This window comes from Anopheles coluzzii, chromosome 3 (genome assembly GCF_943734685.1).
Source record: "Anopheles coluzzii chromosome 3, AcolN3, whole genome shotgun sequence".
NCBI classification, from domain to species: Eukaryota; Metazoa; Arthropoda; class Insecta; order Diptera; family Culicidae; genus Anopheles; species Anopheles coluzzii.
In genome coordinates this window covers 67,895,814-67,956,761 of record NC_064671.1, presented here as the reverse complement: position 1 = coordinate 67,956,761, position 60,948 = coordinate 67,895,814, and the positions used below count along the sequence as shown (strand labels likewise).

The 60,948-nt window shown below is 45.1% G+C and overlaps 6 protein-coding genes across 8 annotated transcripts; 2 read left to right on the top strand and 4 right to left on the bottom strand.

Moving 5' to 3' along the window:
• The first annotated feature begins 2,359 nt into the window (after positions 1–2,359).
• On the top strand, positions 2,360–7,269 carry LOC120955299 (probable cytochrome P450 6g2). 2 transcript variants are annotated; one of them, XM_040376024.2, is made up of 6 exons: positions 2,360–3,033; positions 3,116–3,263; positions 5,948–6,368; positions 6,438–6,544; positions 6,607–6,882; positions 6,953–7,269. In XM_040376024.2, the coding sequence occupies exons 1-6, from the start codon at positions 2,690–2,692 to the stop codon at positions 7,232–7,234; spliced, it is 1,578 nt and encodes a 525-aa protein (XP_040231958.2). In that variant the 5' UTR covers positions 2,360–2,689; the 3' UTR covers positions 7,235–7,269. The 2 variants fall into 2 exon arrangements, with proteins under 2 accessions (XP_040231958.2, XP_040231959.2); XM_040376025.2 differs by lacking the exon at positions 2,360–3,033 and adding an exon at positions 5,332–5,862 and having other exon boundaries at positions 3,167–3,263.
• A 9-nt stretch (positions 7,270–7,278) lies between these two features.
• On the bottom strand, positions 7,279–8,837 carry LOC120955300 (probable methyltransferase-like protein 25). The gene is made up of 2 exons (XM_040376026.2): positions 8,220–8,837; positions 7,279–8,158 (listed from the first exon to the last, which is right to left on the bottom strand). Exons 1-2 carry the CDS (start codon positions 8,835–8,837, stop codon positions 7,310–7,312), a joined length of 1,467 nt encoding a protein of 488 aa, XP_040231960.2. The 3' UTR covers positions 7,279–7,309.
• A 5-nt stretch (positions 8,838–8,842) lies between these two features.
• LOC120955302 (protein LTO1 homolog) lies at positions 8,843–9,520 on the bottom strand. The gene has a single exon (XM_040376028.2). It carries the CDS (start codon positions 9,265–9,267, stop codon positions 8,854–8,856), a length of 414 nt encoding a protein of 137 aa, XP_040231962.2. The 5' UTR covers positions 9,268–9,520; the 3' UTR covers positions 8,843–8,853.
• Positions 9,521–9,665: 145 nt separating this feature from the next.
• Positions 9,666–12,346, top strand: LOC120955301 (protein preli-like). Its single transcript, XM_040376027.2, has 3 exons — positions 9,666–10,266; positions 10,800–11,013; positions 11,089–12,346. The coding sequence occupies exons 1-3, from the start codon at positions 10,175–10,177 to the stop codon at positions 11,431–11,433; spliced, it is 651 nt and encodes a 216-aa protein (XP_040231961.1). The 5' UTR covers positions 9,666–10,174; the 3' UTR covers positions 11,434–12,346.
• A 1,292-nt stretch (positions 12,347–13,638) lies between these two features.
• Positions 13,639–15,285, bottom strand: LOC120958590 (uncharacterized). The gene is made up of 3 exons (XM_040381497.2): positions 14,772–15,285; positions 14,256–14,696; positions 13,639–14,182 (listed from the first exon to the last, which is right to left on the bottom strand). The coding sequence occupies exons 1-3, from the start codon at positions 15,024–15,026 to the stop codon at positions 13,907–13,909; spliced, it is 972 nt and encodes a 323-aa protein (XP_040237431.1). The 5' UTR covers positions 15,027–15,285; the 3' UTR covers positions 13,639–13,906.
• Positions 15,286–17,273: 1,988 nt separating this feature from the next.
• Positions 17,274–53,968, bottom strand: LOC120958589 (calmodulin). 2 transcript variants are annotated; one of them, XR_007452726.1, is made up of 6 exons: positions 53,838–53,968; positions 52,679–53,471; positions 43,110–43,284; positions 27,883–28,125; positions 21,555–22,281; positions 17,274–19,615 (listed from the first exon to the last, which is right to left on the bottom strand). XR_007452726.1 is itself a non-coding variant. In XM_040381495.2 (5 exons), exons 2-5 carry the CDS (start codon positions 52,679–52,681, stop codon positions 22,253–22,255), a joined length of 450 nt encoding a protein of 149 aa, XP_040237429.1. In that variant the 5' UTR covers positions 52,682–53,471; positions 53,838–53,968; the 3' UTR covers positions 20,555–22,252. The 2 variants fall into 2 exon arrangements, 1 of the variants encoding a protein (XP_040237429.1); XM_040381495.2 differs by lacking the exon at positions 17,274–19,615 and having other exon boundaries at positions 20,555–22,281.
• Positions 53,969–60,948: the final 6,980 nt, after the last annotated feature.

Below are 60,948 nucleotides of genomic sequence, written 5' to 3'. Positions count from 1 at the left end.
TAAAACGTGATTGTGCGTTAGATGAGATCACCGGATCAGTCATAGTTTGATGGTTACGAAATTTAAATTACAAAGTAATTATAATTTCTATGAATGAAGGCGAGGATAAGGGTAACTTTTATAATATTCTAACAGGTAATAAAGATGATTATAATCGAAATGAGTTCTAGGGAAGGGGTTTTGTCAGATCACTTTCGAATACTTTTTGTTACCGAATTGCATGGTGCCCAACTTATAAGGATTTTTAAATTTGACATCTTATTGAGCAAATTACAATGAATTGCATCACCAAATGCCAAATCAATTGTCTTTGTTGGAAAACATTTAAAACTATAGAAAATGGATTATTATTGATTTTTTTTGTCTCAGTATAAATCCTAGTTTATTCGATACAAGGTTTAACAGCCCAACTGACGACATGGTCATGACAATTGTGTCCTAGAATAGACAACACAGCACCATGGTGTAGTGTACGTGACATGCTACACTGCGAGAAATTTAAATAGCTCCAGCATGTTTTTTTTTAAATAATTGTGGATTTAGAGGCAGAATTTGTAAACATTTTTAATTATCCTGCCAACTCAAGTATCTGTTTAAAACGTTGTTGAACTATCTTCACGGTCGTAATATACCTCTACCATAAACTTCTTTGCATTATACCTTATTTTTGTACTCCAGATGCTGCAAGTAGACCCATACTGGTCGTGTAACGAAATAAATAATTTCTATCTTTCTTATTTTTGAATAACTTCACTTTTTTATGCATAATAAACGAAACTGAATCATAACCTCAACGAAATCCTGCAAAAAAATAACAGAAAGCTATTTTCGCGGTGGTGCTATTCTTATTTTGGACCTATTTTGCGGAAAATTTCTGCAAAATTGAAACAAATCACATTGAAATATTGAAGAAATGTGCTTGAAAGGAGTAAAAGATTCTTTTAACATTCTGAACAAAGAAAATCTTGCTCGATATGGTAAATTCAGAATTATTGCTAAATAACAAGGTGGTGCTATTTGAATTTCGGGTTGTATACGATGGCTATTTCAAGAGACGATTGTTATATTGATTTGAGTAGTTGTTAGTTTTGCTGGTAAACCCTGTAAAACAAATGTGTAAAGAATCTTAAGAATAAAAGCTTATCATGCATTCTTTAGCATTTATTAAAGTCATTTGATTAAATAAAACACATTTTACTTGATTTGACCTGTTTGAGCCGGTCTCTTGATACAGTTTTCAAGGCATAAGGCCTAACATTATGCCCAGCACACGGCAAGACTGACTATCTTGCAATGGGTTAAGCGGATATTTACAGCGAAAGATAACCAACCCCATTGGTGGCTTGCGGCAAGCCTGATATCTTGCATCTGATAATGAAATAAAAATAGCGTTCGGTTTAATAAGCCGAACCGCCTGTGTTTGACACCTCTGAACATATTAACAAATTTGTATGTGAAATGATTAAATTTCAATGTATAAAAGATTTAGACAATAAAGTATGAACTAGGGAATATAATATATAAAAGTGCACTTACAAAAATATCTAACACATAGAAAATTAGGGTATAGCGAGAATAAATAACTGGTAACATCAAGAAACACCGTCAAAACCAAAAAACTAAAATACATGAAACAAATCCTAATCAACAGGCCTTATCAATTCCCCGGTCTCTCTACCTACGCCACTAAACATTACATCATACCATCAATTAGCCTTCGGAACTGACCCTCGCCATCATCCCGACTCGAGACTCGGACACTGAACATTGCCCTCCTTTGACCAACGCACCACATCCAATCCAAAAGCCGGCTATATTCATTCATCAAAAAGCAATCGCAAAGCAGAGAGCAAACACCCGTCCCATCTACGCATGCTTATAAATATGCGTATGCTTGAAAAGCAGAAATTTAATCTGCTCAAATACTGCTGAACTCCCACCACCACTATCACATGCTCGACCAGGGCGAAGCCGGACAAGTGCGTCGCGCACTATAATCGTTCATAAAAGAAACGAACCTCCCTGGAGCGATAGGAAGCCGCGTCAGAGGCAGCTAACTCTGCTCATGACGCAGTATTATTTTGTAATTAAAAGAATAGGAAAAAAAGAAATTAAACAAAGCTCTCGAAACGTTCCACGTGACAGTTAAGTATGATCTCACATTGCTCAGGTATCCACGTGACAGTTAAGTATCATCTCACATTGCTCAGGTTACCTACCCCCCCAAGTGGAGAACACTCCTGGATATACTCTCAAGTTAGCAATACCGTTTCTCTGCCGGTTGAAAACGTAGAACGCACACTCATCCAGCTTTGCAAACGTATTGCCTGTCGACCTGGTTTTGAGCGCGCGTTGCGAACTTCCAGCAGCGACGCTGCACGTTAGTACCAACCGCGCACTAAACCGTGATAGAGGTCGTACACTGGTGCGCTAACGCAGCACACAGTAGCACACGCGTCTGTGTCTCACATCTCCGGTTGACACATTTACCGTGTCCGGAGGAGGGAAATCAGTGCCCACAGAAACAATCGATTCCAACTCTAAACCCACTGGCCGGTAGCGAACTCCAGCGAACCGTGAGCGTTCTACAGTTTGTGTCTGGGACACCTTACCTGGGACACGGTGTACATTACAGAGCCGCGCGCGTTTGACAGGTCTCAGACAGGGCCAAAAAGGTGTCTTTTCAACCATGATCTTCCCAACCGTGGACGCCTTCCAGAGCTATCTCTGGCTGGTGCTGGTTTGTGTGGTGCTATATTTGGTCTGGTTTCTCGCTACAACCGGCACACGCTACTGGCAGTGTGTCCCACGGGTGCCGTACATCAAGGGCCGCCCGCTGGTGGGCAACTTCCTCGACGCGTTACTGATGCGAAAATCCGTGTTCGATCTAATGGACGAGCTGTACGTGGACGAGCGGGTACGGGACAATGCACTGTTTGGCATCAGCAAGCTGCTCACGCCCACCCTCGTGCTGCGCGATCCGGAACTGATCAAGCAGATACTAATAAAAGATGCAGCGTTCTTTTGCAATCGGTAAGGGTGCAACGACAGGGTGGCAGGGAAGTGCACGTGCATGGTTTAATTGTTTCGATTATCTCTCGCGGCGTATTTGCAGCTCCATGTCCACCGATCAACATGGCGATCCGATCGGGTACTACAACTTGCTGATGATTAAAAATCCACCCTGGAAGCAGCTCCGGTCTTACCTAACACCGTCGCTTAGCCTGAGCAAAATCAAACAGATGTACCCGCTGCTCGATCAGGTAAGCTCATTAGCATGTGTGAGGGTCTTTGTTTGGGACTGGGGTTTTTAAATATTGGCTTAGGAATCTATCGGTATGTTCAATTGATACATCAAGGTTGTATAAAAATAGTAAATTGGTATAAACGTTACAGTCTCTTTTATAGTGCTCAATTTTTGTTTAAAGAATGACGAATTCATTATATAAAGCACTGTATTAAAACTCGAATGGATGCTAAATACTAAAACAAATAGTAGAACGCTGCGCAGTGCCTAATTGATCTTGAATCATTTCGCTGATTGAATCGTTTCAGCGATCATGACTGTTGCTTTTACCAGAGGCATATTCTAAATAACGAAAAACTAACATAGCAGAAGATGTGATATCAACTGCGGCTCTATGGACAATTGGTCGAATGTCGGTAGTACATTAAACTTGGTCGTGTGTACCTACACAAATTGCACATTGTAGGCATGACTAATTGCGGGCACAACATTAAAATGGGTACCGATGACGTAATGATGCTTACTTTTTGTGTTCTCTCGCGTAGCCACAACAATTGAATAATTAAGATTATCCTTCAAGAGATCAGCTTTTTGAAGGTCACTAATGTCTCTAATGGAGATCACACAGGACTTTAAATATGAAGCTAATGCTTAGCATGAATTAGCAGTCTGCTTGAATAGCGCTCGACCCAATAACTGGTAGGATGTTCAGTTCTAGCACCGATATAAGTTTGCGATAAGTTTCAGCATTTGCGTAGAATTGATATCAGCATCATGACCGAGATGAAATCAAGATAACCTCCAGCACCGCGATATGATTAGTATTAGTTCCGGGATAAATCGGGATAAATTCCAGAGCAATAATCGATTCGGAATCATATTCAATACATTATAATGTTTGAAATCATCTCCATGGCCATGGCATAAGTATTGTATCTGAGGTTCCCAGGATCATGATCAGGATCAGGTTTTAATGCAATCGGAATGTGTTACACGACTAGCACAATCAGGATCAATTCCAGGATAGTTATGGATCAGTTCCATGTACAATTCGGAATAGGGCACAGGATGGCAAGTCGATTCGGATTGTTCGGGTCAGATTGGTTATTAAAAGATCCCGGATCCCAGTTCCACGTCCGGCATAGGTATTGCAACAATTCCAGAATCGGGAGAGACTTGGAGTCAGTCATGGTCAATTCGAGATTCGGGATGAGTTCAGGATAGCTTTCATATGATCTTCTGGAGTAGCACGACAGTTCAAAAGAAGTTCCAAAATATTTCAAGACATTTTCCGGAACAGTAGTCGGATCTGATTTTGATTTGTAATTTAAGAACATTTAACGATTCTAGAGCAGTTTCACAACTGGAATAGATCTTGTATCAGTTCCAGAATAGGAAAAATTGTGTAAAGAGTAATCCTGTAACCTATTCAAACAAACGAGTGTGGGTTATTACCGTTTAAAACTACGCTGATTAGTTCTTCAAGACTCATATATCCCAAACTGCTTGCTCTCTTATCGATTTTTACTTGGGCGATCATGTATTTGATGCTTGCATGCTGTAAAAATATAAAACTAAGTCTCCATTCAACTCAACATAAATTGCGTGTCTTTATCAACTATTTTACCACGCTATGATTATTACTTCCTAAGCGATTATAACCAAACCTTCTCTCCTCAAAAATATCTCATGACTCAAATCTCGCACCCACAAGCGCGCAAAGTTCAACCCTCGTTTTTCCCACCCCAAAGACCGTTCAATTGCAGACAAACAAGGTGAATCCGGTCAGGTCGTCAGCGGTGGATTAGATTAGAATGATAAGCAATCGTATTGGTCCGCGAAGCAAGATAGCGGCCACGTGTGCTCGAATGCATTTAAGATTTTGGAACTGTTCAACCGTTTCCCTTTGATAGTAGACCCAGTGTTAAGAGCTCACTGTTGGCATGCATCCTTCCATGCGAGTCAACAAACACAATGGCTGGTGGCCGAATTTGGAGCGTTATCAGTGAACCAATCGGTCCGCTGTGTACGCACAAGAAATAATCACTTTCCTGTTGCATTATTGTATCGTTGGATTATTTTAGCGCGTGCACGCTGTCTCTTGGCTGCCGTAGTCAGTATTTATCAGTATCCCGTAGCAGGCAGCAATCATGTCGCTCGAAGTGGTTGATCTTTTGTACACGGTAGCCCTGCTGCTGCTCCTTTACCTCGGCTGGCGCAAGCAAACCTACTGGACTCGGGCCGGCGTACCGTACATACCGGAGATTCCCATCATCGGCAACTTTGCCACGATCTTCCTGCAGCGCCACTCGAGTTTTGAGTACATCGAGCACATCTACCACCATGCCCGAACGCGTACGAGTGACTTTTTCGGCGTTAACATCTTCACCCGGCCTGCGCTGGTGCTGCGTAGCCCCGAGCTTATAAAGCGGCTCACGTGTACCGATGCGCAGCGCTTCATTAATCGGCAGATGTGTACCGATCCGTTTCACGACGCGATCGGGTACTTCAATCTGATCATGATTCGCGAACCGCTGTGGAAGCAGTTGCGCGGCTTTCTGTCGCCCTCGGTTACCAGTGCCAAGCTGAAGCGAATGCAGCCCCTTATTGAGCAGGTGTTTACAGAAAATCTTGCCCTTCTTCGTTTCTACTTCAAGTGCTAATCTCTAGAAACTAATCGCGTTGGTCACTACTTTCCAGGTCGGTGCAGACATGATGGCGTCACTCGACGCCCTACCCGTACTGCGACCCAATGTGCGCGAGACGGAGTTTAAGGAGCTTTGCGCCCGGTTCACCACCGACGTGATCGCGAGCACGTTCTTCGGCATGCAGGCCAACTGTCTGAAGGATGAGCAGTCCGAGTTCCGGTACTATGGGCGGAAGATCTTCGACTACGGACCGGGGCGCGGCCTGACGATGGCATCGTTCTTCTTTCTGCCCGAGCTGGTGCCTTATTTGCGGCTGAAGCTTTTCCCCCGCGACACGGAAGCATTTCTTAAGGCGATTATCGAGCAGGAGATCGCACGGCGCGAGCAGACCGGCGAAAGTCGGGGCGATTTTATCGACTCAATGATTGCGCTGAAAAACAATAATGCCACGCTCGGTGTGAACGAGAAGATACGTAAGTTGAGGGAGCGTCTTAAAGTCCCTTAAAATATGATTAATATAGTCTGGATCTCCTCTTCTGCAGCACTCAAAGGAGACATACTTGTGGCACAAGCTGCCACCTTCTATATGGCCAGCTTTGAAACGACCTCCTCGGTGCTATCGTTCGCCCTCTACGAATTGACGAGAAATGTAAGTAAATGAAACATGTTTGAAATTATTTTTTAATAATTTCTAATTCAACGTAATTATAGCCTCACGTCCAAGAAAGGTTGCGCGAAGAGATACGCGACATTATTGTCAAATATGGACGCGAAATTCCGTACGAAGCGTACGCGAACGAGATGCCGTACCTCGGTATGGTCATCTCGGAAACGAACCGTCTCTATCCGGTGCTTGCCTTCATCGAGCGACAGTGTACCCTGCCGGAGGGAAGCACCGGGTACAAGCTGGAACCGTTGCACGATTACGTTATCCCTAACGGTATGCCCATTATGATTCCAATTTATGCCATCCATCGTGATCCAAAGGTAACCAAAAAAAACTATGAAAACAATATACCAATTCTCTACTAACTTCCGGATGCTTTTCTCGCATTAGTATTTCCCCAACCCGACCGTGTTCGATCCGGAGCGCTTTGCGAAGGAAAACCTGGACCAGATACAGCCCTGCACCTACATGCCGTTCGGCGTTGGACCACGCACCTGTCTGGGGTCACATTTTGGGACGTTGCAGATCAAAATTGCCCTGCTAAAGCTGCTCTCCCAGTATCGCATCGAGCGTTCGCCCTCCACGCCCGAGGTGCTAACTTACCGCAAGAACGCGTTCACGCTCAACTCCAACGAAGGGCTGTACGCGGCGCTGGTTGAGGATGCGATGTGAAATATATACAACAACCGGACCAACACAAACAGTCATTTTCGGCGTGGTTTTTGCGATGCCACTCGGAAGCGGCTTCTATTTTAAAGCTATTAACGCGTAGCACCGTGGTGACACGACCGGTTCGAACAGTTGCACCAGAAAGCTGCGGTCGTGTCCGCACTCCCGCAGGTACAGTAGCCGATCGAGCAGGATGAGCGTCTCCACGACCGGCGCAAACTGTTGCCTTATCAGGTAGAACACTTTCAGCTGCTCCAGCTGGGCGCTAAAGCGCTCCTCCAGCTCCTGTAGGCTGTCGTCCGTAATCGTTACTCGCTGCTCCAGCCCTAACCTCCTTACGGATCGGCGCACATAGTCCACAAACCCGTCGCACTTGAGCCGCCCGACTTGGTGGGACTTTTTCTCGCCACACTCCAGCAACACCACCTGCAGCAGGGCCCGATAGCCAAGCTTATCGCTTGGGTTCTCCCTATTGGTGCAGGCACGTTCAATCGATTCCGCCGCCAAATTGCGCGCATTGCGTCCGAGGTAAAAGCTCTTACCCTGCAGGTATTTGCTCATGGGAAACCCATAGCCCGGGTTGTCGGACACTTTCGTCGGATTGTAGAACTCGTCCACCACGAACTGCTCCTGCATCAGATGGTAACAGCAGCCAACGTTGCAGATTCCCTTGATGGTGGGATTTTCGTGAAACAGGCGCAGACAGTTCGGGCCAAGGTTGCCGCACGTGTGCAAACCGCACAGACAGAACGTGCTGTGATGGCCGCCGGGGAAGTATTCTTGGGCCAGCTCAATCAGGTTGGTGTTGAAATCAATCAGCTGCGTTGCCGTGCGGTACAGCGTGTCCAGTGAGCCCTGTTGCAGCAGGTTGGTAAAATGCTCATCCTCTTCGAGGTTCGATTTTTGCACGGCTTTTGGTATTTTGGTCTGAAGAAACAGAGGAAAATGAGTTATTTTTGTCATTCCTAGACCAATCTATCAACCTTACCTTGAGTCGCTCTCGGCGCTTTTCCGCATTGCTCGTGTTTTCTTCGTTACAATCCACTCCAAGCACCTTGATGCCGTGCTCCAGCGCAATCCGCGAGGAAAGATATCCCTTCCCATCGCCCGCGTCAATCACCAAAATGTCCTCCAGGCTCGTGTCGGGTTGGGTCGCTGCCATACCGTTGCAAAGGGACGCCACGACGGCTGCAGCTACCTCCACCTCGTGACACTTCTTCACGTTCATCAGTTCCGTCATTTTCAGCCGCGTTTCCCTCCGACAGTCCGACAGCGCATCCATAAACTCGTCCAGCGTGAGGGCCGTTCCCCGAGCTTCCGCTCCTCCGAGACGGAACTGGCGTGTGTTTTTGATAAATTCCCGCACCGCCGGAAAGCAACCACCATCACGCTCCTCCCCGACAAACGATGGCGTAAACTGGCCCCAAAATATATCCTTTGCCTGCAAGTAATCGGACACGGTGCGCAGTTCGCTCTGCATCGCCACCGGCACGAACCGCTTCCAGTGCTGCTCGGTCAGATAGTCCACCATGTGGCAGTTGACGAACGGGAGATTGGGCTGCAGGAAGCGCACGATCGTGTCCACCTGCTGCCTGATACGCTCCATCTTCGCCAGCGACGGGTTAAAACGAAAGCCCATTCGTTTGCGTGTACTTGTAGGGCAGCTTCAGCAGTGCGCAGAGCCGCCGGTACGTGTTCCGGATGCGCTGCAAATCGTGCAGCAAATCAACGGCCGGATCGTTCTCGCGGGGATACTTTCCCAGCGCCGCCAGCAGCTCCTGTACCAGCGCGTGTGCCTTTTCGTTCGCTGCCGTCTCCGACTGGGAGGCAATCTCCGTCACGATTGTGTGATAAAAGCCGATTTCTCGTCCAATTTCCGAACCCTTCTTGTGGCCGTAATCTTCCGCCTCCTGTACGGACCGTTCCTGCCGCCCGTCCGCTAGCCCGTGGTGAAAGTGTTCCTCGATGATGCGCTCCTCGGTGAGAAAAATGTCCTCAAACACATCGTTTATATCACCGTTCTCTTCGCTCGTCATAGTTTTGTGCACGAAACCCGCTGCAATCACTTGGAAAAACTGCCGGACTGCATGGTGGCAGCGGAAAACAAAATGTAAACAAAACGACACGCCGGTTGGCTGTCAAACTGAGTTGGATAGTGGTCGCTTGTCGCTCAGGGCGCAGAGATAAAATTAACCTAAACAAATAAGTTTTTTTGCGACTTTTTCAATACTACTTTCACGATTTTGTAGAATAACAAATGTTCTTAAAAAGAGAATGTAAATAATCATTAAGAAACAAAAAAAAGTGTTCAACTGTTATACCGTCAACCGCGCACAGTGAGCGCTCCTCCGTTCGCTGTCACTTTTTTTCGACATTCCAGAAATTACCAGCTGTCAAATAGCAACCCCTTCTCCCCTCCTTCCCATCGCAGGCTGTGTGTGTGTTTTTCTGTTTTGTGCAAAACCGCATCCAAAATCGATCGACCGCTCGCCATCGTGTGTGCCATCGAAAACAAATCGCGTTGTAATTTGTGTGCATTTCTCCCTCCCCCGAGGTGGCAAAAGTGCAAGACAACTGCATTCAGCGTGCAACGATCCCGATCTATCCTGTGTCAATTGTGTGTGTGTGTGTGTGTGTGTCTCTCTCTCTCTCTGTATGCCCACACTAATCAAGCCCCCGCATCATTGCTATCGAAAAGTGATAAGGCAAGGTGTGTGTGTGCACCAGCCAATCCCGCGGAGAGGAATGCTGGTAGTGTGGTGCGCTGAAAATTGATAAAATTAAGCTGACTAACGGCAAACCCGACATCGCAATCAATTTGAAAAGTGAAACCGAGCTCGCTTGAGTGGCTGCAATTAACATAAGTCTCAGGCAAACCGGGGAATCCAAAGTCCGATCCCGACAACGCACCGAAAGAGAACAGAACTGAACCTCCTCAAAAAAATGACAAAATACTATGAAAGTGAAACCGTGTACAACTACTCCTGGGAGCAGGTCACACAGGGCTTCTGGAACCGATACCCGAACCCGTTCAGGTAAGGCTCACCCCATCATTCAGGGCTGGCGTGACGTCAGGAAGCTGTTGTAATATTACATCGCCTTGGCTAAGTCTCGTTTTAGCGTCCCTAGAAGGGCGGAAAATTTGTCAGCTTGTCAAAAAATAGCTGCAGTTTCGGTTGCTCTAGTTACCCTTTCGGGTGGCCAATGTGCCGCCAACTGCTTGTGTATGCGTGTGTGTTGTCCGCGCAACTGCAAGTGATTTTTGCGGTTGCTTGGATGCCCACCGCTCGCGCCAAGACAGATACATTCACTGCCCATGCCAATTATGTAATGCGCACACTGAGATTGCTACGACCATGCCTCTCCGGCACATGTGTAAATGTGCGGCACTTTCTCGCCGGTTGAACACGTTTTAATTCTGCTCCTTTACGTTCTATTTTTATGTAACCCGGCCTCCCCACCACCTCCATCGCATGCCGGCACGCGCGCACACACACACAACCATCTCGTTATCTGCGCCGGATGCATCGCGCACACACCACACGTACGCACACACAACACGCGACAGCTCGCACGTACTCTCCGAGGACACGGTCTGCCGGGAGGTGCGGAATGGGAAGCTGCACAGCAAGCGGCTCCTCACCAAGACGAACCACGTGCCGAAGTGGGGCGAGCGCTTCTTCAAGGCAAAGTCGGTCAACATCGTGGAGGAGTCGGTGGTCGATCCGAACGAGCGAACGCTCGTCACGTACACGCGTAACATTGGCTTCAACAAAATAATGGTAATATTGACACTTTTGCATTTAGAAATTAGAACACATTCTTTAAGCAAACACTTCCGCTCCTCTCTTTTCCAGAGTGTGGTGGAAAAGGTGGTCTACAAATCGCTCCCGGACCAGCCGGGCAAAACCATCGCCATCCGGTCGGCGTGGATCGATTCGTCCGTGTACGGCTTCGGTACCGCCATTCGCGCGTTCGGGCTGGAGCGGTTCAAGAAGAATTGCGCCAAAACGGTGAGCGGCTTCAACTACGTCCTGCAGCACATGTTCCCGAACAATCCGGTCGCGCTGGCAGCGGCCGCCGCCGCTGCCGCCAGCCAGGCCTCCAAGGCCCAGAAGCTGCGCGAAGCGGCCAAACACGCGTCGGACCACATGAAGGCGCAGGCAGAACATTTGGTACAGAACCTGTCCGTCAAGGGCTAGGAAGGAGGGGACACACACGGGGGGAGGATACCATGCATCAATTCCAACGGTAACGGAGCAGTCCCCCAGGTACACAAGTTGATGCCGTAGGTTTGATTTTAAGTCTTTGGTGTGGGGTTTTGTTCGGTACCGGGTTTTGTTACCCAAAAAAAGAGCTGTGGTTAGTACGTTAGAGAGAGGGAGAGAGAAGCAGAAAGAGAGCGAGAGATAGGAAATAGGAAAAGTTTTTAAAACAGCCGTTTCAAAAGTAGTTATTCCCATCTTCGATCCGCGGACGTAAAGCCAACGCAAAGCAGGTCGTGTTCCACATCTCAGCAGTATTGTCATGCGTGTGTGGCCTTGTTGGAAAGCATGCCCCATGACCCCCCGGTATACCACAAAGTCCCATGAAAAAAAGCCACAAAACCTACACAAAATGCCGGCAGGGCCGCCGCCCGTCCAAAGAGCCCGTTGAATTGTGCAATTTCCAAACGATTGGTTAATCATTCCACGTGATTGTGTGCGCATTGTGTGCCCCGGGAAGAACGGCACTCGACGATCTCATTTGCGCTTGAGATCACTTCTCGCTTAGCGCGGATCGCACGAAGTAGGTTGCTTGCTGCTGTTACTGCTGCTTCTGCTGCCGCTAAGCTGCTACTACTAGCAACCAGAACAAAAAACAGACGTTTGATAGTGTTTATTGTTAATCCATTAGTCTCTACTGTTCAAAAACCGAAGGGGCAGCGATCGAGCGGAGGAGGCGACAGCAGTTGTGCGCGAAAGATGGTAATACTGACTTGAATTCTCCCGGGAGGAAAGCAAACGAGAGACAGGGTAGATTATACATTTGGAATAGCGCGAATAGGACGTAAACTAGAATATTCAATTGTACGCTACTTTAAACATAACTGGAATAAATCCATCCTTAAACGAATATCCCTTTAAGAGCGATTTATGAATGTATAATGAAGAATGATGACAAACGCCTTTTTTAAAGTCAATTGTCCTTTACCGTTTGGTTCCAAAATGCTGGAAAATCTGAATTGCGAAAAAAATATAAAAAGAATAACTTTTGGGAAACGGTCAATAAATCGTGATACAGATTCCTTGAACTGCCCTGTAATATTGCTAACGGAACCACTATTAAGTAATTCTTTACCAAAACGTTGTTTTGAATACACTACCTCGAACGCATGGAAGTTCTCCGTTGGGCCAAATTCACAAAAAAGCGGAACGGGGTCCAAACGATTCCATAAAATGTCGGAACCAGATCCAAAGGGTAGGTTCAATTACTCCCGCCGGAACCACCCGGAATCGCCCGGAATCGTCTGGAATCGTCTGGAATGGTCTGGAATCGCCCGGAATCGTCCCTAAAATTTTTAGAGTGTCGATGGAACCTCTTATTATACTGGCAACAAAAGGCCTTTTATAATGCTCGTTTCATCGGTAGGGAGGCACGTAACTCCGATCACTCCATAGTAGTTTCTGAAATGAAATCGAATCGGAATCGGATCACTCCCGACGATTCCGACGATTCCAGACGATTCTAAACGATTAAGAACGATCCCGAAAGATTCAGACGATTCCGGACGATTCCAAACGATTCCAGACGATTTCGACGGAGCTAGCGATTCCATTTCACTGGAGTCGGAATCGGAATAAAAAAACCTGCCCAGACCGGAGCGGAACTGTGGGTGCAATCCGAAAAACCAATCTCTAGTGCATACAAGTTCGGTAGGAGCATATGAGGTCGTTCATACGGCAAAAGTGATAAAAATGTTCTATTCTAAAAAAAATCTATTTTTATTTATCACATTCGCCGTTTGTGAATCAACCCAACTATAAAGTGCAAACTCCCTAATTAGCACGAATTTTTACCAGGGAGGTCATACTGTTGAACGCGTATGCATCTACCAAACCTACTGAACCTACCGAACTCGTTGCACCCACTGGTAGGAATCGCATATGCCTTGGCGAACCTATCGAACCTACCGAACTCGTTACATCCGACTCCAGGTCGATCCGTTAGTGGAGTCGTATAACCCATCACTAAAAATGAGTTGTAAAGCGTATCGAGCAGTCGCTTCAAGGTAAGTCACTTATCAAATGTCCATCTATCTTGGAGGTCTTGGAGATAAGGTGTAGGATACGCGTTAACAATTTGGAATCGTGCCATCACAAAGGAACCTTACAATAGAACTAAAACAAATGACGGCCAAAGCATCATTTCACTTCTACCACACGACGAATTCCAATGGTTTTTCGTTTTATTCGGAAACATTTCACTTCGATTGTTCTTCACTTACTTGCTAATGCTGCTTTTTTAGAAAAATGCGCGTCAAGCGTTGCCCTCCTCCTCCTTTTCCTCCTTCTCCTCCCCACGACAACACTTGCCTACGAGAGAAAACGAATAATAGGTAAAACAGCAAAACAAAAAAAGTACCCACCCTATCCTTAAAGTTCTCCCTCTCCTTCCTCCCCCCCCCCCCCCCCTCTACTGTTTCTTGAAGCTCTTTAGAATCGGGTAGATGTTTTCGAACGCGTCGTAAATCTCCTGCCGCACCTTAGCCCCCGTCAGCACCACCTTGCCGGACACGAAAATGAGCAAGACGATACGCGGCTTCACCATACGGTATATCAGTCCGGGGAACAGTTCCGGCTCGTACGAGCTGAACCGACCGTGCGTTAGCACCAACCCTTCCAGCCGAATCGGAAACCGCACGTCACAGCTGCCCACCATGTTCTGTACCTTAAAGTCAAGGAATTTGGCCTAAAAAGGGAGAGAGGAAATTAAGCTAAATTGGTCCAAGGCCACAATTGGTGTCATCCTTCGCAATGCGTACCGTAAAGCCAAGCTTCTGTATGATACGCGCGTACTTTCGCGCCGCCAGTCGCGAATCGTCCTCACTCTTCGCGCCCGTGCACACCATCTTGCCGGAGGAGAAAATCAGCGCGGTCGTGCGCGGCTCCCGGATGCGCATGATGACCGCAGCGAAACGCTTCGGATTGTACTCGGCGTTACGGGCGTGCAGGGCAATCTTTTTGAGATCGAGCTTGCAGCTCAGGTTCACCGTCGAGACGATGTTTTGCAGCTGCGGCAGGATGGCCGGTTCGCTCGGCGTCATCGGTGTCATCGGGGTGGCGGGACCCATCGTCTGGTGGATGTTGACGCTGCCGATGTTTTCCGGATCCCGCACGCTGCCCCCGCTGCCGCTCTGCGGGTGGCTCGGTGTTGCTGCCGCCTTCGATTCCGTCATCGGCACCATCGGTGACATGAGACTTTGCTGGGGGGCAGAAAAAGAAAGGATTAGAACGGACTTTAGCAGCAAACAAGAAACCACCAAATCCAATCCGCTTACCGGTGTCTGTGGTTGAATCATGTTCTGCGGGGTGGAGAAGCTGGGCGCGTACGTGTGCATGCTCTTGCCGGACGTCGAACCGATGGCCGGCATTGTGTAGTTGCTCGAGCTAAGGCCACCCATCGGTGTCATGTGTGGCATCGACTGTTGCTGCTGGTAGGCGTGGGGCAGAATCTGCTGATCCTCCTCCGGCTGGTGCAGCGGCGTCCCGATGCTGGGGATCGAAAATCCCGGACTCGGCAGCATCTGGTCCATGGCTGGTGGCTGGCAAAGGTCTCGGTAGCGTGTAAACAAGCGATGCAAACAAACCTTCCAACCGCTACGAATAGGCACAACGCGACGCTGTGGCGCTTTTCGAATAGATGCCTTGTGCCGTTTGGGGTTGACGCGTTTGCCGATCCAGTACACACAAATTACTATACGAAAATGCCGGGAATATGGTGCGAAATCAACAGAAACAGCCAATTCGCGTCCAAAGTGTTGTTTCTTGTTGGCTTGTTTTGGCTAACACTCGTTTGACAGATTGGCTGTAGGACAGAATTTGACGCGTATGACAGTTTCGATTTCTGAGCGCGCATAGTGGGAAAATGTTCGAACTTTGGCCAAATTCGAAATTTGATTTAGAAACCGTTGCGAATTGAACGTTATTTTTTAACACAACATAGATAGTCATTTTTATGGAAGAAAATGTATCAAATCATCTACGTAATGCCAACATAGCATGATTATAGGATTTATTGTGGCCATTTCTAAACGTATAAACTAAGAAATAGCTGTACCACGTGTTCAACATGTAGTTTTCTAAATGTAGCGCGAATTAAATGAATTCAAAATATTTATGTTCAAAAATGCACATACAGATTTCATCCTACTTACCCAACATTATTCATTTTCTTTCTTTCTTTCTTTAGCTTACCTTTACGACCACCACAAGCACAATTAAATAAATAAAACTCGTGTTATAGTGTTCACCAAAGAAAAACTTTACTCCCTCTGCAACAAGGATTTCCGACACAAAGTACAAAAGAGAGTTTTACACAATAAATATATGGCAACCGATCAACGACGCGATCAATCGAAAACTGGGATTGGCTTTAAAAATGGAAACACGCGAGACGCTCCACCTCACTTGCGCGAGTCAACGTTCTGTTTCTGAGTTGTTGGTTGTTCTGTTTTGTTTTACAGTTTTTCAAAAAAAGAAACGTTTTAATATATTTTGCTTTGTTTAAAGCCCGGTTTCTGATCTTTTGTTTTGTGTGTTTCCTGTTTGTTTTCTTTTTTTTTCTTTAAAATACAAATACTTTTCAAAAATAACACACATTAAGAGACACAAGCAAAAGAGCATTAGAAGAAAGAGGGAGTTTTGTTTTGTGTTTGTATCTTTCGTTTTTTTTTTCTCTTTTTTGTTGTTGTTTATTTTTTATCCCTTTCTTGTTTACTTTTGATGTTCTTTTTTTTCTTTCTTTATGTCTCAAGTATAAGTAGAGATTATGGCTGTGTATTCGTGTACGTAGTACAACAAAGCACAGTAATGGCTTTGCCGTCTCCTCTCCCTAAACAAACGTTCCAAGAGAGGGTTAAAGAGTGTTGTTTACTCATGTGTGTAGTTTTTTTTTTTTTGTGTACGTTTTTTTAAACTACTTCTGTCACAATAATAATTAGTAGTAAACCGCGCAACCAACTGGAATGCTTCTGCCTCGTTTACCAGTGGGGGAAAAGTTACTTGTATCTTTTCTCTTTTTCTCTCTAAAATATATTGTTTTCTTTGAACTGTAGCCAAGCTGCCGATTCGGTTTTACATTTCCTTTTCCATTGCTTCTTTCTCTTTTCCAACAAATATTTGTTGTGTGTATTGTGTCTCTCTGTCTTTGTTATCTTAGTCTTTTTTCTGTCTTAACTTGTTTAAACTGTGAATAAACTGCTGTGTTTATCTATTGTTGCGCTAATCTTTTACATCTTTTGCATTAGCTATTGGCAGAGCACACGGTAATGTTTCTGTATTTCATTGCTGTTATTTTCTAACGGTAGCAAAGTGTTTGCCTTTATATACGGAGGGAAGAAAGAAGAGGAAGTAGAAATTGGAGTTGGTTTAGAGTAATAGTACAAACATTTGTAGGCGATAGTAAGCAAACACACAGGGCGCGCCTCTAAAATACAGCTTTTTTCAGCCAAAAACGCACACAAACAACGTACACATTGAGGACAACCACACACACTCACATACACAAACACACACACGTAAGAGACACAATAGAATGTCAATGTGAAAAAATGGGCATGCAAGAGGCACAATCTATCAATCAATTAAGGCGAATATTTGATCTGTTGAAAAGTTTCGGCTGTTTCCTCCCGCCCCTTCAAGGGAAAGTGTAGAAAAACTGGTGTTTGTTTCTATAATGTTTCAGGATCAAATGGTGAATGTTGTGTAGTAAAAACGCTTACAAAAGTAAAACATTAAAATATAATCACAAGAGCGAAAGAGAGAAGGAGAGAAAAAGAGAATAGGTAGTAGAGAGTGCTCTTCAGCTGTTTATTAATTATTATATTTGTTTGCCTTCATCTCTGCCTTGCCTTCAAACGACCAACACACATCAGTATCCTCGCTCTCTCTCTCTCTATATTTCAAATGCAATTCCCATATCCAACGGGCTTCCCAAAACACGCAACAAACCCTATCCTCCTTCTCCTCCTCTGGCCTACAAACCCTTCTTCCAAACGAATCTCTTCCGTGCCACGTGGGCGCCCGTGCGCCTCCATTTACGCAGCGCGCACGTTAAAGCGCAACCCACAACACTCTGCTACGCGTACGCGGGAGGTGTTGCGCGCGCTGCAAACACTCACGCACATCAACTAATGCATACGCACATACACAAACGCACACACACACACACGCGGGCGATCGCACGCAACAATGTGGTGGTGGTGGTGTAGTAGGCGATGGTGGGGATTTTTGTGTCAAATCTGTGTATGTACGTTTCTTCCTGTCTCTTACTCTGTGTGTGTGTATATATAGATATCTATACTGTATTAATATATCTTCGTTCTTTTCTGCTTTCCCTCTCTTCTTTTGACGCTTTCTATGTTCTGTTTGTTTCCAGTTTTGTGTTTTTTTAATCTACTAGTGTACCTGTTTGCAACTTACTTTTCTTCTTATGCTTTGTTTTCCTCTTTGTTACCTTTGCATTACAACACCTTCTGTTTTTCTTAATTTTGTTGTTGTTGTTTTCACTTGTTCCGTGCTTTTTTAATTGTATATGTGCATTAATGCGCCAACCATTTTCAAAATGCTGCTGCTGCTGCTGCTGTTGCTGCGACTGCTGCTTGCCTTTGCTTGCTTCTGCTCTTATCATATATTTTCCTTCTTCTCTTTTGTATGCGTATGTATGTGTGTGTGTGTATGTGTTTGCCTATGTTTGTATTTGTTTGTGTGCGAGAAAATTGTTGTAATTAGCTGTTTTCTTTCTGTTATCTGTTGTTTTGTAGTTTTTTTTTTGGGTTTGTTATTAGGTTTTATCCTTTTTTTATGCTCGTAGTGGGTTTTGCTTGGATTTTTGTTTGTTTTTTTTTTTATTTAACTTTGTTTTTTTCGCTGTTTACCTCTCAACTAACAAACGCGACAACGACGACGACAACGACGACGAAAGAAAGAAAGGAAGAAAATGTCTTTCTTTTTGGGAGTTTTTTTGTATCGTGTGTAGTAGAGCTAAGTGTGTTCGTTGATTCCTAACTTTGTTTTGGAATTGTTTAAACGGTTTTGTTGTGTGCTCGAAAGTCTGTGAGTGTGTGTGTTTGTGTGTGATTGTATTGTTTGTTTGTGTGTGTTTTTTCTTCTTTTAAATACGTTCTCTCTTCTCTTACTAGCTTGGTAGTAGTAGTAGTTCTTTAGTTGAAAAGCTCTTATTTTTATCAATAATGAGTTACTTACTGCATTTTTATACTATCTTTTGTGTTTCTTTTCTCTTCTCTTTCTTCTTATGCTTTGTTGTGTGTGTTTTTAACTACGCACTTATACCATTCATTCCCATACACTATATGCGGTGCTGTGTTTTGCAATATTCGCTTCGCATTGCATTCTAAGGTGGATTTTTGTTTTGTAACTGACAATTTGCTGACAAACGTTTTCATGTTAAACATTGATTAAACCGGTGTTAACTGACATCTTGGACACCATACACTTCCTCGACACTCCCTCTGCTACTAAAACCCGAGTGAGACTATCATATACGGTGTGTGTATGCGTGTGTGGGTTGGTTACTTGCTTTCTTTTTCTACAGCGTAAGAACGTTTCATAAACGTGAGATGGATTTGCAAATCGTAGTCGATGTGTTTTGTTTTTTTTTGTCCGAAGGATACAACACAGCTGCTTCTTCTTCACACACACACACACACGCAGCCACCGGTTCATTCTTCTGATTCTGTTCGTCTTAGGTCCCTCTTTAAGTGCAAGCATTTAACTACCCCTAAATCGGATTGAGGCTACTACTCTGTTGCTGCTTCGATAGCAATCGTCTTACGCACCACACATACACACTGTCAATAAGCCACTAAATGACGACAAAGAGAGATACAACTATATCAATCAATCCAATTCGGCCATCATACTAGGATAAAAGGATAAGCTGCTATCTGCGCTGCTGCTACTGCTGCTGCTGCTGCTGCTGAAGCCGCCGCCGCCGCTTTAGCTGTTTGCGCTGCTGCTGCTGCTGATGCCGCCGCCGCCGCTGAGTTTGCTGCTGCTGCTGTTAGCTGAACGCTTTCCTTTGGTGTTGGGCTGTTGAACAAATTCGTGCTCGTGGTGTCATAGGAACACACGCAAATGCTTTGCTGAGAGACACACGCAAACACTAAAATTAATCGAACGGAGTGGTGTTAAAATAGTTTTAGAATATCGATTATGTTTAAAGTGATTTTTGAATTAAAGAAGAAAAAAAAACATTCTCAAAATTCAATTTCTTTATACTTTCCCATCCTGCCAAAAGAAAAACAAAACGAGCAGAAAATCCTTTTGCATCAACAACCACACCAATCACCGAAAACAGATCAATTGCAAACCTCTCTCTCTCTCTCTTTTCCTCTCTGTTCTCGATATTCACAAACAACCAATGTCAACCAGAAACGATGTGGAATATTTTGGAGAATTTTGTATGAATATTGAAAATTGGGCGCGCGTGTGTGAAGTGTGGAATGTAGAATTGGATAATTCATTCTTTTATGTGTGGGAGAAAGTGTATGTTGTGTGTTACACCAAAACAAGTACTCTTGCATCAAGTCTTCTTTCCCGAGTTTAAAAAAAATCTAGCTTCACTTGTTTAACAACATAACCCACATATTCAACAGTCCCTAAAGAAAGTAAATGAGCTAGATAAATGCATCAAAAATGCTCTAACCGTATCTTCAAGATCCTTTTTGAAAGTATTTTAGCTAGATCTTGTAAAACATATCCTTATCTTCTTATATAGCTACTAAGCTACTAACTAATACCTTTCTGTTCTCTATTCTACTCTCTCTCTCTCTCTCTCTCTCTCTCTCTTTCTCTCTCTCTCTCTCTCTCTCTCTCTCTCTCTCTCTCTAACTATCTCTCTTTTTATTACATACTGCTGAACCACATTATTCAACATTTTAAACATTTTCTTTCTAAATTCCCTCGTTCCATTATGCGCGCTGGTTGTAGATTCATCACACTATCTATAACAGATACCCTCCTCTAAAAGGTTAATGCTCTTTTGGTGCTTCGATTAATTCAAATATGCCGATGGAGAGAGAGAGAAAGAGAGAAGGGAAAATTGATTTCCGTAGATTTTAGTTGATTTTATTTTTACAAAAAAATGTACACAAATAGATTAAGGATAGTGTTTAAATTTAATTTAATTTAAATCTTTTTCTTTTCCGGTGCCTTCCTCTTCTTTCCCTCCATTCCTCTCTGACTCATTCCTCAGCTGCTCTGCTGCTGTTGCTGTTGCTGCTGCTATCTTCTCTGCCTATCTCTGGACCTGTGGTGCCCGTGGCGACTCAGCCGCCACGCGCCATTGACCACCTTCCTACTCCCCTTCCTTTCCAATTTGCTTTCTTTCTACTCTTTTCTCTGTCCGGCGGTGTTTCTTTTTTCTCTCTCTACTAGCTGAATTATATTGAAATTTTGTTGTTTTGGAAAAGCTGCGCGAAGGGATTTTGTTGTGATGCAGAAGATTAAAGTGGTGGTGGTGTGTTGGTGTAGTAGCAGAAGTAGTACACTAGAGTACTGTGGTGTTGTTGTGTAGAGCAGTGGTAGTAGTAGAAGAGGAAGTAGAAGTAGATAATAGTAATAGGTAATAGAGTAGTAATAGGGTGTTGTACACACGACGCTAGAGAATTGAGTGGAATTGCGCGGTGATGGTTGTTGCTGTCGTTAAATAGCTCTGTTGTGTTGTGTGTGTCGTGTGTGTGTGTGTGTCTGTCTGTGTGGTTATATTATTAGGAGTAAAGAGTAAAAGGTTTCATTTTTTGCTGTGTGTGCTCCACCCTTTTGTTGGTTTGCATTATTACAATATAGGAGTTGATTGTATGCCCTTTTTTTTGTTTTTCTTTCTTTTACCATTTTTATTTATCTTCTTATTTATAATTGTGGTTGTTACAATTAAAATTTTTTAAGTTATATGTGTTTTGCCTTTTTTTTCTCTGCCGACTCTTGCTGTACCTTTCCATTTTGTTTACTTTTATTTTGCAATAAGGATTTCTCTTCGGGTTTCTCTTTTTGTTTTGTTTTGTTTCTGTTTTGTTTTGTTTTTTTGGAAATGAGAATTTTACCTTGTTTCTCTTTCTTTCGTCTGCGTGGGAAGAGAGAGTTGTTGTGTTGTTGTGTCTCAATGTGATGGTAGTGGGTGGGTGGTGGTGGTGGTGATGAAGAAGCTTTGTTTTTAAATATTATTATGGCTGTTGCTGTTGTTGTTGTTGTTTATTTTTGCTGCTGCTGTTGTTACTGCTGTTGAAAGTTGTTAAAATATTATAGCTGCTGTTTTGCTATTATTTTGCTTGCTGATGTTATTTTCGGGCAGCGCTTTTTGATGCTATCTTTCATATCGGTTGGAGATGTTATCAAAAAGCTGTTTGTTGATTTGCTATGCTTAGGTAGTGTTTTCAATTTGTTTCCATCATGTTTGTTGTTGTATACTGCTTACTTCTGTGTTATGCTTAAGAGTTTTCTTATTTAATGTTTATCTCTCGTTAGCTTTACTCTTTTCTGTATGGTTTCTTGCTCTTTTACGTTGCGTTTTTGTTGTTGTATGTAGCTCTTTTCCACTTCCTTTCTTTTCATCATCATCATCATCATCCTCCTCTCGCTCTTGTCTCCTCCACTCCATTAAATCCCACGCTGCATTTCTCCACCTCTTCCGCTTCTCGCTCTTTTTTTAAATCCAAATCGATAGCGTTGCGCAGCTGTTGTTGCGCGTGGCTACAGTCTTCTTAATAAACAAATAGAAAGGCGCAATGTATCGACCTGTAGCTCACTTCGATGTCATCATTGTTACGAATTCTGGAATAGTTAAGAGAGAGAAAGAGAAAGAAAAATGGTAAAACAAAACGGAAATTAGTTGTGCAAAAGAGGAAAGTGAAACTAAAAACAAGAAAAAAAGAACAAGAAACTCCCTTACTAAAAAGAGTAACACTTATATTTTTACAACAAGATATAGCAAATAATGCAAGAGTAAACACTAATTAACTGTCCATAAAACAAGATAAAGTGGTAGAGAGATATAAAAAAATTCTTACTAGTAGAATAGGCAGTATTATGCAAAAAGAGAGGCACAAACATACGCCTTGTTGAGACACTCATTGTTTGCGCCAACACCAACTGGGGCTCTGGATGAATATATTAACATATGTTTGGCTTGTGCAAAAGAATGATCGTGCAATTTGTGTATACGCGGTGTGTGTAAGAGTAAAACAAAACAGTACAACACCGCAATTGCGTGTGTTGTTCGTTATACCGGAGTAATGAGACGTTTAAGAATGGCAAGTGCTCACGACGCGGTGTCTAAATCTACTCTATATAATTTTCAATATTTAAAAGCATTAAAATCAATATTTCAACAATATATTCTTCCTATACTATCATCCATCAACTCGAATTTACGGATAAAGTAACGCTTCTCGAAAATAGTTCACACAATAGTAGTAACGGACACACAGCGCATCGATAACGGATGCTGAAGTGTCCCCGGACCTTCCACACTACGTCATCGTTCGCTGCAATTTGCTTCGGTTCTTTTTTGAAAAGAATAACCCCACAATGCCACCACACTAACTGCGGTGTCTCTCTCTCTCATCCACAAGCAAATATTAATAACAGTGCCATCGTGCCCGAATAACCGCAGTATTATCTTTATGGTAGGATAGGATGGCGGTGGTGGTTAGTTAGCGGAACCTAGGAGCCACACTTCTCGCTAGAGTAGAGGAATATTATTAAAACCTAGACACACACACTCGATGTTACAGTTCTTTTTTTTCCTCCCAGTGCTACTTCTAGACTTTGCGCCATCGTTTTAGATGATTATTTACAGAATACTGTAGCGCCGGCTGTGTGGTTCTGGTTACAGCCGTATACACACAGTGAGTTGGACTGCTGGAGTACATGCAGGGGGAAGGGAGTGTCCCCATCATCATAAGCATCACCCCTTTCAGTCTACAAAGAGAGAGGCTGATCGCGCAAAAGCGTTCGTCACCTCCAGTGTAGTGAGAATTCGAGATGCAGTACCACTACCCGACGTATGACGTAGATAAAACTTACAAGACCGTGCTCATTACGCGCCTTGCAAAACGCAAGACTATCCTCCCTCATTTGCCCTGTTTTGTAGTCGTTGTCGGTGGACCGACCACACATGGAAGATAAATCTTCCAACAGCCAACGGTAAACAACACAAAACCCGGCGCAACTTCCACTGTCAACCCGGGTGTCGCCTGTCGAAGGGTGTTTTAGCAGCAGTAGTAGTGCAGCACAAACACCTCCCAACCCTTGCTTTTGGTAGAGTTATCCTAGGTACAACGGGTTCCAATAGTTCAACCCGAAATGACGTTGTCTTGCGCTGTACTACAAAATACTACTACCATCGCCGGAACTGTATCGGATCAGAGAGATAGAGGGCAGAGCGCTATATTAAAAAGACTATTTGAACAGCAACATATGGCGGCGGGGGATCCATAAACAAATCGTAAGACGGAAGTGTAATACACAAAGTACAGTGTTGCCATAAATCTATTTAGCGCAGGTTACGACGCGCCGAGCAATACCAGAAGCATATGCTGTTGAGGCAATCTTTATTTAACCAAGAGCTGCACAGAGTTTGCAGCCACGGGTTATTAAAATGGTTATTATTATATTGCACCAGAATATGAAGCTACACTTACTAAGGGTTTTACTTGAAATCACAAACCAATTCATTAAATTGTAACATCAATTAAAGGTTTAGAAATGCATCAAACTCCATAGAAAATTCTGACGATTATGGTGCTTCTGGATCGATCATCACCTGTGTAAAAGATCGATAACAATACCCAAATAGACCATCCCGCACTACTATGGGAGGATTGAAGAGTCTAAGTCACGCGGGCAAAGCAAGTCGTCACACGCCGACAATGATATCACATGATGACGCGTGCGACGGGGCGCAGCAGCAGCCATTCCTGACCAATCTCAATCAAACCCGAAAAAGCTCTCATTACAACAAAAAAGAGAAAAACACAATTAGAAAGCGGTCCCGTGATTTCGGGTTATAAAAAGATACTGCCGCGGCCACGCCCCATTCCCACCATAAATTAACCTGTTTTTTGTGTCAATCTGGTCAATGAAAACACATATACCACACACATCCCCCATCAAAGAGAGGTGGTGGAGACCATGAGTATGGCCGCAGGAAGACAGCGGAACAAACCCTTTCCTTTTCTGAGCTGTTTATACACCTCCGAACAAGGTTAAAAACATAACAACACAGTGAGTGGCGGTGGTGCGCCGCTGCTTCTCGATAACAAGTGATCGTGGCGAGCGTGCCGATGGCTCACCCGACTAAAGATCAACGATCGTTTTACTTGTGTTTTTGCTGGTTCGTGTACACCTTGCGTCACACTGCCCCTTAGAACTCTCTCATCGTCTTCGCCCTTCGCACCCGCTTTTTGCCTTCATCCGTGGCGGAACAACATTCGCCATTCTCGTGTGTCTCACGAGCAGCAGCACACTTCACCCTTCTAGAGCGATGAGTAAGCGAAAAGCGCCGTGAGTAATTCATTCCCAACTCGACCGGGCAGCAGTATACACAATTGGTAGATGATGCCTACGCGACAGTATACACCCCCCGTCAGATGATGACGCTGAGACGCCTTTTTCATCCCGTGCATACAAAGCAGGATGTGGTGGCAGAGCTCGGCGAGTAGGAGTTGTAGGTAGTAGTAGGTCCAGCACGCTTTACGACCACCCTAACACACCATAACTTGTGTGAATTTGTATTTTGCATAATTCGAGAAGACTCCCCTCGCTCCCCATATTGCGCACCATATTGGTGTCGTTCGGCGGATGATGCAAATGTAATTTGCAATCAACGGTGGTACTACAACAACTCCTCCCTCCTCCAGGGGCCAATAATAGCCAAAAAGGGTTTAGTAATAAATTACAACAACATTCCAAAGAAAAAAGCATTTTTAGCAGTAACACTAAAAAGCGACAAAAAAGCACGTCGCACAAAAATAGATCCTCTAACAAATCTCTATGTGCACCAACCAAGCCGCCAACCAACACGCTCTCCCTCCTTCGCTACTAAAGGCATTTCTTTATGTGCATTATATTGAGAAAGCGAAACGGGGTCCTCTACTTTTCTTTTTGTTCGCCCTGCCGTGAGCCGACTTCCGAAACGGTACACACCACAAAAGGCTTGAAATTTATGAGTTCACGTGTTTCGCGCAACAACCAAGCTCTCATTCCCTCCCAATATACACACACAGCATTCACGTTCGTGTGCTCCACAAGTTTTATTACGCCTTCCACCACTGGGTGCGTGCGCGTTACACTATACACAGGACGGCGGTGTGGTGTGTACGTTATTCTGTTAAAAAGGCTACCCTCTACACAATACAAGCTCTTTAGCCGGCTGCCACTGCCACTGCTGCTGCTCGCGGTTATATTTTTCCGAAACACTCCTTTTCGTTTATTCCAACAGCGTAATATCACCCCAATGGGGGGTTTTGAGGGGGTGTGTGTGTGTGTGTGTGTGTGTTGAAGGTGCATCAAATATTAAACCACCTACAACACCACCACCACCTCCAAACACACCATATTTTCGCGCTCCCCCTGGTTAGGGGATGGTTAGATTTTTCGCGAAGAAGCTTTATTGCCGCAGTCGGATTTTTTGCGTAACACAGAGCCGCCTCCCCTCAGCACTGTTTGCCAAAAGGGAGCGGCAGCAATGCGAAATATTTCACCCCCAAGCGAAAGGGGCGTAAATGTTGGAGAGGAGTATCTTTGCGAAAAATTTAAGGAGTGGAAAAGTCTGGATTGCGCTGGAAAAATTGCATGCAGCACGCAAATACAGAGGAACAACACACTGGGGTGTATGGTGCAATCCATCAATTCAGGAACACTGCGAGTGCATAGTGAGCTGATTGTCATTTGCTAGATTTCTACCGCGCCAACACCATGAACATGCACATGACTGCCCCACACACCGGAGGGGAAAGGGGTCCTGTGATTTCAATCATGCATACGCGACTGCGGCACCCCACCACACTGGGTGAGGAGAATGAAAAAAGCTGAGTGATTTATTTTCGTTGATTTGCACAACCACCACCAAAAAGTGTTAAGTATGCGCTCCCAGAGCTCTGACCTCTAGGATTTTCGTGCATTGAAATCATCAAGTTTGCTCGGATGGGTGGTGTGTGTGTTGTTGGTGGTCCTTTGAAGAACCTGTCAGAAGAGTTTTACACACATCCTCACACAAAAGGATCCTCCCCTTCATCAAAACTGCATCACACACACGCAGACACCAAACACAACCGCCAAGTCAAACACACATCATCTTCTTTCATTCAGACCCCGTCGTGTTTGCCTTTGAAGATGATGGGCTTGGCGCTTCAAAGTTACAATGTAAAAGCACGCTCCTTCTACTATCTCCCCTCTTTGCACACACACATTTGGCAAATCCTTTTTCCTTTTCGTCGGAGAATAATACTTCTTGAAGGCAGAACAAAAACGCGGTGGCAATAAAAAAAAGAAAGAGGGAAGACCTTGTGCAATATATGCACCACGACCGAAACCTTCACTTTTTCAAAGGCTGTTTTTTCTAGTGGATTGTAAAATGTGCACAGAGGAGGCACCCCAAAAGGCGCACGCGTGCCTGTGTGTGTGTGTGGTTGTTACAGAAGGAGGTGTAGTGGGCGGTAAAGTGAATGGTAAAGTCAACAAATGATTGAAATGCAACTTTCAACAGTGTCATTCAGGGATGAGTGACTGCAAAACGAAGCAAGAAGTGACTTTGAGCCAACTGGTCACACACAAAAAAGTTTGAATTATATTCCTACAACAGGGCAGAGGTACCCATTTCCTGCAATGTAACACGAAAATGTTCAAAAGTCAAAACCATCGTCGCATGTTAACTCATAAAGTAAGCTCTTATTGGGGAGCTGACGCTCCTCACAGGACACGAAACACGAAGAGCTTGACGTCGCAAAAATCAAAACATGACCCTGGCAACATGCTGATGGCGCAGTATTCTTTGTATTCTTGGAGAAGCCGCCGAGAGTTTGGTGGCGCGTTTGGTGCCTGGAAGAGCGGCGCAATGAAACTAAAACTCTGCTATATTCCGTCCTCCTCCTTGCTGCTTTTACGCTTGTATATATCGATCAAACGGGGTTCGATTGATTTGCACCAATCTGTCCATATACACACAATACACATACACCAGCACAAGAAAGGACGACAGAATTTGTTTGGCTATTACCCCCAACGAAATGGATGTTAACCACGCCAGGTAGTGGTGGATAGAATGTGAAACTAAAACAAAACAAAAAACCATTGCTTCTCTTGCACAAAACAATAACACACTGGCTCTGCTTCGAAACAATGCTTGGTGTGGGCGCCAAAGGCAACTCTTACCTTCATAATTAACCTGGCCATCGCCATCTATATCGGCTTCACGGATCATCTCGTCGACCTCCTCGTCTGTTAGCTTCTCGCCCAGATTAGTCATGACGTGGCGCAGCTCAGCTGCAGAGATAAAACCGTTGCCGTCCTTGTCGAAGACTCGGAATGCCTCCCGGATTTCCTCTTCACTGTCCGTGTCCTTCATTTTACGAGCCATCATTGTTAGAAACTCGGGGAAATCGATCGTGCCGTTACCTGTGCGCGCCAAGAAAATTGGAAACAATAGTAATATTAGTAATCATGTAGGTAAAGGCGATGACTATAGTTTTATGAAGTAGTTTTATTTCAGGAAAAACATTCGTTAGACTCATCAATGCAATACATTCCAAAATGGTAAAGAAAATTACCCAAAAAGATGTTGTTGCCTCACAAGTTACCTCAAATCATGTTTATTTAAATTTCATCTGCAAAAGTCAAATCATCAATAATACAATAAAAAGTCGCAAGAACACACAAGCCTAGAATCTGCTTAATCCCGTACATATTCAATATCTTATGCGCTACAAAGCAGACTTACCTCACCATCAGGACGACCTTCCCAGTGCGTACATATATAAATATGTGAAATTATACGCATGTGTAGTAGACACCTATAATGGACACCTCCGCTAGGGTCGCAAACGAAACACCTTCACCACGCCAAGAAAGGAGCAGAGCCCAACACCTTATGGTCAAAGGAGCAAAGCGCTACAGGCGCTTAAATATATTATAATGCTCCGTTTTTCTTCCAATTCCAAGAAGTAGACCGTACAACACAGTAAAAACGATACTCAAGGATGTACCCTCGCTTGTGTTTTTCCATGGATTCCAGAGCAAAAGGTAGACTCTACCTGCCATACACTTGACTGTACATCTTTGCTTTCGTAATGCCACGTGTGGAGGGTGGTTTGTATCGATTTTTCCCCGTACTATGCGGGAACGTATATTTGAATGTCTTACTGCAGAGAAGGAGAAGCGAAGGTAACAGCAGATTTCACTACAACATGGAGAAACACACCACTACCTAAATCAAAATCCCGAGCCACCCTTAGAGAACATATACAAAGCATACACATCCAACAACACCAGGGGCACACAACACGCCGATGTTACCGTTTCCCGCGCAGGAATCAATTTCGAGGGGGCGTCGGTCAGTGTGTATAGGTGTTTTCGATTTGAAAAATTAATGAACACAAACTACTGATTGGTAAACTGATTGAACCATTCTCCCCTAAATGGTTGTTTTTAGTTTGCTTTTTTTGGTAGGCAATAAAAAGCGCCTTGGGGGAGATTTTAATGTGTCAGTGTGTCCTTGCAGACATAACAAGGACTAACAACGGTGGCGCCATGTTGCCCACCATGGTAGCTAAATGTTGGGGAGAAGAAGAATGTTAACCAAAAATTAACGTTTAATGTTTTTCATCATATAACGTCATTGGCAAGAATTGTTGAACACACAAAAAAGCATATCCCAATGTCATAGGATGGACACAAAGAACTTTGGAGCAGGATCTTTCAGCTCTAAAAATGAATTTAACAAGACTCCCCACGACCATCCATGCCCTTTTAAAATAAGGCTTCATACTTTACAGCAAACTAAATTAATTCTACGATATTGTTATCCTCCCTCTCTATCTTCTCTGGTGTACAATAGAGAGCATTCTGATCTGATTTCTAATCTCGGAAAAAGGCTACTATTCCAAATCTGAACAGAGGCATTATTGGTGGTGGTGTGGTTACTGGTAATTGTACAACCACAATCGCACCAACAAAATAGGTTGCGCCTCAAGCTCTTTTGCTATGTGTAACCACCACCAACTAACCCTACCACCCTCTTCTCGGTTCGATAGACTTCCCTTCCTGCCTTATACACCAGAGCGGGGACAACAACCCAAAAGCAAAGGACACAAGCCGCAGAGCACGAAGAACCTTTCAATCGCGTACAAACCCCCCGCCGATTGAGGACGCCAACGCCGAGGACTAGGGCATGATTGGCAATAGAGGTCACAAGATAAGGGATTGTTGTGTACCAGAGCTGGAGGACACGTTCTTCTTCTCCTCCGTCATCCGCACCACTTCTGGGGGGCGAAGTGAAATAGAGGTTTCGCTATGAAATATAATGAACGACGACTACTACTACTACTCCTTTCGCCCGAAACTTTACCCATTATCCATAAAATCCAAAAAGGACCTGGGAGCAGCGGCAACCCACCAAGCCCACCGAGAAAACCAAAACTCATTGGAAAACGTTCGGTAAATGGAGTGAGGAGCCCACAATTGGACGGAGAGTAGTAGTGGTGTTGGGAAGAGTGTATGAATTGATACCCCGAAAGGGCACAAACGACGGCGGCACTGATTTTCCCATGGCCGCACACACCGTGTTGTGCTGGTGGTGGTATCATAATGACTTGCCCCCACCCAACCGATACTTCAGTGGCGAAGGGAGGAGAACACTACAGCGTAGAAATGGTTGGCCAGGATTTCGGGAGAAGTGGTGGTATCCAATAAGGGAACGAAAATTTATTATAATGTGTTTCGTTCGTATCGTAACCGTGGGAGCGGTGGTTTAGTTTTCGTACAGGGCTTTTATGTCAAACTAGCGTGATTACGAACGAGTTTTCCGTACAGCTATGTGAAAGGACAGTAGAGACACCGCCACCACCGCGCTCTCTCGGTCCAGTCCATGTTATGTGTGCCTTGTCATTTCCTATCTTGGTGTATGGTAGGCATGATAACGAGCGAAGAAAAGCTCATTTAAGGCGTCGGCGAGTTTACGCACCAGACCGAAAGCTATCTCGTAACCGATTCGATCCGACCAGGAGACGTCCTTTCAATGCCGTGGAGACACACAAAAAAGGAAATATCCAAGGAAAATCGCCAGTAAAATCCTACCATCTCAAAAGTAACAGTCGAAAGGACACAGTGTATTTGAGGAATTTGTTTACTGCGCCATGGGGGTGGCCTTTTCTATTGATCCTCCTTAAAAAGTTATGCGAGCCTGGGGAGCTGACGATACAAAAATATTACACAACAAGCAACACCCACACACGAGAAGCCGGCGTCGGCGATGATTTCCCTTTCATGACAAATTCGACGCACTCTATTGTGTACAGCCCCGGCCATCGAAAGGACGAAAAGGACAAACGGGGCCCGTGCAAGGAAAGAATTTACTCCCATAAAATAGTTTCTCCTTCTAGAGGAACACAAAAGGAAGAAGAAAAAAGCTTCACAAAACTTTGCGTTCTCGGTGGCTGGTTCTATACGTGTAGCTGGTAATAAATATCATTTTCATTGTATCTCTATGGTAATCAGGGATACTACACACCAGTGTAGGAGGTAACTGTCTACAATACAAGGTAGCGAACAAAAGGACACACATCTCTTCTCTTCACCGTGCGGCAGCAGAAAGAAGCATGGCTAGTGAAAAGCACACCATCATCATACATCACCACCACCGCGTAAATCCCAAACAAACTTGAACGATTTACGAACGTGTCATGAAAAGTAAAACTATTCACGGCGAATAAAACTGTCTCCCGAAAGCGCTAGCGCGTTCTCGACGGCGCCTAAGCAAGGAGCGGGAGCCGTCCCTCGCTACCGGCTACAGTGTCCTTTTTCACTGTTGATTCCCACTGACGGGGACACGGCAAAAACGTGCCCTTCTTTGAACCAGCATAAGCTTTTGCGATGTGACACATTCGTGTAATATTTCTTTTTTTTTTGGTACAGTGTCCCACCGTACGGTTGTGGTAGGCTAACAGAGAAGACGTGCATGAGACCACTCTTTCTCACTCGCCTAGCCAATAAATTTCATCGTTATCCTTTCCTGCGTTATATTTACTGCCTTGATTTTGGCGATTATTTATGGGGATCCTGTTTCTTTTCGTAGCCTTCTAGCACACATGTAGCTGCGTCATGCTATCTGTTAAGCAGCTAAATCCAATTACCGTATTGGTATATGTATTACATTACCGTTTTTCCTAAAATGATATTCAAAAATTAAATAAAAACAAACAAAACAGTAACAAAATTATTCGAAAGGATCCACAAAACAACATGAAATGAAATAGAAAGTTAGGTTTCGATTCGAAAACACGATTAAATTTAGCACAATTTGACAACCACTAGGAAGAAAATTAAATTCTTCGATCTATTCCCTTGTTCTCTCGCCCACGGCTTGTTTAAAGCGAAGGCATGTAAAAAAAGCTCTATCGCGCGTTTTGTAGCTGACACACAAATACACAATCGGCATACCATAAAAAGGCAACGAACAAGAAATGGGAGTCATTTTTTGCAGGATTTTACAAGCATCCTTGTAAAAAGTGTGGAAGGGCGTCATCTCTCATCGTAGGCATCTTTTCTCTGCTCTTTTGTTCGAAGCTGGGGGAGAAGTTCTTTACTCTTGCAGCAGTCGTCGTACCCCGGAGAGGGGGTGGAGAGGTGGAAGGTCCAATATATCTAGCTTTTCAAAGGCGTGACAGTCAAAAGGCCAAACCGAGCGCCGCCAATCTTCGAATTGCCCCGCCGCATACCAGTGCAATCAAGGACAGCCGAGTAAGCACAAGCACATACAACACCACCGAATGCTATTGTGTGTACACACTTCTTCTCCTCTTCTCTCTTCGTTTAAGTCCAATACCCAATATCAAAGCGCAAATGGATGCCACCAACTCGAGCTACCGCCGTTGTGCCTCCCGCTCTAAACGTTTGACCGGGAGAGCATAGCAACGTTTAACCGATAAGAAATTCCTAAAGTTCAACTATTCACAACTGGGCGGTTGGGGGTGGTCGGATTTGTGTGTACGTGGCATTTCCTTTGATGTGTGTTTTGTGTACGGGAACGCGATCGTCCACAAATGTAGATGCACGCTTTGCAAGGGAACACGAGCGAAAACATGTCCTTCTTTTCTGCTGCTGCTCTTCTGCTCGTTTGCTATATATTAATGGTTTGAACATTTTCACTCTGCTCCAGGGGGGCTGTTAGTTCCACTGTCTCTTGCTCTTTTATTGAAATATTTGCCACGGCAGTAAAACACAAAATAAGGTCAACAATCTGGAACAGCATCGAACGCGCCCACACACGCCCTTTTGGGACAACACACAGAGTGGCAGTGGCCACAAACGAGCATCATTTTTGGTCTCGGCAATTGCATACCAACGCCAACGAAACACGTACACCAAAAGATCACCCAGATAAAACACCAGAGAGACCAGCAGGCCTGATAAGCAATGCGCACCATGCGACACGCCGCCCGCAAAAGATAACTGCAAACAGTAACCCACTGGTCGGTCGGGTCGGTTGGTCGCCTTGTTACATTTACCACACATTGACGTAATTTAACCAGGTGTGAAAAAGCTAGAAGGGCGAACCAGCTACACACTATTGCAAATGACGACATCACGCGCATTGTGCTCTGCTCTTGGTTTGATATTGAATGTAGACATATTTGCTTTTTAAGGAACAAAACAATAATGGGGCCTTTATGATACTAATCAGCTTTTTTATATGGAGTTTGACAGCTGGCGGCCGACTCCGTACAAAACCACACACAAAACTAGCCTCAGATTATTTCAGCCTCAAAGCTAGAATTAGATTCGAGTACCTGCTCGAAAAAATGGCAAAATAACGTCTTGTTTTCATTTGTCCCAAGAGGCATTAAAGAGATCAGGTGGTGGAATCTATAATCAAACTGTATGTATTTCGCAACACCAGGTGTTCCCATAGCCAGTCTGAAGAAAAAGAAGAATAAGAAAGTTTTCTGGTAACTTGACGAAAACACAACACACACTTCATTCAGAAGCAGAAGCGATAAAAATCAACCTTCTAAACACCTTGGGATATGTCTACCTGTATATTATACCCACTTTGATAGCTGATCGAAAACTGCTATACAATGTAAATAGCTGATAGGCTGAAATTTCAGTCTACGATATTAAAAGGGAAAAGGGGCCCAATAACGAAAGAATTATAGAAACATCATCGATTAAGGCCTTTTTTATGAAGGTAAAACACTTATAGTGAAATTGGGCAATGAAAAGTTTCTGAATTACATTACACAACATTTTGAAACGAAGCAGCTAATTCACACATAATAAGGAACACGCCCGTATCATCCTTATTTGTTCGCAAGACCGTAGGGATCACACAGGGATTTGAAGCATCCGGGACAAAACGAGACAATAAATGGCATGGAGTTGGTTGGTTGGTTGGTTGCTGCTGCTGCCATCCATTTTCTTCTAACCTGCATCAACCTTTCCTTGCGCTTAAGCTTAAAACAGCTTAAGGATACAGCAGACCAGAATTGCCTTCAGACGATGATAGAGAGGGAAAGAGCGCTAAATAGAGATTCCACTATCAGATTATTATGGTACGTGACCTGTGTGCAGTCATCGTCGTCGTCTCGTGTGTCCAACAAAAGGGGCGACAAAAAATGCAAACCCTATGTCAAAGGACGCACACAGGCTATAATCAATCCTCCCCCAGGGGGAAGTAGCAGCAGCAGCAGCAGCAGGGGTCATTACATATGATGGTAGAGTGTATACAAGCCCAGTAGAATAGGTTCCGGCTAGCCTGCTTTTGGCCGGTCTTTGCGTGGTGTAGGTTTGCTAGTTGGTGTCCTGTCGCCGCCGGCTATCATTTTCCCTGGAGTGCACAAATGTACCGCTTGGTGTGCTTGCAAAATCGACCGACGCAGCAGGATGGGAGCAAAATTACGCACAACAGAAAGCTCTAGAAACTTCGAGTAAGCAGAGGAGGAAGCTTTCCCGGGACAGCTCAAGCCCAAGTGTTCAAAAAAAGGTCATGTAATTCACACATTAACACTGAAGAGAAGCTTTAGTAGTAGTACAACGATACCAGCCACCATTCATGCTATAAATAAGGTGTGTAATGGTTTCTCAGTATGGCTCTGCCCATTCCTTGGCAGCGATATAACCCACTTTAAATAATGTAGAAAGTAGTTACAAAGGGGGAAAAAGGAAGTAGCAAAAGCATCGCAATACACATACACAACTTCCACAACCCGATTATTAATGCCGGATGGAGAGCTTGCACAACATTAGATTGCATCGCTCTCTCTCGTGTATCGCGGGTATATAGTAATCAGATAACACACAGTACTGTACCGTACCACCCCACACACCCCACACTACTAATGGCAACAAATCATAATTTACATTTTAAATTAATTGTGCCCTTTTGTCCCTCTCACCCGTAACTTCTTCCTTCGGCATTTGCCCGCTTTGCGGAAATATGATTCGTGCGCAAGCAGCAAATGGAGTCGCCCAGTACTTGGCTTAACCTTTTCATAACCATCATAGCGCGACCAACCCATCACCACCACCATCACTGGAGCAGACCCACAGCAGCTAAAGATGGTTTGGGGTATATAATTACAGTAAGCCCGTAATAAACAACACACAACAACCCATTCACAACGTGAGTGCTGCTGCTGCTTCTGTTGTTGACGAGGGAATGGTACGGGGGGAGTGAATTTAGGAGGGTCTCGGTTGCAATTTAGTATGCGGTTTTGACGACTCATGGTGACGTCAAGCCACCACCAAATCCCCTCTTCACTCTGCTCTATATTTTCTTCCCGCCACCAACTGTGTGTTGTAAAAACAGCCTTCTTCTATCCGTACAATAACAAAACAACATCGTTTTAAACACACAAACACACAAGAAGTTGTACACTTCCGTCTCTCAAAAGCTGTTGTGTACCCAGTGCTACTGCACCACAACCACTTTGTGCAAGACTATTATTTCAAAAACCACATCCGGTTAACAGCGCGCGCACGTGTATACTTTGCATTCGTAATTGCTCATGAGCCACAAACCATCCAATCCCCCTCTCCATCATCTTTTTATAAAGGGAAAAAGGGATCCTTTTTTTGTGATACTACTTGCCCTACTTTGGAGCACACAAAACGGTACCCCCAACACCCGGGCGGGTTTTGTACAAATGGGAACTCGTTTTTTACTTCCATTTTATCACCGCAAGGTTGTAAATTACTCCATTTGACAATTTGTAATGGCCATCCTTTCCTGCTGTCTGCTAAAAGGGAAAAGAAGAGTAGAGGAAGCGGGGGGAAAGGGGAAACCCATCATTCAACGGCACCGATCCTTCGCGTACAAGGAACCGATCTTGATAAACCTCCCTCGTCGTTTAGCCCACCAACACAACACACAGAGAAGGAGTTCAGGGATCCAAAATAAATTGACGTACAAAGACAACAGGAGACAGAGCGGAAACTCTGACATCTTTTCCCATCACAAAACACTAATCCCCATTGCTGTCGGATGTGGAGTGTGGCGGCGCGGAGAGAGTGAGCTTTCTCGTGTATCTATATTGCTTTGATCAGCCAACAACACGGGGAAAAGCGGATTTTCTCTTGCATCTTGTGTTTCGCATGTTTGTTTACAAATTGGCAACTGCACACGGTGGGTTGTTGAGAAGCCATTTTCGGTGCCCACCTTACACTCCCAAAAACCGACGACTTGCAGACTTTCTTCGATCGAAACGGCACAAACAAGTGGGCAAAAAATAAATCGGCTTTCGAAAATCGGACACCACCAACGGCACACTAACGGAAAAAAAACACCCCAAAAACACAATTCCGGCAAAAAGAAAACAACAACACAAACCACCATCATTAAGAGGGGATAAGCGAAGTGGAAGAGCGCTGGAGTGAAAAGGAGAGCTTTGTGTTCAAGAGACTAGACACCAATCCACGCACACACACACACACACACCAAACCAACCAGCAAAAGAAGCCAGGCTAAGGAGATATGGTGGTGCCGTTTCGGGAAACTCCTAGAAAGTGCTGAAGTGCAAGAAAGCCGGAAAATCAATAGCTGCCATTTTTCATGGCAACATTTCGATAAGGCGGCGCTGGTTCGTTCGTTCGTTCGAGGGGTGAACCGAGAAAATTGGAGCCAAATCCAGGAAACTACACTCCTACAGTGCTCTGTGTCTGTGCTCCTTCTAAAAAGCCACTCATTACACTAGACACACACACACAAACATACAGAAAAAAAGACGCTCTTTCTCTCCTTCGTGCGGGTCGTTCATCCCTTCCGTGATTGAAATTTTGGTACGATTCCAAAAAAAGACACACACACACAGTGTGTTGACACGAAATTTGGGCCGCAATGACAACTCCTTGAAAGCTTTCCCATTTCTTTCTATTTTTTCTTCTGTTTGCCATAAAAGCAGGGGATGCGCTATATTTAACCAACCAGAATTGGGTGGAAAAATAGGAACCGAAGCGAAAGACGTTGGGTGGAAGCCCTTGCTACCGGGGTTTAGGACTGTAGGAGACGAGGAGAGCCCAATTCGTTTGCTTCATTTTTACTTCTTATCGACCTAAAAAAAAGGAAAATAAAAAAAACGAGTCGAAAGCATTCCAATTCCTTGGAGTATTTTAATGGAACAACGAAAACAACGGCGACGATGACGATGAAAGATCGAGAGTATGTAGGAGATGGATAGACACGACGCCAACAGCACCGATACACCATCATCGTCGTTGTCGTCGTCGTGGTCGTCGCCACTATTCCCAACGCCGTTTCTATTTTTCCATAGTGATATCCTTGGCAATTTCCACATTGTCGTCACGAATGCCACGGGGGAAATGGAAAACAAGAAAATGGAACACAAAGCGGAAGAATTTGACGCCAGCGAATAGGACCATACACCTCTCCCTCATCAGGATTAGATGATGATGGACGCTCTAAAAACAGACACGCTTTGGACTGACGTCACCACTACCGACTACTCCATCTCATCATCAAGAGATACTGTCAGCGGCAGTGAATTATATTAGGCTGTGCCTAATCATTGTGGAGGAATTTGTGTAACATTCCGTCATTCTATATTTATCATGCATCGACATTTAGACAACATATTTGTTTTCTATTTGTAGTAATATTTGTAGCTACTTCCAATTCTTCATCCTAAATCGTAGTTTTGTTTGCGTATTTTAAGGAATTAAGCAGATTTTCTCCAGCAGCTGTGGTTAAATCCATCAGAGAGCTGGGAAGACCACAACATATGTGTCTGTCATCTTCACCCAAACTCTCCTTCTTTTCCGATCACGCGTATCCTGCTGCTCCCCGAACATCTCATCCCGCGTGACACGTTTATTAATCAAGCGGACGTGTCATTTCCTGTGTGTCCAGCCGTACCCACCGACAGCCTTTTTCGCAGACGACGACGAGCATCAGACAACTCGCTACTACGTTCTCGTAGTTGTGCTTCTTTGTGGCATGTTTGTTTTTCCCTCTGATGCTGCTGTAAGCCAAGAGGAGTGTGCAACAGAGTAGCAGCTTTGATGCAGTAGCGCAAAGGTACAACGGAGTTGGTGCTGCGCTACACTTTGTTATTGCGCAGAACGTTTCTTGCAGCAAAAAGGGGTCAGAGGTAAGAGAACATGGGAGCCATGGATATCCTTCTGGATGGCTCTGGAAGGAGGCAAGAGGTATTTGAGAAATTCCAGGTGTGTATCTCTATCTCGTTGCCGTATGCAGTGTGTAAAGCTCATTCTCACACAATTTTGTGGCTTGTTACCAGGTTTGCTTTGGGTGACGGCGATGCGGGCCTTACAAGTTGCGAAAGAGTGGGAGAGAGAGAGAGAGTCGACCTGGAAAGCTCACGAACACATACACAAAGAGTTTGAAACATAGTAACAGTTTCTTTTGGGGGTTGTGAAACGCTCGGAAAAACCATCAACCATCTGGGTCTCTATTTCCTCTCACAGCAAACTACAAAACCCCGAAAATCCAACGAAACACTTTTCGAGGGGTTCGTCGTCGTGTGGCTTTTATTCAGTTTTCGGTGTACTAGTGTAATGTGAGAGAGCGTGAGAGTTGGGGCTCTTCTTTTTTACGGAGGGAAAGCTTTTTCCGCAGCGCCCTCGGGCACACCACTTTCCGGAGGGGTTTGAGAACAGCAGGTGAAAACGTTGGTATATCTTTCTGGAAATTCCTCTCTATCTCTCTTGTTGGAAGAGTGGAGAGGCGAGCACCTTTTATCGGCCTTTTCCCCTATCTCACTCTCTATCTTCGGATCTGTGTGTGCGCTGTTAACAGTGGATGGGCTTGCGCACAACACACACGCTCGCGGTGCGGTGGTGGTATTTAGCTGGGGTTTGCTGCGCTACCGTCATGCTACTGTAGCCCTTTTTTCTACCGCTGGAAAACGATCGATATCTTCACTACCTGCTACTCCTCCTCTTCCTTCCTTTTCCTCCTTCCTGGCTTCCCGCTGTACGGAAGGATGGGCGACGGCGATAGCACACTGTTGCGCTTCACTGTTGGTGCGAGCGCAGCGTTTCGTGGCACACTAAATGCCTTTTTGGTACGTTCTAGAAGCCGAACAAAAAATCGGATAAATATGCAAAGACAATATGCAATCGTTTTCGCTGGAAACCTCCAAAAGAAGTCAATTTGCCACAAATTGAAACAAAACAAACTCACACACACATACCAAAAAAAGGTGTTGTGCAAGAACGTGGTGCTGTCCAGGGTTTCACACACACCCATCAGAGCACACCAGCGCAGGCCAGTAAACAAATGGGCGGTGGCTTTTACCCGTTTTCCATTAGCATAGCCCCCCACATATTTCAATTATGGCAGTGCGGTTGGTTAGCACATCGTGCTCTAGGCGAGGCCACGTTCTTCCAATAAAAGTTAGCCAACACACGGTACAACGGGCTCTTACACAACACCTAAACACACACGTGCATTCTCTCTATTGATAAAACACAGGATTAGAAATTGTATACTGAATTACATCTGCTGTTGCAACATTTTCCCACTTGTTTCAGTCACACGACAGGCCAGAGAATAGCGCAAAATAAATCAATTTCAGCACTGCTGCTACGTGGGTGACGAAGCCCGCCGCCACGTACTTCATGATGATGTTGATTATTTTCGGGCTTTTCTGTCCGTTAATTAATTTCCAGTTCCGCTTCGAAACGTGGCGGTAACTGATAATAATGAGGCCAACAAAATATACAAAACGCGCGCGCGGCGCACGTAACACGAATCGCGAAAAGAGATTCAAACATAATCATTATTGATATCGTGTTTGCAGCGCCAAACACCGCCGCAGTGGATGGCTGAGCTGAAAAGGACAACCAGTAGCAGGGGACACAGACACCGAAAGGAAAATACTCATTACGGGAGCCAATATTCGATACTGCGGATCGAATAACACCGGATCGAACCGCGTAAGGCACAATCGGGTTGAGAGGCGAGCGCTGATCGAAATAATCTTCCTTCTGGTTTACTAATAATGATATTCTCATTAGAAGATTACGAGCGAGGAATAATTATTTTAAAGGTAGCATCCACGCACACCAAAGAGGACCCCTCTTATCGCTCGAGCACGTGCTGAATTTGTGATAAAAGATAATTGGTGAACGACAGCAGCAGCACACCAAAAAGGTACTTTTAAACCAAAAACGAGACATAAAAAAACACGTTTTGCTGCTATTCAGAATTGTTTCAAATTTTAATGAGTTTTGAGGAGAAAACTTGGAGGAAGGAGCAGATGGATATAATAATCTGCTTATTACTTAACTTTTATTTTCTACCCCCCGTTTAATATTCAATACGGAAGTGTATGAAAAAGTTTTCCTTCCATCGCTGCATTTAGCGGAAGTTTATTCGTCCAAAACCTCCAAAAAGCGTTACTTTCCGCCTCCCCAGTCATGCATATGGAGGAGGGTCCTGGGGTCAAGAAACATTTAAATGGAAGCTAAGTTTTTCTCTCGCTCCCAAAGAGCTTGGTATAAATTTTAATGAATAATTCATTACGATAAAATAACTTATTTCCTCACGCCCAGGTTTCCCTTTCCTTCCTACTTCCTACTTCCTACGTATGTATTTTCCCACACACAAACAAAATACTCTCTTTTTTCCGGGGAAGAGTTACAGACCGACACCGACGACGGCAGCGTAAGTGGGTAAGTTCTATTTTTGACCTTTTTATTCAAATCCATTTAACCTCACACATCGTCCTTTCTCTCGTCCTCGTCTATGGACTCGGAGTGTCGGTCAATGTGCGGCAGCGAGAGGTCCTTCGGAATAATTTCAGAATCAGGATACACCGGCGACCTGGCTCCGTCTCACATCCTTCTTCTTTGGAAGAACTTAGCCACGTCCGACTGTTCCCATGTGGCACACAAAACCGGGGGCTTTCCAAGGCTCGTGTCCTTGTGTGTGTGTGTGTTCACACGGATGATCTCATTTCCTGCTACATATATTTCAGTTTCGTATGTAATCATCATTTCATAGTGCACACCCCGCCATCAGAACCCGCAGAATGAACGCAGCAGAGTAACGACGGTTAAAACTAGATTTGTGTGTGTAGGACAGACGACAAGAAGCACAATCCCTTCACTAGAAATCCAATTAATGACCGCAGTGCGCGCGCGCTCGCGGTGTTACTTTATGATTTCCTAGTTTTCCCATTTCCTCCTGCACTGGACCCTCTCGCCAAAGCAGTATTGCTTGGGAAATAGTTGCTCAGTGCCACGTCACGTCTTATAAAGCTGGTGCAGCAAGTTGGTCCTTGTCGTGCCCGACCGACGACGATCGATATAGTTTCCGAAACTCATTTTCTCTCACACGGTTTCCATTAGACAGAAGGACACTGAAACAAGACGTGTGTCAAGTGGCGTTTGTGTGTCGGGCAGGCTGGCTGATTGAGTGTACCAACCTTTAACGACGAGGTGACGAAGTTAATGGGAGTCCCACCAGCAAGCAGCAAATAATGCTCTGGAAATTGTGCAATTCCCACCATCATACCGGGTAGTCCCCATCGTGAAACATCATTGGATAGATTGGATAAGAAAAAAAGGCCCCTCAAAGTCACACAACGGTTTAGGGAAGGAGGCCACCAGCTACCATTCAACCCTGAGTCGGAAACTTTACATGTGACCTTTGGCCGCGCGGTGGCCCAAAATTTGGTTCCTAAATACACCACCACCATCATCGCTCTTCTTGTAATGGCATCATGCTTTTATCGAAGGTCACAATCAAATACAACATCGCCATGGTCATCACCATCATTACTACCCGGCCGCGAACCACTACCAACCAACTCAGGTGTGTGCAAACATCAGAAGAACAGGAGTCCCCCCTGCTGCCGGGTGGTGGTTGTGTGGGGTCCAGGAAAATAATACGAATCTGATTGCAAAACCCTTTTGCTGAGGAGGGTGGTGATTAATGCGCCGATCGCGTGCCGCTGTGGAGAGTACAGAGCTACAGAAGCGCGCCAAACACCAATCATCACACTGTGTGTGTGTGTGCATGGGGGGTAAGTTTTCCAATAAAGGAGAGGTCGTCTCTCGTGAGATATGCCGCCACCATCACCTTTTCACAGTATGTTGATTGCGGGGGCAAGACATGAAAAATGCCACTGCTACGTGTGTACAATCTTTGTGCAAAGAAGCAAATGAGTACAACCTTTCAAGAAGCCTTTCTGATTGGAGATGCACAGCAACTGAACGATATTAGTCCAGATATTCCCCAGATATTGGACCCTATGGTACCCTTTTTGCATAGGCTCCTTGGAAATTCCTATTGGATTTGTCGAACATGGGTGCTATAGAGTGCAATTCCCATTACATTAAGTTCATTTCAACTAAGAAAGAATAAAAAAAGTGCCCCACAGCTAAAAAACCCGATCATATTAAAATAAAATCATCTTAAATTTAATTCCACTTTCAATTTCAATCAACTACGATTCAACCAAAAACCGATGAAACCGAGTACCGAACTGTTGCAGGCCAAGAGTGACAAAAAGCGTCCGCTTCTCCCATCGATCATCAACCAATCTTATGTTGCCATTTGCTAACGCACTCAAGAAGTTCAGCTGTTCACAGCCGATACCGGAATATGACGTGTCACCTGATTAGTGGACATCGTCCAATAAACGATCCAGTATGTACGGGATGGTATTAAACGAATGCTTGATCAAGAATCAACTGAAGCATGATATCTCATCTGCTCCATTCATTCCACTAAGCAACCGCGACATGGGAACAACTTCGGCCACCATCATCCATTAAAAAGTTGCCGGATGCCGCGCGCCAAAAGAGGAATTTTCTAACGAATGTTCGTCCCCCCTGTATCCCGCCCAATTAAATTGCAAAGCATACAAAACTCAACCGTCGCCTGCAACACTACTTACCGTCCGCGTCGACTTCGTTGATCATGTCTTGCAATTCAGCTTCTGTGGGGTTCTGGCCTAGCGATCGCATCACGGTGCCTAATTCCTTGGTGGTGATTGTGCCATCGCCGTCCTTGTCGAACAGCGAGAACGCTTCTTTGAATTCAGCGATCTGTTCTTCCGTAAGTTGATCGGCCTGTGGGGAGGAGTTAGGGAAGAAAGATGAAAACAGAGCGGTGGTGTGGTTAGTGTTTGCGCACTATTACTTTGACAAGCAGGCGGTGTGTGTAATGGGTAATAAAACAATATTTAAGACGGTGAACTAATTTGTGTATATGGGAATGTTTTTGCTCCGGTTGAATGGCTGGCTTACCGCGGCCACCACTGCCGCTCGTCCTCATGACACTGTGGATCTAAATATTTTCACGCCGCTTCTTCCAGCGCCGCCCGACATAATTTACCCGGAAACGAGCCAGAATGATTACAACACGCTTAATCTTACTTTCGCACCAACACAACAACTCAATCTTCGGCTGGCATGTTCGGCTGGCCCTCCACCACAGTGAGCACCACACACACGTGTGTGTAATGGATTTCATGGCTTGCCGTGAACTTCTCTCTACCTGTGGAGATTGATTGATTGGGGCAAATTTATAACATCTTGCTTTTGGTGGTAGTACTGGCTGGGAGTTTTTCCCGCCCCCTCTTTCCCATTCATCAACATGTTTTGAAGGCGCATAAGCGCACGTGGTAATCTTTCCGAACACGACAAATCATCCTGTGGTCACGAAACATCGACCCCAAACTCAAATAAAGGTTGCGCCCCGCCAAGAGTGACTTCCGGATTTGCGAAAAGGGGAAAGATGCGATTATCGTGATACAACAAACACACGTCACACAGTATCTCACGCTCCCGCTGGCCGTGAGAAATAAGATTAATTTTTGCGCCATGGCTGTGCGCTCCGGAGGTCAATTCTAGATATTTTTCTTCCGCTTTGTAAATCTTCCGCCGGCTTACACAAAACCATCACCAAACGAAGCGGGGAAATCACAGTGCCGCGCCGCCGCTTCACCACTACACACCGAGGAGTCATAAAATAATCGGCCATCTTCCAAACAAGCTCCAAACAAACGATGTCATCAATCAAGCAACACATAGCATAGTATGGCGGTGGTGGTGGGTGTTGGAGTAGGATCTCGTTTGCTTTCCCACAATCTGGCCGCTGTTTTCTGATGCTTCAGAAGGCTGAAAAAGAGAAACTAGAGCCGTTCCACACACATATAATGCAACGCACGCTCAACATACTGATCAATTTAGAACAACACCATCCCGCTTCTCTCTAATGCAGTAGAAGGAAAAAGACTCCTAGCGAATATGCGATGGTGGAGCGAGAGATGCAAAATGCCAACGACCAACGTGGTCCGTCCGTGCGTTCACCGCGTTACCCGTTATGCCACGCGGAGTGCGACAAGTTATTCGAGAATCATTAAACATTATTTATATGCATGTCGTATACCTTCGCGCGAATCAATGTTGGAAAGTGTCGTCTCTTGCCACTCCTTCACTCTCTTCTGACCCAGCGACGTCGACGTCGAACGACGGTGTCACTTGCTGGACACGTGTGCCTGACAAGCTATGAAGGACTGTGTCCACAGTAGCTACCCCGCCCGATCCAACACATACGATCGTGTTTGGAATCATTTACTAGACAATTGATACATGGCACAAGACCATATCATAGCAAAATTGTAATATAATGCATAAAACAATCGAACCGTAAGCATCGCATAGCGTTTACGATTCATACACCTCCTGAAGATCATCTTCTTAATTGTCCACTCGAAAGACCACCACACCTCCCCCAAAATTGGACTGTTGCCGCCGCCGACTGTTGGCGATTGACCGATTTAACCCACACCAACCAACACAGACGCTCGCTCGCTCGCTCTCTCTCTCTGAACACGGTGTATTCCACACACGCACAGTCTAACCGGCCGCATGTGTGTAGAGAAACGGGGCAACAACACCGGCAACAAAACCGGTCAGCAGAGAGTGTGTTGAAAAAAAAAAAAAAAGATAGTGTGTGCTGGTACTACTACACCACTACTACAGATGCGCGTTGAGTAGACAACACCAGAGCATAAGCCGTTCGGAAGCCCGCATAGAGATGATCTCGTCATCATTTTACAATTTGTGATCTCCTCTCTGTCTCTCTCTCTCTCTCTCTCTCTCTCTCTCTCTGGTGTGCTCTACATGAAGTCACACAAGCAACCAACCAGCGGCGACAAGGCAAGCAAACCATCTTAATAAGGTGACAATTTTATACACCCGGTATTGGTGGAGGTCGCCCTTGCCTTGGGGTTGGACTGTAATGCTAGGCATGACCGGACGGCAGAGAGAGCAGCTCATGTTGCAGAATTCTTCTTGCTTCGTTGAGCAAGCACACTGCAGGAATTTCTGATGTTAGATGATATCAGAGCTTCACCGGTGTACAGCTCGTGTTAGATTCAGGGTGTGAAATAAAGCAAACTGAAACTGACACAACCGTAATAATTCCATAAAAAATTACACAGGTGAGTGTACGTCATTGCAACAGGCTGACCCCGCCCCGGAGGCGCCACACTCACGTGTTCTCCCCCCTCGGGGTATGCCTAGTTGTTGCGGACTTCCCAATCAACTTGGCTGCTTGACACTGATTGTCAAAACATAATGGCAATTGTTGCGCGCCTCCCTCATTATTAGCAGCCAGCACACAATTCCAAAGCACGGAACCCTCTCAACCGCCAACATCATGCCATGTGAGCAGTGTGTGTGTGTGTGTGTCTGATGTGTTATATTTTGACATCTTCGTTCTTGACCTCTGGTGGCATTCTTTTCTCGCTTTGCAGGCCGAAATAAGAATATTTGTTGCACACGGGGTCGAAACTGAGGCCGAAATATCGAACCGAGTGTTGCTCCAATTGCATTTCAATTTTGGTGTGTTCAAAACCCTCTTGCTCCTCCATCATCCCCCTCCATCTTTCGTGCTGTGTGCCAGATGTGGGGAAAATTGCAATTTGGACAAGAACACAATCCATGCACTGGACACGGAATGGAAAACAAAAACAACACATCACCACCACCATGTGCAGTGCGGTGCCAAGAAATACACACACAGCCCACACCACATGCACCCTCTGGACTGGTCACTCTTTCTCTCTCACACTCTCTCGAGGAGCTACTGATGGCTTAGGAGTGGTCCAATATCGGCCAACAAACAGAAATGCATGGAATGGTGGCCCCGCACCGAACCGCAACATCAACAGCGCGTACAGAAGAAACACAAAAAGAAAAACCTGCAGCCTGAGTCAGCGAAGAACCGGTGCAACAGGGTCTTCTCCTCCTCCGTTCGCCGGATATCACACACACCCAGAAATAGAGAAACAGAGTGAAGGAGAGAGAGAAAGAGAGACCTAAAACACACCGGTGTGCCGAGCCGGTGAAAATCGAAAATACATTTCCCAAAACACGGACACCGAAAAAACTCCCCCCGCCGCACACACTAAACGCTGAGCGCGGACAGTCGCACGGCCCACGGAGGAAGAGAAAACCCGTCGGTACCCGTTATACCACACCAAGAGAGGGGAAGGGCGCACTCGTACGGGCAGGGGAGGGTGGTACACACAGAAGGTGTCCCAAAAATAACATTCCAACACATCGTCGGAGGCCCCGCACACACAGGGAACGATGATGGTGCGTTGCTGCTGCTGCTGTTTTGTTGCCACTATAGTGCGCCACATCACATATCACGGGATTCCGCGCGCTGGTGGTGTTTCGCTGGCATGAGCTGCAACAAAAACACACGCACACACATTCCCCACGAACAACAAAAACGCATCTGTGCAACTCTCTCTCCCCCTCGGTCTGGGCAGGAGGAGAAGAAACAGCCCCGAGAAGGAGGCAACACACAGACCCGGTAAAAGTTTTGCTGCAACAGGAACCACCATCCATATCACCGTGCCGAAACGCCCGCGCTGGGCAAATTGACACACAATCGACAAGTATAGTGGTCGACCCCCGCGCGCTCGTGTGTGCGCTCCGGGTCACCGGGGGGTGTGTGTTTCTTGCATGCCCGTGAGATCGTCGTCACCGTCGCCTGCAGATTGGAGTGCGGCGCTGCTGCTCTGTGGCTGCGCCACGTTTGCGGAGAAGGTAAATATCCCCCAAGTCAAATCGGTGTGCGGCGAGCGTGTATCACAACCGCATTTTCAGTCCTTTGATTTGCACTGTGTGCGCAGTGGGTACCTTCTTTTGATGATTCGCGGCGTTTGTGTTACGCGCAATGGTATCACAGCCTGTGAGCCGGTCTTCCTATTTCAGTTTGATGCATATGGGTTTTGGGGAGTTTTTTTGCTAGCTTCCTTTGCAGTAAGAAAGGGAATTTCCTGATGCAGGTTTAGTCATTGATTTGGAAGTTGGTTCTTGAATTCACGCCTTGTAGATATGAATGACGAATACGTTTGTCATTGCTGCTTATCCTCCTAAACGTGTTTGCCTAGAGATGACGAATGAGTGAGTTTATTCGTGCAAAGTGTAACATGTCTGACGGACAGCACTGTTTGTATTATTCATTGCATATTTCAAGTTATTCGTTAATGGTGTCTAAAAAATAGGAAAAATACGTCAAGGTAAATTAATTGCAAATCCCCAAATCAAATATACTTTTGGGCGTACAATGAAACTACTTATTTAGCCTTTTTTGTTTAAAGTTTTCAATTTTGTGCGAATCTGTGACGAAATTCGAAGCATTACAAGCAAATGCTCTCTACAGCTCAAAGTTAGCGACATAGAAGCTGCAAACAAAGCGCCGCATCCCGTAATTAGGTCACCGGGCTTATCGATCCTGGTCTTTGTACGAGAGTGGGTACGTCTCAGTGTGCGCAGACAGGAAACAAATTATCCCATGGAAGGATATGAACCAACAAGATACCAACAAGGGAGTGGCTGGGGACTGTTCTACAGGCAAAACCATCTGGGTGGGCCTAACATTTTGAGCTGAGGACGTGTCAGCACAGCCCACAGATAACCCATATCCTATCAAATTATCCGTAAAGAGGACCGACGGCCGCTCATCATCACCGTTTGGGGCAGGAGGCAAGTTCATTAGTTGCCTCATCACCATTCTCCCTCTGCTACTTCATTTTTCGGGCACTACATTCAAAACTAACCGGAAAACTGGGGATCTAATAGGAAAGAGACAAGGTGAGAAAAGCTCGACCCAATCAGAGGCCAAGCCAATCAAAGTGAAAGTGGTTGAGAGGGAGGTGGTGAGAAGGGAGCCTCCCTTTCTAACTCGTGGGATACTAGCCATACGCGCTGGAAACGCACACAGACACAGAAACTCTTTGTCGTTTGGGATTCTAATTGGATTTTGAAGGCTGGTTAATTCGCTTCGCTGCTGGAAGAGCGGAACGTGCGTAGCCTGTTGGGACAAGTACATGTAGGCTGGACGACGACGATGGGCGATGTGGACTTTCTGGGCCAAACGGTACAAAACCCCGATTCTGTTAATTGTCACACAGGTATAGCCATACGAAGTTGGTGTGTGAGGCTCCCCAGTGTGTCGTCGCCATTCCAGTTGGAACCCAAAACAGGCGCAACAAAACGAATGGATAGGGAGACACAACCAGTAGCGGACAAGGCGTCCCAAAAGCTCATGTATTCCCATCGCCCATCGGCTCCCAATAGGAAATATGGCATAATGGTAATCTTATTTACACAGCACTACCACCCGTGCGCCGAAGGGGAAGCATATTCTAAAAGGACAGAACTTTGTGGGGGAATGAAATTTTGAAAAGGCTTCTTCGCAAGGTAACACACAGCAAGACAGGCGCAGTTGGAGTTGAGCAGGTGTAACATGACAATACAAAAATAAGGTGTTTCTAGTTTTTTTTTCGGAAACGAACAATTGTAAAATCCCATTGCATAACACACACACGGAATTGTGGCACAGGGGAAGCCTACAATTAAAGGGGGAGGGGGTACCATAAATAAGGGAAGGTGCGCTTTTCCATTGTTCACCAAACGGGGATGATGATAAAAGCAATCCTGTAACACCCCCCTCCACCACCTCCCAGATCTAATTGCATACCTGGCCCGCTTATCAGGAGTGGCTGATAACACACACCCCCGCGAGCGACATCCCCCCTGTTTTATCAGTACGACGAACTCCAGATGCACAACAAGACATACACATACCACCACAAAGGTGTCCACCCGTCTTCCCTCTTCCACAAAAAGTAGGTGATTTACACAAATCCAGTTTTTGTACTTGCAAGGATAAACGAACCAAAAAACAACCCCTTTCTAAGGTAAAGTTCTCCTTTTAGCTCTCTTTCCCACACACAAACACAGGGGGAAGAAACCACAAGGGTTCAAAAATTTAATTCCAACGGCCATAAACGGTTCCAACGGCGAGCGCGCGCACGGCTGTGTTTGTGCGCGGGAATGTGGTGTGCACAACCATTCCGGGGGTTGAGAAGCATTAAGGGGTGAGTCTGTGACTGTGTATGTGTGTGTATGTGTATGCGGGCCTGTTTTTGCACCCTCTCTCGCTCTCAATTTGCTGGTGCAATCAGGAAAGAGAAACCGGAGAGAGAGAGAGAGAGTGTGTGTGTTTGTTCACCCCTTTACTTCGGCGAAGAATCTAACACACACACTAGAGCAAAATCAGCGGCTACAGGCTACAGTATCAAAGTAGGCATTAGAGCTCATCTCTTCCCATTTCTGGACATTCCTGCGCTTATTGTATGGGCGGCGGGCGTGTGCTGATGTGCCTTCAATACAATACTAAAACGGGACAGGAAATTTAACCCACTTTTGCACCACCATCAACCCCCCCACCAACACGGAAAACTATTTGCCAAAACTCCAAGACGGCGACAGCCGGCGATAAAGAAGCAGTTCCCGGAAGCAAAACTGCACTGCAACGTGTATGTGTGTGTGCGCGGAATGAGTAACATTTTCGCAACGGTTTTACAAATAAAAAGAAGAAACCCGTCCCCACCCTTCCTCCTCTTCCAAGGCATGCGGTTGCTACTGCTGCTGCTATTTTCCTTTTTTCCATTTTAATCAACAAGATGATGATCAATTGAGCAAACGCGCGGCTCAGAGGCCGGATCACAATCGTTCCTCCTTCGCTGCTCGTCACCCCTCTACCGGCCTCAGCCGACACATGGACCCCGAGAGACACCACCACGGGGCACAACGGAACGATGAAGATGATGAGAGCGCGGCGCATGTTGGGAAAATAGGGGAGACCCGCTGAGAAAAAACCCGCAATGCGGTAAAACTCGGTTTCGCTGAGCGAGGGAGGGCAATTTGCCGCGCGCGCGAATCCTTCTCGCGCTCCGCCGGGAACGTTCTCTCTATCTCTCTCTATATATCGCTCTCTCGCTCTCGTGTTTTACACAAGTTGCGTGTTTTCTCGCAGTAGCAGCAGCACTTCAATGTCGCAACGGGATCAATGTTAGGCGGTGTTGTGTGTGCGCCCCGGAGAGAAGAAACCTTTCAAAGTTGGTGTGCGCACACACACACATATGGGGGGCGCGCAGCAAGGGAGAGAGAACGAGAGAGATGTTTGAAGGGACGACGACGTGGTGTTCGTGAGAAGCAACGAGGAAAAAAACGGCCCCAGTGAAGCTGAGAGCAACTTCGTCGTTTTACAAAGCCATTTGCTCCCCTCTTTCTCTCTCTCTCTCTCTTCCCCCCATTAGACACTTTTTACAATCGGCCCACCACAAAAAAGCATGTATTTTTCCCGTTGCCGCAAACACAGAAAAAGTTACATGAAGGTGGGAAGACTTCTCTTCCTATTCGCCCTCACCATCCGCCTACAACGGAAAGAACAATAAAAATCAATTCCTCCCTCCGAATGTGCTGCCGCCGCCCTCGGTACACACACACTCTCTCTAGTGCGCGAATCACACATTTTGGAGGTTATAATTAACAAGAACCACCGAACCAAGCAGTATAAACCCAACATGACGGTGAGAGAAAGAGAGGGAGAGAGAGAGGGCGGTGGGGAGAATAGAAGGGAGCGAGAGCGCGTTCGTTTAATTCACAAGCACACACACACATACGCACAGAGGGGGGTGATTTTGTGAGTGGAATTGTGCACAAACCGACATAGAAAGTGAGGTTAGAAATTCGCACACACAAAAAGGGAATGGCTACAGACAGGGAGGGAAGGGAGGGGAGGCTGTGATTCACACACTCATTGGTGACAGAGTTTTTGCTTCTTTACTCTACCCCTCCTTCACCTATCTAGATCCCCCACAACCCCGTAGCATGGCTCTGTGTGTGTGTGTGTGTGTGTGGTGACAATCTTTTAGCCCCCTTCATCTTCAAACCCTATACAGCAACCGGTGAGCGCGTGTGTGTGTGTGTGTGTGTGTGTGTGTGTGTGTGTGTGTGTGTGTGATTGTAAAAGGGGAGAGGAGGGTAAACGTCACCACACTACACGGTAGCGCAGCACACAGCATTGCCACATACACAGGCACAGGACACACATACAGACACACACACACTGCACGGGTACAGAGAGATATGGCCGACCCGGATTCCATTTCCAGGAGGTTCGGTCGCGAGCCATATTTTGGGCTTACTGGAGGGGGGGGGGGGGGCTTCACCCTGCTACCTCTACCAACAATTTCACCTTTTCCTTCTTTCACTTAATGATCAAAAAGTCCAATGATTGGGGAGGCCTTCTATTGTTTCTAATACTCCGGGGCAGGTCGTTTTTATTCCTCCCTGTTTTCCGAGTGATAGAAGAACCTTTTCCACCCTTTTCCTTCTCTCTCTGTTTCTCCTGTAGTCCCTTCTTGAAGAGGCAAATTTAGGGAGTCGGCGGCTACCAATCTTTAGCAAACTTGAAGCCAACTCCTTGGTAAGTTTTCATGCACACTTTGATCAGCTCACAAACACACGCGCGCACGCACGCACACACTGCACACTATCTCATCTCATCATCCAGGGGTGGTGGCGGTAGCACACAGTAGGCGCAATCCCCCCGCTGTGCTAGGTGAATGTTCACTGCCTCCTGTTCTTCTTCCCCTTCTCAACCCCTTCAGCATGACAATCACTTAGCGCCATTTGCTTGTTCGCGAGCAATAAAAAAAATCCTCCATTCGCACCACACATCCGGCATGTATATTGCGAGGTGAATTCGCTTGCAAACGGTGGACCGCCGCCGCCATTGCGGGTATGAGAGAAGACAAGAGAACCGTATAATATCACTACATTTCTGCACATACACGCACGCACGCACGCCAGGTGGACGAAGACGACGACGACAACGGAGACACACACTGATAAGATATTGCGATGAACGTGAAACAATACACCGTGCGAAAAAGCCTCGCCTTTCAATGGCCCCCGCGGCTGCTGGCAAACGGGGCACACCACACAAAAGACACGAGGCGGCCATTCAACCGGAACAGAACGAACAAAAAAACCGAAATTGAAAAAGGGAAGAAGTGATTGCGCGCTGCAAACGGCCAAAAACAGGGGGGTTAATGGCTTCCGCACACTGTGCCTGTTCAATAGTTACCATCTTTTGCTGCTAAGAGTGTTTGGTGCTTGGAGTGGTGGTGTGGTAGTGTGTGGTTTCGCTGCTTTTTGCACACTGGCTGCTGCTGCTGCTGCTTTCTCGGGTGACGCTCTGCTGGGCTCTGCGAACACTCTCGGGCGACAACTGCTAACTACTGCGGCTTACGATTTACTGCTGCTGCTGCTGCTGCTGCTTCCGCTGCCTGCTCAGAGTGGACTGACGGGTCCGGTGCTGCTTCACTGTCGAACTGCGGGACACACACACACACAGGCGCGCGCGCACGTTATCGCTCTCGCACGCTCTCTGCCCTTATTGCGGCCGCTCAGCTGCGCTCTCTCTCTCTCGCCTTCTCGCGAACACACAGATACGGGGTAGGAGGTGCGCGCACACGCAACGAGAACTGTTTGCTCTCGTTCTTTCGCTATCGCTCTCTCGCTCAGTGCACCGTGATGCGGTGTTTGCGTATCGATGCCGATGGGTTCGTTTCTTCGCTTGCGATGTTTTTTCTTCTCTTTCTCTCTTTCTCTTACCACGAACGACGGATCTTACTTTTGCACTGGCGACGCGTTACGCACACACACACACACTGATGCAATTTTCGTACTCACTGTATATGCATTAACACACACAGGGAGACACTTTACGGGGTTACAAAAAACGCCGCACCACAAATGCCACCGACCGGGAAAAAGCTACGCAACACACACACACAGACGCGCGTGCGGGTGATTTTCGCGTAGTAAAGGGGGAAGATTTTTCCTCGAACGATCACCGGAATGGGGGTTGATAATAACTAGAAGTTTTTGGAGTAAAATAGATGGAAAAGGGAATTATGAGAAAACTATATAAACACACAGTTTTTATTTATTATTTTCTTCATTTTCAATTGTTTGTCGCTGGTGTTGATGTGTGTGTTTTCATGACAATTATTTGAAGATGCATGATTTTCCGAGATTTTGTCGCTATAATTCTTTTATATAAATACGAAAAACAATTTTCAAGAAAACATTTGATCAAAAATTTCTTAAAAATTTAGAACAAATTTTCCCCAAAAACATTTCCATCAAAATGTTCCACAGCACCAACAGCAGGGGCAAACAGATCGTAACATTATCACAGGATCGCGGATTTGTTATCTACAGGAAAAAAAAACACTCACACGACCAAGTCACACGGTGTGTTGTTGTTGATGTTTGCGAAACTTCGCTGTCACCTTGGTTGTCAGAAAGGGGTTTGGCTTTTGTGCTCGGAACACTCAGAACCGTTTTCCACGACGACTCGGATTCAACTGCTCTCGGACTGGTCGCTCACCTCAGCAGCACAGATCTTAAGCACCGAGGCAGGGGCCGGAAATACATTCGAGCGATCAAGGTGCAGGTCACTGTGTATGTGTGTGTCTGTGGGAAAAAATCATCGCGCTTTAAAGGTGTGTGCATGTGAGAAACGAACGATTCGCTACCATGGCAATACGCGGTTGCTTCTACCCCCCTCCATATCCTCACATGATCCTGCGACCCCCTTTCAACTCCTCAACCCAGGACGAACGAAAGAACGCCGCAGTTTTCACTGCAGGATGGTATCGTGCCTCACCCATACAGTGATAGCAAGGGATCCTGCTTGTTTCTCTACTTGTGTGGGAAAACTACACTAATAAGAGCGAGAGACAGAGCGAGCGTCTGTTGTTGCTCACGGTGGTTGCTGGTGGCTCCCTCTGGATAGGCCCGCTCGAAGGACACGCTCTCCTGCGTCGCTCTGCGTGTGTGTGCGTCCGATCGTAGCCCGTCCAGGAGCGTTACGGCGTTACGTTCTCCCCCGCAACGGGGTCGGTTCGTATTACTGCGCAGAAATGTCGCAATGCACACAAAAGTTCGCTTCCTTCTTTACATATTCGATAAAACAACGCGCTTTTTGGGGCTCGTCCACACACACACACACAGCGGAGTGTTGTGTTCGGGTCGCTCTCACACTCTCCCGTTGCGGGTTCGATGTCTCTGCCGTTGGGCGCCTCCATCCACTGTTTCCAACCCGCTCCCTGTCCTGCCATAACCGTATCCAGTTAGGAGCGACTAAACGCTCACAGTAGTAGTACCCATCATAATTTATGCTCCAACTAGGCGACCCGTTCGGGGGAGTTTTACCCTTCCTCGCTTCTTCTTCCGTCCTGTCCATTGGGTGGGTGGGTGTGTGTGTCCTAAAAGCTTTCACTCCGGGCGCTAATAACCAGCGCATTAGTGTGTGGCGCAGTTGTATTTCGGTTTCGGATGAATTTTCCCATTTGCTTTATTGCGGGCGAATTGTGCAGTTGTGCACCATTCAAACGCACAGAAAGAGAAAGAGAGAGAGAGAGAGAAGGCCTCTTATGGCCAGCAGCAGCAGCAACAGCAGCAGCAGACCGGTCATTGCTGCCCACCCGGAACGGGACGCTCTGCAGTAGCGTCGCGCAACGAAACGCACTCACGTGTTGTACCTTGTTATTTATTTCCCTCCCCTATCCTACCTGTTTTCCCAGGTTGGTTCAGTTTTTTCCTTCTCCACTCAATCATAATAGCGTTTGTATTTAGGTGTTTTCGCTTCGTTTTGTTTTTTTGGAGGGGTGAGATTGTCTATTCGCACTCTAAGGCCCTTTTGCGTGCTGTGTGTGTTTGCGCGAACGCGTGTCAGATTGCGACAGTTTCACGTGTTTCCACTTCCTAAAACAAAAAAAAGGCTACCATTCTCTCCAACTCTTCTGTACGGTTGGGTGCAGTAGCAATGTGTTGTTCATGGTCATCGCATTTCCACCCTAGAGAGAGAGAGAGGCCTTTCCTCTTTCCCCCGACCAGTGCGCAAACCATCATTCAAACGCTAACGTTACTGCAAATTTTGGGTCAGGCACGCACCGGGCGGGTCGTTCTGTCAGGGTAGAGGACCTGATGACCGTGATAAGGTAATGTGGGTGCAGGGTTCCATTTTTTGTAGAAGGAAGGTGTGTCACATCATTATGGCTACTTTGGAAAAGACAAAATAAATATAAAAACACCCACCAGTACCTATTCAAAAACCGTCAAACAAAACAAAAAAGCTCTAATGCGAACTTAATAACACAAAAATAACAGTGTAGCTTAATGCGAAAATTAGTGATAATTCAAATGAATGATAAAATCACGCGCCCAGTTCAAATTGACCCTCGCGTATGTACTTAAACCGGTGTCACCACCCATGCCGCCAACCTCCGCCATCTACCATCAGACACAGATCAGGTGTCAGGTTGGATTGTGACGCTTCGATAGCGAACACCTTCCCCGTTGCCGTTACTCGCTATCACCCCATGCTCGATGTCGAGCCTGCAATCAATTAGCTAATGGTGATAATGGGCCCCGTCCGTGAGTCAGGTTTTGTCCGCACCACGAGCCTGACACAAAACCCCGCTGACGTAAGTGTGCTGTGTGGGGTAGGAAGCCGAAAACAAAAACAAAAAAATAACACCGACCCAAGAATTGTGGCACTGATTTACATTGAATTAGTTAAAACGGCTCCGCTTATGAAGAATTATTACCGATGTAATGAGATTTTTTTTCACTCCCATTCCGGTAAAAGTTGGTTTTGTAATCTCTTCGACTGGAATTGTTTTCTTTTTCTTTTCTGTTTGTGAGTGTAAAAACGATAGATTGGCGTGTTGATAAGCGCGTAACGGTTCTACGTGCCTGTTTGATGCAACAATTAATAATAAAGTGAGCGAATCGACGCGCAAAGGGCTTTGAAGTGCCACAATGTTTCTGATTGGATTCGCAACCGTTTTTTACCGTTTGTTACTTTTTCTTCACACTCTGTTTGCTATGAAATGATTAATGTTTTCGTTTTATTTTAATTAAAAGTTTAGCTAATCTTGTTAATACTGTTTGATGTATTGAATTTGGTTTCGTTTTCCAATTTGTTGATGTTTTCTTTTGATTATAGTTGTGAAGTTGCGAAATTAAAGTTTTCGAAGCATTGGATATTCAAGAGCAGTTTTTTTGGGGGAAAATGTACTATTTTTACTTTCAATTTTATTTTTCGATTTTTTTCTTTTACTTATTAGTGCTTAGCGTATGAAATTTCATACGCAAAATAATAAGCTAAGTAATGCTAAAGGAAGAAACAAACTAAACTGTTTACCGTATTGAAAAATGATACAAGCTGTTAATTTAAAAGTGATTTTAGAGTCAGAGTTACTTAATTTGTCATTTTTCGCTGTTTTGCAAAATGCAAAAAATCCGAGATACATTGAGCGCCAAAATTAAATATTCAAGTTCAAGTTCTTTCTTTACAAAAGGTTTCATTATTGCTCCTATTTGTGACAAAACGTTACAAGACAAGTGTTAAAAAAGACATCTAGCATGATATCTAGATCTGAACAAAATAGTGAAACCGTTTATACTTTTTATTTTGATAGGAAGAACTCGCTTCCTGATAATCCGTAGAAGATGTAATTTTTTTTTTTATAGAGTTGTTGGATGACTTTGATGTGGATGACGGCTTGCAAAATCTTTTTTCATCGAAAAATTAAATCTATGTCATTGGAAGTTAAGTCTGGCGGAGTAAATCATTTCATCAAAGCTAATCCAAGCACAACCAAACGAAGATATGCATACTGCAACTCCTCACTTAGTGATTCCGATGCTAATAATGCCACTTACTTATTAGAATATTGAATTGAATTTTGCTGAAAAACAGTTACTTTATCGATAATCTAGGGTAAATGTACCTATAGTGGTGGTATTGCACTAAAATGCGGTCCATACGGCAAATTAAAAGTAATTAAGAAATTTATGTTAGTGTGAAATGTTCTTTAGCCTTTTACAAAGGGTTTAAAAGATAAATGGGACCATTCCGTTACTTAGTGACCGAAAAATCCATTATTTTGTGAAATGTGTCAACATTTTTCTAAAATGCTTAGGATTTCATAACGAAATCCTCATTTTTATGTTAACGTTCTAAATGACCACATACCCACGTAATTGCTAGTTTTTCAACATAACTGTTCGAAACTAAATTCGTTTGATATTATACATTGTTTTTGAGGCATCTTTGTTTACCACCACTATAGGAACACAATACGACGACTATAGAAATCATACCACCATTACCACCAACGAAGCAATTACAAAAATATGTATTTTTTCGTTAAGTTGATTTGTTTCATGGTAAAAATGGTTGTGATTGCGAAGATAAAACATATTCCAATTGCTATGTGTTAAAATAATCATGAATTTACCTTCCCGACACTTTAAATCCATTACAACACATCTGTACCACTACAAATTGCACCACTATTGGTACACTTACCCTATCTGCCGTATGAAACTTCTTACGTCAGGAGTAACAAAATCTTTAAAAAAATATATTCCCCTTGTTTTGACACAACACTAGGTGTAATATAAAGTTTCATGTCATTTGAATTATTTTTTTGTACACCCGGCAGTAATGGATTAAATTGCAGATGTTAGAGAGTGTTACATTTAGGTAAAATATTATTACAAAGTAGATAAGCTTTTCTTTGTTTTTATCCAATTATAAAAGCTTTTTTGGAAAAACTACTAAAATTGTTAGATATTTGTTTGTTATGCCTCTTAGTTTTATCTTTTTTCGTTTACTGGTTCGAAAACTAATATTTTCTTATTTTTCTTTACCCACTCGTATTGTTTTTTCATGATTCAAAAATCTATTGTATTTGGTGTCAATTACCATTGACTTCTATACGCACTTGCAGCTTTTAATTTATTATTATACTTTAATTCAAATATGTGAAAAGCATTTCTTTTATTTCAAATCAATTATTGCTTACTATAGCTACTCTGCTTAAGTATTAAAAAAATAGACCAAAGCACAATTGTTATTTCAAAGTATCTTTCTTTATTGACTTTCCACTTAAGAAATAACATTGACTCGAATCAGTATCATTGCTAGCTAGCACATTATTGGCCTCCATAGACCGTTCAAACCGTATCGGTATTGCGTGAGGCTCATATCACCGCTTCCCACTCGTTTCTTTTTATCTCCTTTCCCGCGGGTAAGAGATTAATGTACTTATCAGTTTTTTTTAAATAAAAACAAACAAAAACGATGCACTTCTCGTTGCTCCGTCGATAAGCGACGAGCTGCATTGCTCTATCCTCTCGTTAACTTTTCAATTAAACTGACAAGTTAATTGAAAATCGCACTTTTCGTAGCACGATTTTCGGCGAAAATGCGTCGACATTACTTTCCGTTTTGCCATGGAACCACTTTGTCCGTTTATTCCACGCAAATGGAAAATCAGGTAACAGTGAATTAAAAAACAAAACAAAAATGTCCCAAATGTTACACGTGCCAAGCAGAAAAATGAAACAAAAATGTAAAAAACCCCAACCAAAATGCCATCCCACATTTTTATAATTATATTCTTCAGCCAGGCTTTTTGGGAAGCAAAGGACGGAATTGAAGAGGACAAAAAAAACAATACACCCTCACGTAATGGGAAATATTTCGGCAAGGGGCGCGGGTTCGCAACCATAATTGCTGTTATCTTTATTGTGGTTGTTATTTTTTCGATCGTTTTCTTCAAAAGCATAATTGAACCGAACTGATCCGAACGGGCGTCTATTGCGGGGATGATGTTAATATTTATGGGCAGGTGGTGGAGGCCCTTGGTGGACTAGCCGGGCCAGGTTTGCGTGGAGTGGGATGAAATATGGCACTGGAGGATTGTGTCCCCGAGGGGTCTGGCTGATTGGTAAGCGATCATTATCTGTGCTTCCTGTGCGTTTGAGTGATAATAAAGGAGAATGGAGCTTGTACGGAGGCTTTTTAGCCGTGTTTGAGTTTTAAATGACTTGTAGGTTGTACAAAATCATGCTTTATAATAAAAAGTGATGCACTTCTAATCTTCATAATATTGCTCTGATAAAGACTTCAATAAAATGTTCGTTTGTATGATTATGAATTTGCGTAGAAATAGTCCAACACATCTTATTTGTAATAAATATCCATAATCCATAGGGCTCTATCTCAGCACGAACGGAGCCATACCACGCGTACCAGATACTTCAAGGCCTTTGGCGTACGCTATCAGCGTCCTAAGTGCGACAGGCCCACTCTCTCAGAAGCGCCACCGCAGCGCTGGGTGCTGCTTAGACGCTAACCGCTTTATCCTGCCTAGTAAAATGTCGCAATTTATGGGCCGCTTTTTTATTAGCTTTGCCGCAACTCGGACGCCACCCGAGTTGGAACTGTGAACCCGCGGAGAGGGGAAGCAAAGCTCTTGCCATTGTGCGCGACATCATGTCTCATCTTGCAGCATCTTCGCACGCAGAAACGCAAGCGAGACGCGCGAGCGGCGGAAGAGCTGAACGATGCATTGTAAACGGAGCAGCGACGCTCCGGCTACTAAGAGCGTAGCTTCCGTAGCGCTTAGTCATCCTTTCGCTTTGTGGTCCGTTTGGCGACACAGTTTCTTGCAGCATTAGGAAGCGTCCTATGCAAAGTGCGTGGAGGAGGAGGATGTAGTGAATGGAATGAAAAAGGGGAAGTGGTTGGTTGGCGGTGTGTGATAAGAGGGTGAGAAATTATCGAGTTATTCTTGTTGTTGTTGCTGTTGTTGCCGTTGTTGGCTCATTACCCTAACGATTAAAAGGCAAACTGCGGGGAAGCGAAGGCGCATTTGAACCCTTGAGCCCCTACTCATTCCAACCCGCTCTAGTTTGCTAGTAATTGTTACAACCAAGGCAGAGCAGAAGCACGCGCGTGTAGCAGCTTACACTAAAACAGCAATGCGGGAGAGAGAGAGAGAGAGAGCGAGTAGTGGACGCGCGAGAGCGAACCGCTCTCGCAGTTATTTCGGCGAGCTCTCCAAACACGGCAACGCAGCAGCACCGCCTTGCTGTTGGCCGTTGCCGGGATCGGCACCGACCCTAGTCGCGCCGCGCGAGTTTCGAACTTCGGTGCGGACGCGCGCGCTTGCGACAAAACGCCGACCGGCGCTGCTGTTTCAACCTGCTGCTGCTGCTGCTGCTGCTGTCGTCCGCGACCGTGTTGCGTGCCGGTGTGTTGGTGGAACCGAACCGGGCGCTCCGATTGGCGCAGCAGCACCTGCAATGCGAAAAATCCGTCCGTCCGCTCGCACGCACACTACCATTACGGTGCTTATTGGCCGAAGGGATGAAACCGGAACCGGGGAGACACATACAGCGTGAGAGCGAGAGAGTGAAAGAGCGTGAGAGAGAGAGAGAGAGGATTTCATCAAAAGCGATTTTTGACGCGGCAAACCAAGTAAA

What these genes read in the sequence shown, in the direction of transcription:
- LOC120955299 (XM_040376024.2), top strand. Translation starts at nt 2,690, where the DNA reads ATGATCTTCCCAACCGTGGACGCCTTCCAGAGCTATCTCTGGCTGGTG. An exon ending in GCAGCGTTCTTTTGCAATCG is followed by an intron (nt 3,034 to 3,115) that starts GTAAGGGTGCAA and finishes GCGTATTTGCAG; the next exon opens with CTCCATGTCCACCGATCAAC. An exon ending in TGTACCCGCTGCTCGATCAG is followed by an intron (nt 3,264 to 5,947) that starts GTAAGCTCATTA and finishes ACTACTTTCCAG; the next exon opens with GTCGGTGCAGACATGATGGC.
- LOC120955300 (XM_040376026.2), bottom strand. Translation starts at nt 8,837, where the DNA reads ATGGAGCGTATCAGGCAGCAGGTGGACACGATCGTGCGCTTCCTGCAG. An exon ending in AGCGCCGAGAGCGACTCAAG is followed by an intron (nt 8,159 to 8,219) that starts GTAAGGTTGATA and finishes CTGTTTCTTCAG; the next exon opens with ACCAAAATACCAAAAGCCGT.
- LOC120955302 (XM_040376028.2), bottom strand. Translation starts at nt 9,267, where the DNA reads ATGACGAGCGAAGAGAACGGTGATATAAACGATGTGTTTGAGGACATT.
- LOC120955301 (XM_040376027.2), top strand. Translation starts at nt 10,175, where the DNA reads ATGACAAAATACTATGAAAGTGAAACCGTGTACAACTACTCCTGGGAG. An exon ending in CGATACCCGAACCCGTTCAG is followed by an intron (nt 10,267 to 10,799) that starts GTAAGGCTCACC and finishes AACACGCGACAG; the next exon opens with CTCGCACGTACTCTCCGAGG. An exon ending in TTGGCTTCAACAAAATAATG is followed by an intron (nt 11,014 to 11,088) that starts GTAATATTGACA and finishes TCTCTTTTCCAG; the next exon opens with AGTGTGGTGGAAAAGGTGGT.
- LOC120958590 (XM_040381497.2), bottom strand. Translation starts at nt 15,026, where the DNA reads ATGGACCAGATGCTGCCGAGTCCGGGATTTTCGATCCCCAGCATCGGG. An exon ending in TGATTCAACCACAGACACCG is followed by an intron (nt 14,697 to 14,771) that starts GTAAGCGGATTG and finishes TCTGCCCCCCAG; the next exon opens with CAAAGTCTCATGTCACCGAT. An exon ending in TACAGAAGCTTGGCTTTACG is followed by an intron (nt 14,183 to 14,255) that starts GTACGCATTGCG and finishes CTCCCTTTTTAG; the next exon opens with GCCAAATTCCTTGACTTTAA.
- LOC120958589 (XM_040381495.2), bottom strand. An exon ending in CAACGAAGTCGACGCGGACG is followed by an intron (nt 28,126 to 43,109) that starts GTAAGTAGTGTT and finishes TGGCGCGCACAG; the next exon opens with GTAACGGCACGATCGATTTC. An exon ending in TGGCCAGGTTAATTATGAAG is followed by an intron (nt 22,282 to 27,882) that starts GTAAGAGTTGCC and finishes TAACTATTCCAG; the next exon opens with AATTCGTAACAATGATGACA.